Source organism: Equus caballus, chromosome 1 (genome assembly GCF_041296265.1).
Source record: "Equus caballus isolate H_3958 breed thoroughbred chromosome 1, TB-T2T, whole genome shotgun sequence".
In the NCBI taxonomy this organism is placed as follows: domain Eukaryota; kingdom Metazoa; phylum Chordata; class Mammalia; order Perissodactyla; family Equidae; genus Equus; species Equus caballus.
The window spans coordinates 171,906,000-171,978,088 of NC_091684.1; the positions used below are offsets into that span (position 1 = coordinate 171,906,000).

The following is a 72,089-nucleotide window of genomic DNA, read 5'->3' on the forward strand; positions in this document are numbered from 1 at the left end:
GGCATGGAAGCTCCACTGTCCCTTCCCACAGACTTTGCCCTATGCATCTCTTCCATCTGGCTGTTCATCTGTATCCTTTTCACACATGTTTACAATCAACTGGTATACAGCAAGGAAACTATTTTCCTGAGTTCTGTGATCCACTCTAGCAAATTAATCAAACCTGAGGAGGGGCTCATGGGAACCTCCGATTTATAGTTGATCCATCAGAGCTGATGCTATTTCCAGGTAGATAGTGTCAGAATTGAGTTAAATTTCAGGACACCCAGCTGAGGTCGTAGAAATGCCTGGTGTGAGAAAAGCCCCCACACGTCTGGTGTCGGAAGGATTGTGAGTGTGGTAGTAGTGTGAGAGCAAAGACAGGAGGAGGACTGAAGCTTTTTCTTCTCATTCTTTACATTCAGAATCTAGCTCAAACCCTGTACTGCCTGTGCTGAGGGCTCTCTCTCTTCTCTGGGCTGCTATAGTGCAAGGATCTCTACAGTTTTTGATTCTATCAGTAAAATCTGTTACTCTTCCAACATATGCAAATTTATATGCTTATAGCTTATGGTCATGTATGTGACAAACAAAAATAGAAATTAGAACAAACAAAAATAGGTTGAGATAAACACAAATATTAATTCTCATGGTTTTCTTGCACTCAAGAGGAACATCTTGGGAAGCACATCCCTGTCCCTACTACAGGATGAACTAGAATAATTATGTCTTTAATTAATTGGCTAAATTCGTTAAGCTTGGTGAGATCCTATCTTTTCTCATTTGGATGGAATATCCCTAACTATTTCTCCATTGCTACAATTCTAGCACATTTTGCTTTAGTTTGCTAATAGTTTATCTCATGAATAATTGTCCCATCTACTAAAACAAATGGTAAATTCTCGAGGTCAAGGACTATGTCTTTTTCTCCTGCTAATGTCTCAATTCTAATGGTGTTTTGCATATAACAGGTATTCAGCAGTAATTTGTGAGAATCACTGACTTAAAAGGTTTTCTCCTGGAATTATCAGGATGCCAAGGCAGTTCCTGAGTGAACCCTTGGAAGAGGGAACCTCTGTGAAGGCCGTTCATTCACGATAAATGAAGGGAAACAGCTCTTCCTCCATTGCCTGGCATCCAGCATGTAAAATGGCTTCTCATTGCCTGGATTGCTGCTAGCTCTGTGTACTTCTTTAAAGTTTCAATCATTTGAAAAATATTTATTGAACACCTATGATTTGCCAGTCATGTGACTTTCCCCTTTGCTCCTGTGTTATTAAAACAAAATAAAACAAAACAAACAAAACAAAAAACTCAACCTCAGAGCTTCTCCATAAAATAGACACAAACTAAAAAGAAATAAAGCGTAACAGGAGGAAAAGTTCTCAAAGGCAACCTAGACCACCTGTCCACAAACTGCTTAGATCCGCTAACAGGATCACCAACAGAATTACCAGCATTTTTTTTGAAACAGAGTCCTTGCTGTTCCCATACTGTCCATTCAAACTTCAGGCAGTCATGAAATAAAAAGCAATTATATTGAGGCAGCACCTGTGTTCCCATGGCTCCTACACCTTTGGGAACTTAGAACTATTCACACATCTCCTTTACATATTTTGGACCATATCCAGCATTTGCACTGAGTAGTTTTTTTTCATACTAAATATTTATGTTTTCCTAACCATTTATTATATGTATACCGCAATTTTGATTCCCCTCTCTCCTGTGCACTTTGAACAGTTTCAAGTTGACTTATATTTCTCTAAAAATATAGTTCCTAGAACTTAACAACATATCTCAGATGTATCCTGACCTATGATTAAACAACAAGGCAACAATGAGGAAACTGAGTCTGGGTGAGGGAAGGTATTAGACCCGGAGAAACCGGAAAATCTCTTCAGTCCACAGAGATATGGAGGTCATTGATTTATGGTCTCTTCTATTGGAGGTAGGAGAGCAGAAGGTTAAATCATGGATTTCCCTTTTTCTTTTGAGAGTCTCCTAATTTATGTAGAGAAAGTATGATTGTCTTGGTTGGACTGTATTCTTTGTCAAAGTTTCACATAAAAAGCACTGATTTTCCTCCTTGTTCCAACAACTTTATCTTGGGCTTATTTTTCGCTGATAATTCTAAAATGAATAGAATCTACATTTGCATCTGATATTTGCAAAGGGCTTTCTGATTATTTTACGTGAGTCATTTCTTGTTGTCTTCTGGGAAATCAGTGACATTTACAGAGTCCCAATATTTATAAACAGTTTATTGGAAAGGCCAGTAAGCAGTCTTAGAGAAGTACCTGCGGTCTCAGATTGAAGCCCCTTGACATTGCTATGCTATGTCATATGCTATGGGCCACATCTTCAGTGCCCTTGTATTGTGATGTGTATGATGTGCATGCGTCAGTGATAGTCACATAAGAAGGAGTGAAGAGAGACACCTCTTCGAGGGTAGGGACCCTGGAGGAGAGCAGAGATCTCCACCTGCAGCATTTTGGGAACATTCCCCACTGGTTCACACATCTCACATGGGACTGCACTCCAAATCAGACAGCACTGACTCAGTTTACTGGATTGGGGAAACAGTTCTTGTCAGTTTTCTGTGAACTTGATGGTTCTTTCAATAGAAATTGGAGAATTGGGCAGAATAGTCAGAGTGTGATCCAGACAGGGCACATATGGTAAGTTGATAAGAAAAAATAACTTGAGTTTTCATCAGATTATCTGCACATAAACCCGTAATGGCATAGAATGGATCAAGAGGTTCTAGAGAAGGTGGATAATCATTGTATGTTAGAGGTGGTTTAGAAGCAATTGTCTAAGGGCTGTTTTGGTTAAGTGGCACACACATGTGGGGTCAGCATTTGGGATCCACTCAATCACAAGATGATCTCTAAAGTTCTACTTGGCTCCTTCAAGTCTATGATTGTATAACTGTTCCATGATGATGGGGCTACTTTCCTTTAAAAGGTTTTTAAAAAGTTAATGATCAAAATTGATACTCTCAGTGTGATTTAGTGGCAAGAATGCCTTTGAAGTCAGAAAAGTATGAGTTAAAATCTTTGTTCTATTTCTTTAGGGGTGACTTGAGGAAATTATTTAATTTTCCTAAACTTTAGTTTCCTCTAAAATGTGGAATGTTAGGAAGAGTAAATGTGACAAGAAATGCAAAGGGCTTAACATGATGCTGAGAGTAGGCATTTGATGAATAATTTCCTCATTAATCTCATAAATCAAAGCATATAAAGCAAAATAGCTGTTGAAGCTATGTTATTCAATTCTGAAAGCTCAGTTGATGCTGTAGAAACCCTTTGCGTATGCAGAACATTTTGTGGAGGTCCTTGACTCCTTCCCTACTTCCACAGCAGTTAAGAAGCAGTTCTTTAACTGGGAGAAAACATGAGGACTAAACTTTTCTACTTTTCAAGAAGGAGAAGAATAAGGCTTCTGCATCAGTCCTGCCACTGCAAATGGATGTCCATAAATTCTAACTGCAGCATAAATTCAGAGGAAAACTTTCTTCCTTCTACAACGAGTACAGTTAATTAATAAATATGGTCATGTCCTTCCATGAGCACCCTTTGAGGAGAACCACTAAACAGTCAGTCATTTCTAGAGTTAGATTAAAAATATAAATCTCCTAAAGGTTTAGTTCATTTGTAGCTCTTGAGATTAATTATTGAATGGTTGAAGGCAAACGACATCTGTGCCACTTGCACTATCTAGGCATGATCTTGTGTGCTGTGTGTGCTGAGGATAGAGAATTAGAGATTGAGCAATTACCTGGAAAATTTAATTAAGACACTAAAGTCTATACTGGACTATTGTTTTAAATTTGATTTGTCTTTTTACATTGATCAAAATGCAATATAGATATGCCCATACGTACATTTAGGACAGAGATACATCCCTGACTGAGTGGCAGGACAACAGTAAACCTGTGTCAGGAGTCTGGATGTTCAATTTTCCTCTCCAGGACTCCTCTCCATCCTGCTCTATGCCCAGCCAGCTGACTTGTGTGCACTGCATCCACTGGTCTCCCTTGTCCTTTTGCTTCTGGTTGGGTTTGGCCCAAGGAGAGCGATTAGCAGGAGAGAGTGGTCAAGATATTTACATTCTAAGATCTTTTCTTTCCTGTGCTGAAGTCCACAGGCCCTGTTGGGTGGAATTCTCCCTCAGTTACAGTTCTTCCCAGGCTAGGACAACCTCTTCCTCCTCCATCCCTTCAGGCCAGGGAGTAGTGAAGTCTTCTCTCTGTTGCTTCAACTTCTGTTGTAGATTTCCCTTAATTCTGCCCCCACTTTTAAAATATTCCTTTCATTGAACTTTTTTCCAATCATCTTCTTGAGGTGATTGCCAGGACCCTCAAAGATATAGTACTAATACTCATCTTAGGCTCTAGACAGAGAGAGAATAAATTTATCATATGTTCCTGTCCATCACAGGTGTCTTGGGGCTTGAAGATTAATATTTAAAGATAATTTACCTGTTCCAAAGAAAGACATTATCGTAGGGTCAAGATTTCTACTATTAAAGTATGAGATCCACAGCAAAGCTTTCAGAAGCAGCTATGTTCTGTTGTTTTTTTCTGATTCAAAGCAAAGAGATTTTCCATCTTCTTTCAAAATATATGGTTTATTTGGATGTTATTTAAAGGAAAAATCAGGCAAATCAGAGGAGCAATGTCTTTATTTTGATGCTTGTTTGCTTTAAATTCAAATCTATTGAATAATCACTCTACTGCTATTGTGGCATTTTTTTTAGTACAAAACTTTTGCCTGTCTTCAAACTTAGTTAACTGTCAATTTTTACTCAATATGCAGTTCATTTGAATTCTTTTTTAAGTAGCATCTCTAGAAAATTTCTATTTTTTTTCAACTCCACAGAATGTTTTGGCTTTTTTTGCTTTATAATCTGATGCTTATTCGGACAAATGCACCAGGAGATGTTTATAATACCATCCCTTCCTTTGCTGTATCTAAAAATGCTTCAAGAGAAGGTTCAAGTTCTTATTGTATGAGTCTTTAACTAAAGATCATTGTGGGGAGGGGTCCCAACAGGCCCGACCAAGAGAAACACCTGAGCCATCTTTTGGCCAATGATGTTTACACAGAAGCCAGCTCTAAACTGTTTCTAAAGAGAAGTAAAAAGTTCTTGTTTTTTCTTATCATTTCTCTTCTCTTGCCTTACTCTTTTCTCCTGTTTTTGCCTTTTCTTATCTCTCATTTTTGTTTTTCTTTCCTTCTTCACTCAAAGCTTTACTTCTCCCTATTTTTTCTATTTATTTTCCTATCCTATCAAAAAAATTCTATTTCCATTCTTTCTGTCTTTGTTTTATCTTTTGTGTGTGTGCGTGTGAGGAAGATTGGCCCTGAGCTAACATCCGTTGCCCATCTTCCTCCTTTTGCTTGAGGAAGACTGTCACTGAGCTAACATCTGTGCCAATTGTCCTCTATTTTGTATGTGGGATGCTGCCACAGCATGGCTTGATGAGTGATGCAGGTCCATACCTGGGATTCAAATCTATGAACCCTGGGTTGCGAAGTGGAGCACAGGAACTTAACCACTATGCCACGGGGCTGGTCCCTCTATATTATCTTAAGAGCACAAATCATTTAAAGCTTGATCCACTCAGCATGCATTATTCTACTTTGATTCACAAATTCCTGTTTCTTGTACTTGACACCAAATTTCCCCTTCTGTTCCTCATGGAAAATGTAAACATCCAGAGGTCTGTTCCTGTGATAAAATAAGACCTGGAAGCACTGACTACTTGACACTAAAGTCACCTGGTTCTGTGTGTGGGCTCTAGGGGGTGTTGCAGTGTGAGGCTTGTCCTGGGTGCAAGAGGAGCATTAATCTTGCTCCCCACAGAGCTCTGAGGAGCCTGAACCAGGAACTTGATCAACAGAGAGAACACGCAGGTGCCAGGAAGCCCAAGTTTCCTCAAAGAAAGGCCATTTCTAAAAACACCTGCTGACACAGGGGTGCTGGTTCCTCTTTGAGAACCCAGTCTCTGAGGTTTGGCCATATCTCCAACAGAGGTGGGCTAGAAAGGAGCCCTTAGACACCTCAACTTAAGCCATGACCTCTGCATGCATCTCAACACTTGCGATTTTCTTCACACTGAGTGAGTACTATTCCCTTCTCATTTTCCACTTGTATTATTTGTTTACCTTCTTTTAAGCAGCTTCACTGATGCAGTGTGGACTAATTTACAGGTGGACTGAGAGCTCAGTCAGTGACTCAGCCAAAAGATCAGATCACTGTGGCCGAAGGAAATCCACTGACTGTGAAATGCACCTATTCATTTTCTGGGAGCCCTTATCTCTTTTGGTACGTCCAATATCCAAACCACGGTCTCCAGTTCCTTCTGAAATACATCACAGGGGACAGCCTGGTTAAAGGAAGCTACGGTTTTGAGGCTGAATTTAATAAGAGCCAAACCTCTTTCCACCTGAAGAAACCATCTGTCCTCGGGAGTGACTCTGCTGTGTACTTCTGTGCTGGGAGTGACACAGTGGTGGGGGCTGCAGGGAGAGCTGAACACAAACCCCTGAGTACAGTAAAAACAATTTTCCTGAAGCCTTTATGTCCCTCCACAAGAGGGTGGTGAGGTTCTAGGTTATGTCACTTACTATAACTAAATTACAATTTAAAGCCACGGAATTTGTTCATTTGACAAATATTTATTGAATCCTTGTGTGCCAGGTACTACGTTAAGCACTGATGATAAAGAGGTGAAAGAAGCTATCCTTGATCTCTATGTGCCAGGAATGATCCCAAACATTTATGAACCCAATGAATTCTCACAAGTATTATCATGACCTTCATTTTACAGTTGAAGGAACTAAGGTGCAGAGAATTTAAGCCTCTCACTCAAGTCACAAAACTATTCAATGGCAAGTTGAAACCCAGGCAGTCTGCCTCTCAGGTACATATTCTAACCATTCCACATCCCTACCAGCCTATCGGCTCCTTGAGGCATGAGATTGTGATTTCAGCGATGGTGTAAGCCCTGACTTCCAAAATGGTCCCTGTCAAAAAAATTGTTGGTTGTAGGAAAGAACAGTAAACTAACAACTCAAAACAGTTTAGTAAGTGCTAAGATAGGGGATTGCATAAAATGCTATGTGAGACGAGGAAGTAGAAGTAGCTTAGCTGTAAAGGAAGGAGAGGGAGAACGCAAAACTGAAGGAGAATTTGAAACAGGGAGGATTTAAACATGTAGTTCTAAGCATGACTGCTTACAGCTCCTATGCTCACGTGTTCTTTTGTATGTCTTTGGAAGGGATTGGATTTTAAGTTCCTCCTCCCTCTCCCTCCCACCTTCCCTCCCTCCACCTCCCTCTCTCTTCTTCTTTCTCCAATTTCGAATATCCTGGGAAGGGTTCTGGTTGACTCCATGTGAGTCAGGTGCTCTTCCCCGGACTAACCAGTGGTGGCCGTGGATGTAGGCTGCTAGGATTAGTCACTTGGCTTGCACATTTGACCACTTAATGATGGCTGGATTCTGCAAGAAGTTAGTTTCTCCATTTCGAATCACATGGTTCAAAGGAGTATGCCCTCAAAGAAATTAATTTTTACATAAGGACTTACAATTGTTTATTTTTTCTAAATGGATAGCCATTTTTTTTTTTCCAAATGGAACACCACTTTTTGAAAAATTCACTCTTACCCGATAGATTTGGAATACTACATTTATAGTATACTAAATTCCTGTATCTACCTGGATCTATTTTTGAATTCTCTATTCTTGTAGTTCTGTGCTGGAGTGTGCTGCTTCAGAGAGAGTCACCCTCCAGCCTCTGGCTTACACCTTGTGATCTACTCCCCTTATTTTCCTATCCCCAACTCCATCACATACCTTGAGGGACTTTACATACAACGATGTGGACACCTTAGTTCACACGTCTATGATTCCTACAAACAGTCATCCCTTGGCCACTCTTTAGTCATAGAGTCGTGTACACTGGTGGGATATCTGCATCCGGGAAGATGGTTCTCAGAAGCTCACGCAGACCTCAAAAGTGGATCTGGAGATGTGTGTTCAGATAATTCTGGGATCCTGGGTACCCAGGGCATGGTCTAGAAGAGGTATCTAGACTCCAAAGGCCCGTGTTCCCTTTGCACTGTAGATTTCTCATAGGGAGTAAGGTGGAAGCAGCTGGAGGATGGCTGGGGTGGAGTCTTTTAAAGTGCATGACAAAAGCAGGGACATTGTTTGCTAAGGTCTAAGAGCGGCAGTTTTATGTACCAATATTGCCCCAAATATGTTTGCATTCATAAAACCATGGACCCCATTTTAGATTTAAATATATAGTTGTCAAAATTTAGGTAAGCCCTCAGCCCCCATCACTCTTTCACTCCAAAGGGAGTTCATGCCCAGAAGGCTATTCTCAGCATGCTACACTATCAACCTTTCTCTGTGGTCTATTTCTGCCTTTGATACTTTTAAGTAGATTTTAAGCAAGTCCTGCAACTGAAAGAAGGACATTTCACAATTACAGCTCATTCATTCATTTACCTGCTCATTCAACAATAATTTGTAGCATTCCCGCTAGGTGCCAGGCATTGATCTTGTCATTAGGAGTACAATGATGAACAAAAGCTTCCCATCCAGTCATTGCTCAGACTTAGAAAGTATTGATACCATTTCCCTATCCAAATAGAACTATTTCTTAGTCAAAGAAACACAACTCTCAAGAATATTTTGTCAGGAAGCCTCTCCAAGCTCAGACTAGCCCTCAGACCTTTGTTTTCGTCATGTGGTGTGATAAAAGGGGAGTCCGTAGAGAAGAGGGAATCTACATTTTCGCCATTTTTTGAGGTGTCTGGAAAGGAGTAACTATATTTCTTTAGAAGTTCTGTTTTGTCATTGTGTCCTGGTAATCAGCCTGTTTTGCTTCAAGGAGGAAAGGTAACTTGGTATTCTTTTTTTCCTATGCCTGTTGGAAAATATTCCTTATATTTTTTGCCTCAGATTTGTCTCATGTAACCTTTAGGCACACTAGAGATTCAATAGAGTTTCTCTTCATAATATTAACTTTTCACCCTCTCTTTCCTTTCACTTCAAGAACTCTGTGGAAAGGGGGCTAAATTAAGAATTAGGAAGCATAGGTTGTATTTCTTGATTCTTCTTCTAGGTAACAATGTGTCATTGGATAAGAAATTTATACTCTATGTGCCTCATGTCCTAATTCATAAAAGTTATATAATTGGAAGAATTGTTGTGACAATTGTTGTATATGTAAAATTATGTCTTAGATTCCAAATAAAAGTGGGTGCTAAGGGCACTATAGCAACCAGATACGTAGGTCACTGCTATAGACTGAATGTTTGTGTTCCTCCAAAATTCATATGTGAAACCTAATCCCCAGTGTGACGGTATTTGGAGGTAGAGCCTTTGGGAAGTGATTAGGTCATGAGGATGGAGGCCTCAAGAATGGGATTATTGTCCTTATAAAAGGGACTCCAGAGAGCTGCCTTATCTCTTCCTCAATGTGAAAACACAGCAGAAAGATGGTGGTCTATAAACAAGGAAGTACGCTCACATTTTAGAGACGGTAGGGTAGAGAGACATTTTGAGGGGGCAGAAAAGCTGTCCTGGTTTCCCTGAGAACGCTGGTTGCAGGCAGTCACCTGCCCCATCCGTGTGAGAACTTGCCTCTGCCTGGATGCTAGGGGCACACCTTCCCTCGAGAGGGACCACCCTCCACAGAACCATCTTATGCTCCATTCAGTCCTTCTTCCTCTGATCTTTTTCTGATTGTCTAGTGAGTTTCACTGGGTTCTCTGCAAGAATCTAGAAGCAGCTCAAATTAAATGATGCAAAGCTTAACTCTTCATCTTTTCCCCTTCCAGAAACAAAATGAAACAAAACAGAATAAGACAAACTAGCTCCTTCTTTTTTGTTTTCTATATGAAACAATGCTACCACCATCTACCCAAGTGCCATCCATTCTTTTGCTTCCAGGTCTGTCCAAATGCTCTTCCTTCTACTTCTTCTTACTTGGCTCAGTCTTTACCAAGTTCATTCCTCCTCTTTTCTTAGGTTTTAGTTCACATGTCACTCCTGCTGGGAAGTCTTCCTGGAACCCCACAAACAAAGCAGTTTCTCTTGCTGTTTGTTCCTATAGTACTGTGTACTTTTCCCATCACAGCAGTTATCAGAGGACTATCGCTGCTTTTAAAATTCTTTTCCTTATCACTACACCACTGGGTCTTTCTCATCATTGAATGTCCAGTGTCTCACTCAGTGCCTGACCCAATATTGTTTAACTGAGCAAATTGATACTTACCAAGAGTCTTAAAATATCCTTACTCTTTAATTCAGGAAATCCCCTCTGTAGAAGCTAGTCTGAAGAACTAACTGAAAGTTTAGACAAAGATTTATGTACAAAGTTGTTTATCATGGTATTCTTTCTAAAACCCAAATAGTTAATACTAGGAAAATTGGTAAGTAAATTATGGTACGTCTCTATTAATGAATATTTTGAGGTCATTAGAATTGAAATTTTATGTGTATTTATCGACAGACAAAAATGTTTGGGAAATAACATTGTTAAAAACAAAACCGGGTAGGGGCAGCCCCAGTGGCCAAGTGGTTAAAGTTCCACCCTCTCTGCTTCGGTGGCCCAGGGTTCACCAGTTTAGATCCAGGGTGCAGACCTACTCCACTTATCAGCCATGCTGCGGAGGCATCCCACATACAAAGTAGAGGAAGACTGGCACAGATGTTAGCTCAGGGAGACTCTTCCTCACAAAAAAAAGAAAAAAAACCACAGAGTACTCAAATGCGTGTGTGTGTGTGCACGTGTGATCCAATTTTGTTAAAAATATTTATGCATAGACAAAGGACTGAAAAGAAATGTATCAAGCATCACTCAAAGATATTTCTGATATAGTACTACACATGATTTTTATTTTTTCTTTTTCATATTTTCCAAATTCTGTATTTAGAATACATTATTTTAATAATCAGAACAAAACCCACTTTTAAAAAATTTAAAATGTTCCTCTGGTTGATGGCTCTTCCTGTAGGGCATATACATATATATGACAAATAAAATCAATGCATGTGATACACTCCTGCACTCACCTAGATCTTTTGAACATAGGAAATGTTTTTTCAAATGAGCACATATACAATATATAACATAATTATTAGCACTGTGTATTGGTTTGCTAGGGCTGCCAGAACAAAGTTCTACAAACTGGATGGCTTAAATAACAGAAATTCGTTGTCTCGCAGTTCTGGACGCTTGAAGTCCAGGATCAAGGTGTTAGCAGGGCTGGTTCCTTCTGAGGGCTGTAAGGGAAGGGTCTCTTCCAGGCCTCTCTCCTTGGCTTGTACGTGGCCATCTTCTCCCTGTATCTCTTCACATTGTTTTCCCTTTATTCATGTCTGTCTCTGTGTCCAAATCTCCCTCTTTTATGAGGACACCAGCTATACTGGATTAGAGTCTACCCAAATAACCTCATTTTAACTTGATTATTTCTGTAAAGACCTACTTCTAAATAAGGTCACATTTTGAGGTACCAGGGACTAGGACTCCAACATGTCTTTTTTGGGGGTCAGAGGAAGGACATAAGTCAACCTATAACGCCACAGCCATTAGTGATTAGTTTCATCCCAAAGACATTTCATTCCATGAGACATAGAAAACCTTTTGGTGTTTCTTCCTCTAGTTGCTTGATATCCAATAATATTCTCCTAAGTGAAATAATAGATGGTGACACAGAAACATCACATTCCACTTGTTGTCCTGAAAAGGTGAGATCATTTTGATCTTGTGATATTTCCAATGTTAAACATAGCTTGTATTTGTATGGAACACTGTGGTTTGGAAGGAACTTTCTTATACTCATTTAATCCAACTCTGTAATCTCCCTTACAGAGATGAAGAAGCTGTGCCTCTCAGAGGATGATTTGCACAAAATTGCACAACTAGCAAGTCCAGAGAATTGCTTGCAATTCAGTTTGTCTAAGTCTTCATTTCATAACATAGACTCCACGCTCCACATGACCAAAACAAACTACCTGCTACTGTATTTAAGAAAGAAATACGATGTTCCATAAGTTTTGTGGTTCTAAGACCAATTGAGTTTTGTAAAATATTTCTTCTGTCCAAGTATATTGGCCACAAGGGGTCGCAGTTGCAACGAATTGAGTCTAAAGCGTAACCCTTTAATGTTTTATTTCTGTACAAGGTGTCCTAGCATCTTGGGCTCCCTCGTAAGTACTTCCTTTCTCCTCCACTTGATACTGAAGGCAAGCTGGTTGTTTAGTCCATGCCTTGTGGTATCTACTCTGTCAAAATGTTATTAGAAGTCATCAGCACTCACTGACATTTTGCATGGGAAACTGGAAAAATTGCTCACTCACTATACCTTGGATAATTCTAGACCTAGAGGAGGCACCTCCCAAATATTTTATAATGATTTTCCGTTCCCACATCATATGAACAAAGAACTCAAACAACACACCACTATCTTTTCCACATCAATGTAAGTATCTAACATGTTTTAATTACTGAAGTTGGCTGATTCAGTTAACATTAGGAAGTGTTTCGGATTTGGCCCTTCTCCTGAACGGCTGTTATTTAAAATTTTTTTGTGTTACCGTTATTGAGTTTATATGGGGCATTTCTTGAAGGAAGAGTGAATGATATTTTAAAAAATCACATATACAATCGCGCACAGCTGCTTTCTACCGGCCATGGTAAACTGCATGTGAGTCAGAGGAGAAGGGAGGGGACGGGAAGGAACTGCAATTTACTGTTGACTATGTGCCTTAGGCTGACTCTAAAGTAGGAATTATTGTTCCTGTTTTACACATGAAGAAACTGAGGCTCAGAGGAGGGAGTTGCCCAAGGTCACAAGGTGGCAGAGCTGGCATTTGGATTTAGGTCTGTCTAACTCCGAACTTGTGCCGTTTCTTCTTCTTCACCTCACTTTCTCCCTGGTTAGGTGAATGATTCTACATCAAATATCTCACCCCATCTGGTCAGTAGGACCTGGTGAGGGGTCTGCCCCCTTTTTAACATTTTTTTAAGTGAGATCTGAGAAGCAGGTGTTAGATATGGATTTAGTGAGATTATAAAAGGACATCAAGCTGTCAGGAAATGAAAGGTCCAGGTCAGATGGCCTCATTTGCTCTTTTGTGGGATAAGGTTAGGATTCTTTGTTTCATTTGGCTACATAGGGGTCAATGGGGGACTTCTGGGCATAAAATAAAAGGTCAGAGGGGTTATTCTCAGAGCTCCATGAGTGTCAGACTGACTACAATAGATGACCACCTTCTGGGACTGTGGAAAAATGATGAGAAATAAGGAGCCTGATAGAATCTACCCTCTCATGTACTTGCTTCATTCAGACCAAATCTATAAGGAGCTAAAACTTCACAAAAATCTAAAAAGAAATCCAGGCTGCTATGCTGTTGTCCTGGAAGTTTTTACCCCCGTTCTTCCTGGGTGCTCAGTTGAACCTTGAGAGGAAGCCCATTCTGAGGAGCCGCTGCTCTGTGATTGGCTGGCTCCTGGGGACAGCTCGGGTGAGAGCTGCTGGTGTGGGCTGTGGCGGGTGCTGCTGCACTCCTTCTCTGGTTTCTATCCAGGTCCAGGCTCAGACTCAGCACAGAGCCTAAATCCTGGGTCCTGGTTTACACCTAGAATATGAGGCAGGTGACGAGAGTGACGGTGCTCCTGATCTTGGGTGAGTTATTTTGGGGTTAAGAAGAATGGGATCTGGTCTAGATAAGGATCTGCAACCTTGCCTGCTACAATTGCTCTTTATCCAAGAGGTTGATGTCTTGCTTTGGGGTCCTATTTTGTCTAGGCAGCTATGTGCATTATGTGAGAGGTGTCTCAGGGCGGTAAAGACGTTCTGGGTTACTGAGCCCCCGGTCCATTCATAGGAGGGAGAAATTAGACCTGCCCCCTCTGTATACATGTTCCTAAAATTCCTTGGAATAAATATAAAAAATGTTTGCCCTGAAACACAAATATGAAGTAAATGTTATGTGTCTGTATTTGGTGGGGAAGTAGGTATGGGGTGGATTTGACTGCGAGAGAGAACCTGGAGGCAGCTGAGTTGGATCTTCAATTCACCTTGGCTTCAGGATGGGACTAGTTTCATGTTTTTACTCCCACAGGGACTTTGAGCCTCGCTAAGACCACCCAGCCCATTTTCATTGACTCATATGAAGGACAAGAGGTGAACATAACCTGTAACCACACCGACATTGCTACAAATGAGTACATCCTCTGGTACCGACAGTTCCCCAACCAGGGACCACAATTTGTTATTCAAGGTTTTAAGGAAACAGTGAAAAATGAAGTGGCAATTCTGTTCATCCCTCACGACAGGAAGTCCAGCACCCTGAGCCTGCCCCTGGCTACCCTGAGAGACACCGCTGTGTACTACTGCATCGTGAATGCCACAGTGAGACAGACGGGGCTGCACCTGTGCAGTAACCTCCTGTGGGGTGGGTGTCACAGCCCAGGGGGAAGCCCAAAAGTAGTGCTTTCCAAAATGTTAATTTACTTTTTTACTTTCAGAAGATATTAGTGAAGCCACGTATTCTTTTGCTATTTTAAAAAATTTTGATCTTATGTATTTCTTAAATAGATATTCTACATACATGGTCTAAAATTCAAAAAGTATAAAAAAGCATATGCTACAATGTCTTCATGTCACCATTGTCCCTGAGCTGCTCCATTATTCAAAATGAGGGAATCTTAGTATTTATACTATTGTTGCTTAGCTCACTGGTGTTCCTCAGTTCCTGTGTGGACACATACACATTGCACACACACATTATGCACACACACTACACACACTTACATGCACACTGCATGCAATGTGAACGTGATTCTTAGCTTTTGAAAAATTTAGCCAAAGTGTCAGATTATTTATTGTCACACAAATTTTGAACATTTATTAGTCCATTTTAAAACATCCACAAGATGGTTTACAAGTCTCTGAATTTACATCTCTCACTCTTTCTGTTGCCTCTCTTTCTCTTTTCTTTTGTCCCATTCTCCTGTTGTGGATGTTTTGGTAAGGAGAGTGAAGATGATGGTAGAGGAGGGGGTGGGGAGAGTTTTTGTTTCTGATTGGTATGATAGACTGTTTTTGCAATGTCTGAAGCAGGAACAGAGATTCTGGGTCATTATCTCTTTTCAGAGTTGGGTCCTTTGGGGGAACAAGGGAGACAGGAATAATGGCAGAGTTCCTGGGAATCTTGCTAGTGCTCCTGTGATTTCATCAGGACTGTGAGGGCATTTTTGTTATTATTATTATTTTGATGGAAGGTTGTTGTCTTTGATTTTGGCAATAAAGAAAGCAATATTTGACAATATTTTCTATTGAGACCTATAGGGCTAGACTATGGGAGGGGAGGGTGTTTCCATCTAGCTCATCTTAGGGTTTGGTGGGGGAATAGTAGCATGGAAAAACAAACAATTGTAGAGCATCAGAGCCCATCAACTCACCTCCTTTGGCTGATATCTTTCTAAACAGGGATGAGGAACCTGCTGAAGGTGAAGCAGAGCGCTGAGTCACTGAGTGTTCAGGACAGAGCCAGCTCTTCTCTCAGCTGCACTTAAGAAGACCCACTATTTCCAGTACTTCATGTGGTACAGACAATATCGTGGAAAAAGCCTAGGGTTTCTGATTCTTATACTCCCAAATGGTGAAAAAGAGGAAAGAAGATTCACAGCATTTGAACAAAGACAAGAAATACACCCCCCTGCACATCACACATCTGGATCCTGGAGATTCCATCACTGAAATCTGCACAGCAGGTTCACAGTGATCCCCAGGTCCTTGGAGCCTCTGCCCAAACGAGTGGTGGAGGGTCCAGCCACACTGACATGAGAGTTGAGATGGCGGGGTAGAGGGGAAGCTCTGTATTGTTTCTATCTACTTATGAAAATAGATACACATATCTGAGAGGCCATGTGTGCTTATCTAAGGAAGACATTAGACTATTCTGTCTAAAGGAATTTCCACCTAAAGGAAATTATAGATGTAATATTGGCCTGAGTAAATGTTCGAAAAGTTCTCTATCCCACTTGGAGTTTCATCCCACCCTTGTTCATGGTTTCTCAGTTGGATGATGTCTTGGTTGTAGGCTAGAGGAAAAGAGCCCTGTCGTGGAGATGGGGGAAGCAGGAGTATGGCCCAGGTCCTTTCAAGGAGTCACTGACTATGAAGAAACAACACAATTAGGCTTAATTTTAAGTTCTAATTTTATCAACAGGAATCCCCATGTTGAGCACTTTGGACAAAAGCCATTGAGGGATGGTAGAAAGAGCACTGGGATTAGAAGCAGTAAATTCTAATTCTAGTTGTACTTCATCCTTGCTACATCCCCTTTGTAACAAAATAGAGTGGAAAAAGAATAAGCTTCGAAGCCAAGCATTTCTGGGTATGAATCTGAGATTCTTAATGGTTTGACCTTGGTCAAATACTTATGGTATCTGAGCTTCAACACCTTCTCTATAAAATGGGGATCATAATACTATTTTCCAACATTATTATGAGGCTAAAATAATAGCACACCAAGGTCCTGCACTTAACCAGAACTCATCAGACAAATGCTATCAATATCCCACATTATCATTTCTGTATAATGAAGTTATTAAACCTGATCTGCAAAGCTGTTTGAAGGATGACATAAAATCTTGTGTCTTCAGGCTCTTGATGAATTGAAAAATACCTAAACAAATATAAGAATTTTGGGGGGAGATAAAACTCTTGGTCTTGTTATCTCTGAACAAAAATCAATGAATTGATCAGTTGTTTCTCTGTAGAAAGATCATATGACTTCTTTGCCAAATGGTCCCCAGGGCAAGGCTTTCAAGTGTGAGTTGATAAATGATGGCTCATGGAATGATTGGTGACTCTGGACTCCCGGGGTGGATGAGTAACTCTCTGCCTCCAGGCCAAAGAGAGTCTGTAGGAATGAATGATTACAAAATGTTCAGAGCTTTGTATAAATACAGAGATCAGGATGAGTTTTGGTCTGGGTTTCCGGCAGTCAACAGTCTATCAAAGCACACAGCCCTGTTCTTATTTAGTGAAAGGGCTTCCATTATAGTGATGAGAAGCAGAAGTATTTATCAAGTACTCAGAGTAGGGTCCAGATTAGATCTCACCACTGCACTGAGCACATTACAGGCACCTACACTTCATTACTCAGATGCATCCCCAGGCTCACATGTGCACAGACGCACATGTGGTGTGTGTGTGTGTGTGTGTGTGTGATTTTAAAAATATATTGTATGATTGCTATTTCCATGTGGTCTCTTCACATGGCGTCTCCAGCACGGTAGTTGAATTTTTTACATGGAAGCTCCTAAGAGTGCAAAAGGAGAACTGCTTGCTTAAGCTTAAGTCAGGACTGGTACATCATCACTCTTCCTGCATTCTATCAGCTATGTGAACTATGGGGCCAGCCCAGATTCAGTGGGGGGACCTATATAAGCTATATAAGACTGTTAATATTGAAAAGCATGATTCATCGAGAATCAGCAATTTAACAGAGTACTACAATAGTCATTGTAGAAAATTTAGAAAACAACGATAAATAAAATGGACAAAGCAATAAAAATGCCCCCATATCTCAACATCTTCTGATAACCATAACTTACATTTTGGTATACACATGTTTGGAATTGTTTCATAAACATAAGAATATTAATTATAGGTAAGTAATAAATTGACCATGTGTAGATAAGATTGAAAGATTTCTATAAGCTAATACTTTGAAATATATTGGGTGATAGTCTTTTTTTTTTTTTTTTTTTTTGAGAAAGATTAGCCCTGAGCTAATGTCTGCAGCCAATCTTTCTCTTTTTGCTGAGGAAGATTGGTCCTGAGGTAACATCTGTGCCCATCTTCCTCTACTTTTTATATGTGGGACGCCTGCCACAGCATGGCTTGATAGGTGGTGCTAGGTTCACGCTCAGGATCCAAAGCAACAAACTCCAGGCTGCCGAAGTGGAGTGTGTGAATTTAACGACTATGCCACCAGGCCGGCCCCTGGGTGATTGTCTTTTGAGGGTTAGATCAGATCCTCTGCACGAGTTGATTCTTAAAGTTGAAAATCAACAACAGGGTAGGCATTATGACTATAACCATAAGTGAACAGTATTCTATACTACATATTCTTTCTTGTACAGCTTTTCCTTTTCCATGGGGTTTCTTGTTGCCTCTTTTTTCTCCTACTTTTTATCCTGATATCAATCTCTTTTCAAATTCCTCATATAATTTATTCTGTCAAATTACCTTTCTTCATAGAGGCCATTATTCTTCTGTTCCAACATGATCTGGTAGTTTAGTTACATTTCTTTGAGACTGTTAATTAGAATTTTTGTCATTTTTTTTTTCTGTTTACTGAATTATCTCTGTTATCTTTAGGGTAATTTCAAATTTGTTTATCTTGATGTTCATTATTCATATTGCAGGCTTTCTCTAAATTTCTGCTGGTCCCTGGCTTACTTAGTCATTTAAGAATGAAGTAGTTAAAAAAAGCTAATTGGAGATCCATGTAGGTGGCAAGGGCTTGTAAGTGGGTAGGCTTTGGCTGAAAGCAATTAGGTAAAGATGCAGCTATTTTTCTGAAAGCTTTAAATACCAGCATTTGGAAGTGTTTCCTCTGAGGAGACTAATATCCATTCCAGGGTCATTTGACTTCCTTTCACATTTTACTGAAATTTTTATATAGAAGTTTGTCTTTCTGGCTTGGCAAGTAAAGCCTGGCTCTAGAACATTCATTATTTACATATGTCCATGTGTGTGGGAACAAAAGAAGCTTTGAACTGAATGAAGTATTAAAGTTTTGATTTAGACAGGATAAAGCTTGGAGTGATGTCAGCAAAATAGTGGCATAAAAATTTCTACCACTCATCTCCCTCCAGAAACATCAATTTGAACAACCATCTGTCATCCCGAGAGCCAAGGGTTACGGGTGAGGGACTGCTGTGCCTGAGTGAAGCACAGACAGGAGAAAATATGCATTGAGGAGGGAAGGGGAAGATAGACTCACGTCATCACCATCAGCCGTGCCCCAAGCCCAGGCGGTCCTGTGTGGAGAGAGATACCTTCCCTGTGGGAGGAGAGTAAAGTGAGTGCCTGACTTCACAGCGGACCCTAGGGCTGGCCTGCTCCAGCACCAGGTGGACTCCTGCACCCTAGGTGGTTCCCTGAGGGCTCTTGCTAACCCAAGCCTCCCCCTGCTTAAGCTGGTGTCTGCCAGCTCCAGTGACCCCAGGTGCCTTCTGCCATCTCAGGTAGCTCCTGTGGCACCAGGTTCCCCATGGACTCCTGCAAACCCAGGCCCCCTGGCTCACCCTAGCATCTACTAGCGCCAGTGACCCCAGGTAGCTCCCAGGGCTCCAGGCAGGTTCCTCAGCTCCAGGTTCCCAGAGGGCACCAGGCCCTTGACCCATACTGCTATCTGCCAGCTCATGCAGCTCCAGGTGGCTCCTGTCACCCCAAGATCCTGATGGACTCCTGTAACACAGGCTTCTGTCTCACCCTGGTGCTGGCTGACTCCTGTGGCACCAGGCTCCTAGTGGGCTCCCATGAAGCCAGGCTCCCAGCTCACTCAAGCATGAGCCAGCTCTGGCCCTGGGCAGCTTCTGTGGCACCAGGCTCCCAATCGTCACCTGTAAACCCAGAGTTCCAACTTCCCAGCACCAGCCTGACTACTGTGGACCTAGGCTTTTGATCCACTCCAGCACCAGGGTGTCCAAGGACTCCAGCAGCGTCTGCCCCCAAACACCACCAGATGGCCCACCCAGAATCTCTGGACAAACTGACTGGTGAAGGGCTTTGACCGCTGAAGCCAGTCTGTAAAGCCTGGAAGAGGTGTCTACTTCTTTAAATGTCAAGACATGCATGCAACGCTACAAGGATCATGAATAATTAAGGACCATGGATAATCAACCACCAGAGGAAACTAATAAAGTTCCAATGACTAACCGTAAAGAAATGAAGATCTATGAATTGTCTGAAGAACTCAGAATGATCCTCTTTAGGAAATTCAGTGCACTAAGAGAAAACTCAGATAGACAACTAAATGAAATTAGGAAAACAATACATGAACAAAACAAGAAGTTCAGCGGCTGGCCCTGTGGCCGAGTGGTTAAGTTCACACGCTCTGCTGCAGGCGGCCCAGTGTTTTGTTGGTTCAAATCCTGGGCGCGGACATGGCACTGCTCATCAAACCATGCTGAGGCAGCATCCCACATGCCACAACTAGAAGGACCCACAATGAAGAATATACAACTATGTACTGGGGGGCTTTGGGGAGAAAAAGGAAAAAAAATAAAATCTTAAAAAAAACAAGAAGTTCAACAAAGAGCTAGAAACCGTTAAAAGAAACCAAACAGAAATCCTAGAGTTGAGGAATACAATGACTGAACTGAAGAATTCAGCAGAGAGCTTCAACAGCAGACTTGACCAAGCAGGAGAAAGATAACCTAGAAAAAACATACAAATTCTTAGAAACATGCAGCCTACCAAGACTGAATTATGAAGAAATAGAAAATCTGAACTGAGCTATAGTGAGTAGGGAAATAGGAACTGTAATAAAAAATCTCCCAACAAAAAAAATCTTAAGAGCCATTGGTTTCACTGGTGAATTTTATCAAACATTCAAACAAGAATTAACAGCAATCCTTCTCAAACTCATTAAAAACCTATGGTTTTTGGGAGAGAACACTCCCAAATTCCTTTTATGAGACCAGTATGACCCTGATACCAAAGGCAGATAAGGGCTCTAGAAGAAAAGAAAATTATAGAACAATATTCCTGATGAATATGGATGCAAAATTCTCAAGAAAATACCTGCAAACCGGATTCAACAACACATTGAAAGGATCGTAAACCATGATCAAGTGGGATTTATGTCTGGGATGCACGAGCAAATCGATCAATGTGATATGCCACATTAATAGAATGAAAGATAAATATATGATCATCTCAATAGCTGCAAAAAAATCATTTGACAAAATACAGCATCCTTTTCTGTGAAGTCTCTTAGTTTCTCTTTTCTCATGTGTCTCCATACCTGGGATGAACAGTATGGACCATAGAGAGTCACACACTCACTTATTAGAGAAGGAGGAAGTGTCAAAACCTCAAATCAGATCAGGTCTCTGAAATCATAAGGACAATAAAAATGGTGCATCAGTGATGATTATTACTATACATGGTTTCAGTTGAAAGGGAGGAATATTCTTGAATTACCTGATGTGAGAAGATTGCACAGCCTGTTCCTTTCTGAGTCCCTCTCTAAAGATGCCTGAAACAGCAAAGGGTACACCAAGGCTTGTGAGAAGAGCTACTTCTGTTTGGCCTCCAGAGGGCGATGCTGCACAAACTAGAATTACAACTAGAGAACTGTGTCATTCCTTCAGCCTCTCCTTCAGAGAGCTGGCTGAGGTGCCCAGCTGGAGCTCTTTGCAGACAGTGACATATGAAGAGGATTCAGAAGTCAGAAAACATCCAGATTTTTCAAGGAAGAGACTCTTCCAAACATCTCTGGAACGTGCTTAGGCAGGATTCTAGAGCACCAACCATACACATTCTTCCTTGTTCCAAGAGTGCTGTTTCCTGCTCAGGGAAAATCTTTGAAAAGGATCCCACAGCTTCTTCACTGCTCAGCCATGAGCTTGGTTCCTGTACTGGTGCTTATGATACTTTTTTCCCTGAGTAAGTAAAATTCCATTTCATCCCCTTGTTCCCTAGAAGTACAGTATTGCAACTGGACTCTGATAGAGACACCTTCTGTTAATAGGTAAGTCTGTCCTGGTCTCACTGACACAGCACTGATGTTTCAGGAGGAACCGGAGCCCAGTCAGTGACCCAGCCTGACGTGCACATCACTGTCTCTGAAGGAGCCCCTCTGGAGCTGAGGTGCAACTATTCATCTTCTGTTTCACTGTATCTGTTCTGGTACGTGCAGTATCCCAACCAAGGACTCCAGCTTCTCCTCAAGTACACATCTGGAAACAGCCTTGTTCCAGGCATCAAAGGTTTCAAGGCTGAATTTAGGAAGAATGAAACCTCCTTTCACCTGAAGAAACCCTCAGCCCATTGGAGCGACTCGGCTGAGTACTTCTGTGCTGTGAGTGACACAGTGCCTGCGACTGCAGGGGGAGCTGAACACAAACTTCTGGTGAATCTGAGGCTTTCAGTGACTCAAGGGATCAACCTGGGGTGTTTTCAGTAAGATCTCATGTTCTATAAAGACAAGTAGGGCAGAGGGGACTAAACTGCTTAGTTCCTGTGCTGACATGGTCTTTACTTAATCTTCAAAGAATCAGGATTCATGAGAAAAGGACACTTTATGAGAAAAACACAATGTCCCCAGCAGACCAGAGACTGGAACTAGCTCAGAGAATCCCTTCAAATGGGACAGTGGCTGAGACTGTTTTGTGTGGGGATTGCCAAGCGATCTGTGACAAGACAGGAGAGTACTGTGACAGTCTACACTGGTGGTTTTAATCCTTTAAGGGCATCTTAGGCTTCACTCTAGCTGAGGAACTTTTCTTAAGGTCCCATCTGTGTATGAATATTTGACAAACTGAATGGGGAGATGAGGATTAACAACACCTAGAGGAAGGGACAGAGGAAAATGTGAAAAAATGAAATCACTATGCTTATAGGGAGAATATTCACTGAGTGTTCCTGTCATTTACTCAGCTCTTCCATTTTATCACAAGCTCAAAAAGATAAAGCTCAGATCTCCATAAATCTGTCACTGGATCAGGCTGAGGAGTGCCTGGGCTATGATAATATGACAGAGATGATTATTGGAGCACAGCTGAGAGTAGACATCTGTTAGAGCCAAGAGGGGCTGGAGGCTCCAGTAGAAAATATCTATATGATCTATTTCCTTTTTTCCTAATTTTTATAACTAAAAATTCTTAAAATGAACTTCTGCTCCACTGAGTTAGAAATTATCCCAATATCTCCAATGAAATTTCTTCTCCTTTATCTCCTCTGAGGAAAAAGACAAAGAATTGAGGGAAATAAGGAATATAAATAAAGAGAGGAGAAAAGGGAGAGGTGTAAGACAAGACTGGGGGAAAAAAGAGAAACGTTTGTTTGAACTGCAAAACATGGCCCTCACCTCATGTTCATGGGGCAGATCAGTCATGTAGATGCGCAGATAGGGGAAAACGTTGGATGGGAGAAGGAGAAGGTGGGAATGAGATCAAGCGGACATCCTATACATGTTCTATTTCTTTTCCTGCCAAACAAAGTCTCATTGTAGACATATGCTATGTTCATGTATGAATATAAATCTATAGTTTCTAGATTTACAAAACTAGTCTAATTTCATTTATTTGTATTTACTTTTCTAACAAAGGAAATTAACAAAATATGTACCATGAAACAGTATTCTTTTGTTAGACATTCCATATAAATAAATTCTCAAATTCTTTATCAAACTACATGCTTTGACTCTTGTTTAGAAAGTGGAGTCCCTGAAACCAAGATCTTCCAGGACATATTAACCCAGATGACACCCTGGTTCCTTCTGAGATGTCATCTCACTTTTCTTACCCTCCATCCAAACTTTCACTTTCCTTCCTAAAACAGTTCTCCAAAAAAGGCTGGAAATGTTGGATATGTTGCTTTACTGCTTCCCCTGCCCATGTCCACGTACCTGAGAGACACTATACGCTCAGCCTGGACTGCGCCATCACGGGTGGAGTTTCCTGTTAAGAAGCGAAATCACAAAGCTCAGGTGTGTGTGTGTGTGATTGGTGCTCAGTGATTCTAGTGGAACTTACTGACTGTAAGAACAAAATTTGTCTGAACTCAAGACTCGACATCCTCCAGAGCCGGGTGAAGGCACCCAGCAACAGCACAAGGGGTCATGAAGAGACATTGGGAGCTCTGCTGGGGCTTCTGTGGGTCCAGGTTTGCTGTGAGTTGGGGCTGTCCCAGCTGGAGGAGTGGGGGGTGTTCCACAGCTGACAGTGGGAAGGAGAGAAGGGAGAGCTGACATAGAGCTCCTAGATGGTCCGACTCCTTCCTGGGTATTTCTTGGGTTATTTTAGAGGTTTACAAACTTCATCAATCACTCCCTAGTAACATTATATGTGTTTGTCTTTCTCTTTCCAGCAGGCGTGTGAGGGGTGAAGGTGGAGCAGAGTCCTTCAGCCCTGAGCCTCCAGAAGGGAACCAGCTCCACTCTGAGGTGCAATTTCTTTTTCACAGTGAACCCTGTGCAGTGGTTCAGACAGAATCCTGGGGATGACCTCATCAGTCTGCTTTTCATGACTTCAGGGATGAAGCAGAATGGAAGATTAAACTCCACAATGAATCCTAAGGAACTGTACAGTACCCTGCACATCACAGCCTCCTGAGTGGAAGACTCAGCCGCCTACCTCTGTGCAGCGGGGGCACAGTGCTCCCGGGTGATCTGCAGCCTGTGCCCAAACTGCAGCCGGGCCTGCAGCCGCTGCTCTGCCATGGGGAAGACTTGGACAGCAGCGTTGCACAGACTTAGGTTTCCTGATTCATTTTGTCAGTATTTTAATTCTTTCTATGCTTATAACTATATAATACTAACTAGGAGTTCTCAGAGGTTCTAAAAACAATGGCAAGATTCAAACCCACGTTTAAGTAAACAGTGCAAGTATCCAGTTCAGAGTTGAATTTAGAGTATCAGTGAGCATACACTAAATATGTTACTATGGTGAGAAACTTACAAACGTTCATGTGCTGCTGGTACAACTTACCTTTTAATATTAACATATGGCTCAGGTTTTAAGGAAGATAAAAAAGAGCATTGTCCAGCTGGCCTGGTGGAATAGTGGCTAAGTTCGTGGGCTCCACTTTGGCGGCCTGGGGTTCACCAGTTCCAATTGCGGGCGTGGAGCTATGCACCACTGTCAAGCCATACGGTGGCAGGCATCCCACATATAAAGTGGAGGAAGACAGGCATGGATGTTAGCTCAGGACCAATCTCCCTCAGCAAAAAAAGGATTGGCAGCAGATGTTAGCTCAGGGCTAATCTTCCTCAAAAAAACCCAAAAAGCATTGTCATACTTGTATTCATAACTTCTGATGCTTGGAGGTCCTGAATAAGCAATATAATAGCAAAGTAGCTAATGTTTAGGAAATACTTACATGCAATGAGCATTGCGCAAACCTCTTTAGTATCACTTAATCTCCATAACACCTTATGATGCAGATACTGTGTTGTCTTCATTTGTTTTTTTCACAACAAGGGAAAGAAGCTTAAAAAGTAAAAATTTAAATGATTTTACAAGGTCAAGTTGCTAAATGGCAGAATTGGAAGAGAAGTAATCTGACTTCAGATCCCACATTCTTAATTCCCGCTCTCTTACTACCTTTTCAGAAACATGTAAACCAAATTATTTACAGTGATAAATATGCAGAATGTTTCCAGAAAAGTCAACAAATAAAGAAACAAATTTTGACGGTTTCTAATTAGTGACTTCTAACGAAACTGTCATTTGAGGTCCCTATGAAGTGATGGTTTATCCCTTGTCTTCTGTTCTACAGAACCACCCACCTCCAGCAGGTCTCAGTGACTCAGGCAACACTGGTTAAGAAGACAAACGAGGCCAAGGTCATCCCACGATTCAACCCCAGACTCAGGCCCTACTAGGCAACCAGGGGTTTGCTTTCTTTTCTCTGAGAGAAGTAGCCAAAATTATTTCATTTGGAGTTCATTCATATATTCATTCAACATGTATTTATTTTGTAGGACAATATGATAGGCACTGGTGTAGTGATTGAAGGTAACTTATTCCACAACATAGACAAGTTTCCTGCACATCTGGAATTTTTATTCTACTGTGTGGGGAAATAGAACAAGGAAACAATTGAACAAATGACTTCAAAACACAAGTGACATTAAGAAAATAAAACAGGGTGATGGGAAAGAGATTCACAGTGGTCATGGAGCTCTCTGGAGTGGTGATATATGAACTGAGTCTTGAATGACAAAAAAAATGACAAAAAAGCAGGTGCTAAGACATGGGATGAGGAAGAATTTTCAAATGCAACAGTGGTCATTAGGCAGAAGCAAGTTTGGTATATCTGTGAAAGAAGGCTGATGTTCCCAGAAGGTAGTGAGGAGAGTGGTAGATGATAACGGCAAAGAGGGAGTCAGGGGCCTGATCATATGTGGCCTTGTACCATTATGGTTAGGTTCAAATTTTATTCTACATGTAATGCGAAGCATTTGAAGGGTTTTAAATAGGGCAGTCTAATCTAATTTATATTTTAGAAGGATTGCAGTCTATGCTCTGAGATGGCTCACGGGGGGAGGGTAGGGCAAGACTATGGTACAAAGACAGGAAGAGCTTTTAAAGAACCCAATGAGACCCAATGGAGACCTGATGGAGACCAGTGCCAGGAGGAATCCTATAGTGTGGTCACATGGTCTTTATGTGGACATTTCAAAAGTAAGCTATTTTAACAACAATTGGTTAAAACCAGTCTCTTCCCATACTAGTTACCTCTCTATCAGGCTTTCCCTTGTTTCAGTGGTGTTGGAGTGGCTTCAGACACTTTTGGGAATCAGGCCAAGGTGAGATTGAGTTGACAACACATTTAATTTGCATTAAGTAAGATATAGTTATGAATTCACAGTGACTTCTGTGTATAGTTGAAAATCTGCTAGCCATTCCTGGTGTAGGAATTGCTTCCAGGAATATTCTTTCTGCCTACTGAGTCCACTCACCAAGGTTTGAAATATACAGATTTATGTCATATAAGTAAGTAGTTTGCCTATTCTAGGCATCTCATATAAGTGGAATGAATTGTACAATATTTGTCCTTTTGTGTCTGGCTTATTTCACTTTAGCATAATGTCATCCAGGGTCACCCATGTTGTAGCATGTCTCAGATTTTCATTCATTTTTTAAGGCTGAGTAATATTCCATTGTATAGATAAACTACATTTTGGTTTTTTGTCAATTGATGGACGTTTGGATTATTCCCACTTTTTGGCTATTATGAATAATGCTGCTATGAACATTCATGTACAAGTTTTTGTGAAAATATAACTTTTAATCTGAGACTTGAAGGATAAGAAAGAACTAGGCAAAGCTAGCCAATTAATGAGGGGTGAAAATCAGGAGTATAAGAAAGATAGAAGAAGTAATCTGGGGCCAGATCATTCAGATACTTGTAAGGAGTTTGAATTTTATTCTGAGTATAGTGTCAAAACCATTGACTGAATGAATGCTCCATGTTGCCATAATCTGATTTGTGTTTTAATATTGTCACATTTACTGCTATGTAGAGAACGGATTGTAGGGTGAAACACAGTAAGGAGACCAGTTAGAAGACTGCTGCAATAGTTCAGGTGAGGGGTGGTAATAGCCTGGATTAAGCTTATGACAGTGAATTTGAAATTTGTGAATGTATTCAAGATTTCTCTCCTCCATCAGGCTTTTTAAAATTAGATATAATTGATGTATTGTGCAAGTTTAAGGTGTACAACATTTTGATTTGATGTATAAATATATCACAATATGATTACTACTAGAGCGTTAGCTACATCATGTCACATAATTATTATTTCTTTTTTGTGGTGAGAACAATTAAGATCTAGTCTCTTAGTTTTGAAGTTTGTAATACAGTATTGTTGACTATAATCACTATGGTGTGCATTATGTCTCTAGTACTTCTCTATCTACTAGTTGTAAATTTGTATACTTAAATTTATTCCTAGGTACTTTATTCTTTTTGATGCAAGTGTAATTGGGATTACTTTCTGAATTTCTTCTTCAGATATTTTGTTAGTGTATAGAAATGCAATTGATACTTGTATATTGATTTGTATCCTGACACTTCACTGAATTCATTGATTAGGTCTAACACCCTCTTGGAGGAATCTTTAGGGTTTTCTGTATAGAAAATCGCATTTTCTGCAAATAGAGTTTTACTTCTTCTTTTCCAATCTTAATGCCTTTTATTTCTTTTTCTTGCCTAATTTCTCTGGCTAGGACTTCCATACTATTTTGAATAAAAGTGGTGAAAGTGGGTGCCCTTGTCTTGTTCCTGATCTTACAGGAAAATTTTCAGCTTTTCACTGTTGAGTATGATGTTAGCTGTGGGTTCTCATATATGGCCTTTATTATGTTGAGATATGTTTATTTTGTACCCATTTTATTGAGAGTTTTTTATCATGAATGAATGTTGTGTTTTGTCAAATGCTTTTTCTGCACCTATTGAGATGATCATATGATTTTTATCCTTCATTCTGTTAATGTGGTGTATCACGCTAATTTGTACCTGTTGAACCATCCTTGCCTCCAAGAGATAATTCCAACTTGATCATGGTGGGTGTATGATTCTTTTAATGAACTGTTGAATTTGGTTTGCTAATATTTAGTTAAGGATTTTTGCATCTATGTTCATCAAGGATATTGGCCTGCAATTTTCTTTTCTTGTAGTATCCTTGTCTGGTTTTGGTATCAGGGTAACACTGACCTCATAAAATGAATTTGAAAGTGTTCCCTCCTCTTCTATTTTTTGGAAGAGTTTGAGAAGAATTGGTATAAATTCTTATTTAAATGTTTGGTAGAATTCCTTCATGAAATCACCTTGTCCTGGACTTTTGTTTGTTGGGATGTTTTTGATTACTGTTTTAATCTCCTTACTAGTAGCTGGTCTGCTCATATTTTCTATTTCTTCCTGATTCAGTCTTAGTGGGTTGTATGTTTCCAGTAATTTACACATTTCATCTACGTTGGTCAATTTATTGGTGTATAATTGTTCATAGCAGTCTCTTATGATCCTTTGTATTTCTGTGATATCAGTTGTAATGTTGCCTCCTTCAATTCTGATTTTATTTGAGTCCTCTATCTTTCTTTCCTGATGAGACTAGCTAAAGGTTTATCTATTTTATCTTTTTCAAAAACCTGTCACTTACTTTTGCTGATCTTTTCTATTATCTCTTTAGTCTTCCAAACCTGAGACTGAGGCTGAAACCCCACTTCATTTTTTTGGCTATAGACCTTCGAGTCTGTATTGTGTTTTAAACATATAGACATTTTAAACATCCTAAAAGAAGATCAGTTTCAAAATGGCCTGGTAAATACTAGAACATTTTGCATCAACAATTAAGGGGAGTTAGTGATTTCTTAGTTAGATATCGGGTTTTTGGGTTGACTTTATGGACCATTCAGAGTTCTCTCCTATCAAGGACATCTTAGTGTCAATGTCAAAGAATACCCTTCTTGATGAAAAGATTGTTATCTCTTAATAGCAATTATCAACTTTTCATGGTTATAAAAATATTAACTGCGTGTTATAGGACAAAAACCCCAAAAAATATAAAATAGAAAATTAAAAAAGAATCCTGTCATCCGGATAAATCATGGCTAACATCAGGTATACTTTCTCCATTAAAGTCTTGTTAAAAATTAAGACCCCCGCAGGGGCTGGCCCCGTGGCCGAGTGGTTAAGTTCGCGCGCTCCGCTGCAGGCAGCCCAGTGTTTCGTTAGTTCGAATCCTGGGCGCGGACATGGCACTGCTCATCAGACCACGCTGAGGCAGCGTCCCACATGCCACAACTAGAAGAACCCACAACGAAGAATACACAACTATGTACCGGGGGGGCTTTGGGGAGAAAAAAGGAAAAAATAAAAATCTTAAAAAAAAAAAAAATTAAGACCCCGCAGACTGATATTTTGACTAACTTCCACTTAATAGCATATCCTAACCTGAGCAATTCACATTTGTCAAATCTTATAAAATCTAAATTTTTAAGGATTCATGACTGATTTTATGTTACTATTTTACTTCTTCTTTGATAATCTTGTGGAGTTGGAAAACTTTTCCCTTCTCCCCTTCTAGATTCTTTGGCTTGCCTAATAATTAAATTGACATAAGACAAGTTAATAGGAGAAAAACAGCTTTCATACATATGGGAGCCCCATATCAATATGAGACTCTCTGGTAGCCAGGTGATTGAGTCTTATATACCATCCTGAGCTTAGGTGAAGGGGGTAGGGGTCTGGGGCTCCAAAGGGGAAGAAGACAATTCACAAGAAGATGAGAAGAACAAACGTTCAGTAAACAAATGTTTGCCATACTGTGCAGATAAGTCTTTCTGATATAAAAAGGTATCTCTGGTAATAGCTCTTTCTGGTACATGGTCTCTATCTAAATGCTTTCAGGCACTTAAGGGGGAGGTAAAAATTCTTCCTGAGTCTGCTGGGCTCCGATTGTCTTTAGCTCAAAAAAATCCACAAGCCAAAGCGTCACATTCTGAGGTGGCATTTTCTTCTACCCCCCAATCCCCTTATATTTGTGGTAAAAGGAAATATTTTCCTGAAATCAGATGTTACCCTTTATTTGCTTATTTATTTTTTTGGTGAGGAAGACTGACCCTCAGCTAACATCTGTTGCCAATCTTCCTCTCTTTGCTTGAGGAAGATTGTTGCTAAGCTAACATCTGTGTCAATCTTCCTCTATTTTGTATGTGGGATGTTGCCACACCTGGCTTGATGAGCAGTGCGATGTTTGTGCCCAGGAATGAATAAATAAATGAGCTGAAGCAATAACCTCTCTCTCATTTTATTTTCTAACATTTTTATTAGTTCTTCCTTCTTGATTTAAATGTTGAAAATTCTTTTAATGAAAAATAATGCATGTACCTGGAAAACACAAAGCTTGAAAGAGAACAAAAAATGCATACAGTAAAAAAAATAAATAAGTCCCAGATTTTTGGTTAAACACAGTTGATTAAATATTCATGTTTATCTCTGCTCCCTCCTGAAACCTTACTAAAATGCTGATTAACAAATTTCAAAATATATATAAGCACACAAACACAAAGTGACCAGAAAAGATAGTGAGAACACAGGAGACATCAAGAAGATGTTAAAAGGGTGGAAAGCAAGTGAAGAAGAGAGAACTGGTTTAGCAGAGAGAGAAAATCTGTGTGTGCAGTGGGGAAAGCCCAGAGGAAGCACTCCTATTGCTGCTACAGCATTCTGGAGATGCTCAAGAATTGGAAGCACCCATTATGCTGGTGAAATGGTGCCAGGCCTAGAGGATGGATGGGAAAGAAACAGAAGGATTGATTGAAAGACTGGACTGAATAGGGAGCAGTTAGAACCCAGCATACCCTTCCAATATCCTTCATTACCCTGTATACAGGCTACAAGCTACCATCAAACATAGAAAATACTGAAGATTGCCTTTCTGGTTATTTTGAACTAGACAGCTTCTGGATTAGGGAATACCCGAGGCATCTGAGGATGGAGTGAAGTGAGGTGTCATAGAGACAACAGGGGGATTAAGTGCAATTCTTTATTTCTAATGGTAAATCTATCAGCCCTTATGTTCAGTTAAGTTTTCAACTCTAGTTTTCCAAATAATTTTTCATCATTTTAACATTTATTAGTTCTGATAAGAAATCCAATGCCTATGTGATTCTTTTTTTTTTCTCCCTTTGGTGATCCTTTTTCCTTTTCTCTCTATATACTTCTAGGATTTTTTACATTATTCTTGATGTTTTAAATTTTCTAGGATGTATTTAAGTGTAAATCTTTTTATTCAGCAATATTTATACTTTGTGGGCTCTTTTAATCTAAAGATACAATGCCCTTCAGTTGCAGAAAAATTTGTTCCATCACTTTTCTTTGGTAATTTTTTCTCTTTTTTCTGATTCTCTTTCTCTGGAACATATATTATCTGCTTATGTTATCTCCAAGATTGATTTTCTCTATAGTATTATATTTTATTTTTTGAATCATTGTCTTTTCTTATGTGTCTTGAGAGATTTTCTTAATTTTGCTTTTCACACCATTCAATAATTTTAAAAAAGTTTTGACAGTAGTACTTTTAGACTTTAAGAGCTCTTCCTGATTGTTGAATCTTTGTTGTTGAGTTTTTCAGGATATATTAAGCAGATATTTTTCAACATTTTCTCCCATTCTTAAAACATTCTGTTTCTTCTTGAGTCAGGTTTTTAAATTTTTTGTCTTAATGTTTATCATTGTATTGCTTGCTTTATACTTATGAGTAGCCCGCCTTCTGTTCTTTCATATTATAAGAATGAAAGACTGTGTAGCTACTAGATATTTTCTGTGCCATAGTTTAAGCAGTTCTGCTTTTTTTTTATTCACTATGATTGCAATTATATTTTTAAAATGTCAGAGAAATAATGGGAAGAAATACAGCAAAATACTAACAAGGGTGCTGTTACATTCATGATAATACATTTTTTCTTTTGTCTAGTTTACAATTTTTTATAACATAGTAATGTCAAAGAAACAACAGTGGCGACAACTAAATAGGTCAGTAAATGAACAAACAAACAGTGCTCTGGCCAGATGAGGAGAAACAGGAGGAGAGGAAAAACACCTGGAGAGGTCAAGGATCTTCCCCAAGGTCAGACTATAAATCAGCTGAAAGAGCTAAAAACAGAGCACATAAGTAGTGATGAGAGTCACACCCTCCCTTGATCCAACAACGAGGAAAATGCAGTATAACAGGGACAGAATCAGTGTTCCCAACTCAACCATCACTTTGCTTGGAGGCCCCTGTTTAGAAAAGCAAAAACGTGTGTCCTTTCAGCAGAAGCTACAGAAACAGCCACTGAATTGTGTGGAGATCTAGCCAGGAGAACAGAGGCCTTTCTCTCTTTAGCAAAGGGGGCTCACATCCACTGTGTGAGTTGCCACTAAACACCATCCATATCTTTAAAGCAGCTTGAGTCTAATGTCTCAGCAAGCCCCCAACCTCCCTTCTCTGCTGCCTTCTCCCTCAAGACAAAGAAGCCATTACCTTTTCATGTTTTTTTTTCTCACTGCATTTTACTTATTTATTTTTGATATTTCATGGTTTTCTTTTTTCTTTTTGTATTGCAATAACATTGGTTTATAACATTACATAAATTTCAGGTGTACATCGTTATATATTTTGATTTCTGTGTAGATTACATCATGTTCACCACCCAAAGACTAATTACAATCCATCACCACGCACATGTGCCTAATTCTCCCTTTCCCCCTCCTCCGTCTCCTCTTCCCCTCTAGTAAGCACCAATCCAATCTCTGTTTCTATGTGTCTGTTTGCTGTTGTTTTTATCTTCCATTTACGAGTGAGATCATATGATATTTGACTTTCTCCCTCTGACTTATTTCACCCAGCATAATACCCTCAAGGTCCATCTATGTTGTCACAAATGGCCGAATTTCAAGATTTCTGAGTAGTATTCCATTGTGTATATACCACATCTTCTTTATCCATTCATCTGTTAATGGACACCTAGGTTGCTTCCAAGTCTTGGCTACTGCAAATAATGCTGCGATGTTTAAGTAGTTCTGTTTTTTAATAGGTGCTTTTGCAGATGTGTTAAGTTAAATACCTTCAGATAGAAAGATTATCCTGGTAGACTCAATCTAATCATGCAGGTAATTAAAATTGGAGAAACTTTCCCTACTGTGGTCAATCAAAGGGAGATATGACCATGAAAGAATGGTCAAAGAGATGAAGCATTGCTGGCTTTGAAGATGGAGGGAGGGGCCATGAGCCAAGGAACATGGGCAGCCTGTAGAGGTTGGTAGAGAAGAGACAAGAAAGTGAATTCACCCCTAGAGACTTTAGAAAAGAATGCAGTCCTGGGGCCAGCCTGGTGGTGTAGTGATTAAGTTACTGCATTTTGCTTCAGAGGCCCAGGGTTCACGGGTTCAGATCCCAGGTGTGGACCTACACACTGCTCATCAAGCAATGCTGTGGCAGTGTCCCGTATACCAAGTAGTGGAAGATTTGGCATGGATGTTAGCTCAGGGACAATTTCCTCACCAAAAAAAGAAAATGCAGTCCTGCTGACACCTTGATTTTAGCCCAGTGAGCCCCGTGTTGAACTCCTAACCCACAGAACTGTTAGATAAGTTTGCAGTAATTTGTTACAGTTGTAATAGAAAACTAATACAGTAGTCAAAATATGTCAATTTGCAGCCTTTTACTGAGAGTATAAACAATGTTTTGATGCTCCTCTTCAACCTCCTTACTCTTGCAGGGGAGGAAAAATTTTCCCCCTTCCGTTCTAGCTTCTTTGGCTGGTTTAATAATTAAATTGACATAAGACAGACATTAACAGAAGAGAAACCCATTTAATTTTGTACATAAGGGAGCCCCATAAAAATATGAGACTCAAAGGGAAGTCGGGCAAGCAATTGAGGCTTATATGTCATCCTGAGCCAAGGAAACGGATAGGGGCCTGGGGCTTCAAAGGGGAAGATTAACTCACAGGATGACAAGAAGAGCAGATACTTGGTAATTAGATGTTTGCCCTGCCATTCAGGTAGGTCATTCAGACAAAAAGTTATCTCTGATAATAGCTCTTTTTCTGGTACAGGCCCTCTATCTAAATTCTTTTAAGGAGTTAAAGGAGAGGTAAAAGTTTCCTCCTGGGGCCAGACCAATGGCATAGTGGTTAAGTTCATTCATTCCACTCCAGTGGCCTGGGGTTCATGGGTTTGGAACCTGGGTGCAGACCTACACACCGCTTGTCAAGCCATGCTGTGGTGGTGTCCCACATATAAAGAAGAGGAAGATTGACACAGCTTTAGCTCAGGGACAATCTTCCTCACCAAAAACAAAACAAAACAAAACATTTCTTCCTGAGTCTGTTGGGCCTTGATTGCCTTCAATTTAAAATAACCCATGTGCTAAAGTGACCCATTTTCAGGTGGCATATTCTGCTTCCCTTCTTTCTCCACCCCTCCCAACTCCTCCCCTACACCCATGCCAGACTGAAGGTTTACTCATCATGATTTCCATTATAGTCGTCTCATAGTTTACTATCTTTTCTACTGGGACTTTTACCTCTCTGGTTTCATCACCCCTTCTGCATTTCTATTCTTTTATCAGTTGTGATTTTGGAGAGATAGACAGTGAGCTGGTAAGGTACTCCAATAGCTGGAAGAGGAAACACTATCCGAGGATGTTTAAAGCCTCAAACTGACAAATTATCACATGTGAGAGACAATGTGCAGGCAAAAACAATCAAGAAAATGAGGATCTTGAGGACAGATTTGATCTCAAGCTGCTGGAAACAATCACAACCCTGGGAAAGAGGCTTTCTGACCTTAGAAAAAGGGCTCTATTGCCTGAGGGAAAGCAACTGGTTTCTTCATTTTTCAAGAAGAAGATAAAAACATGCCACCCCAAATGTGCCTCTTTGACATATTGGTTTTGAGTTGTTTATTTTTAAGAAATAGCAGACATAGGAGAAGCTCTGAAAACTGTGTAGAAGTTATCATTTTGTAACAGACATTTACATTTACAAGGAAAATTTCCTTTTATAAAGATGTCTCCCTCTCAGGATCAGTAAGAGAAAGGTGACTCTAAATCTCTAGAAACTCTCATCAATGACCTCCCATAACTGGTCTCCCCCCACCCCACCCCGTACCCCACCCCCCACCAACATCTATGGTCTTGAGCTGGAGATGGCATTTAAGGTGATGGCTTGGGCCATTTCAAGGAGTTACTCAGTTTTCCTGGGTATCTCCCCTGTATACGGGAGGTATATATGTTATTAAACTTCTGTTTGTTTTTCTCCTGCTAATTTGTCTTTTATTATGGGGTTGGGAGAGGACCTCAGCAAAGAACCTAAAAAGGTAGAGGGGAAATTATTTTTCCTCCTGGACGCTCATTTTCCCTGAAATTGATATCCTCCTGTGATGCTGACTCTTAGTTCCAGGAGTCTACAAGCTGAAGTAGATGGGGAGAAAAAGCTTTTTCTTTTAGAATTATATCATGCTATTTGGCCACAATCAATACTACCCTCATTTTACAAGACCTGACTTTCGTCCTCACAAAATTGCTGGAGGCCTATCTGTGATAGATTTCATTATCTAATTGCTCTCATATCTTTTATTCCTCTCAAAAATTTCTCTTAGCTCTAGTCTGCTGGTGACACTTCTAGGATTCCAGGGTTAATGCTGATATATATATACATTTTTTTTTTTTTTTGAGGAAAATTAGCCCTGAGCTAACATCTGCTGCCAATCCTCCTGTTTTTGCTGAGGAAGACTGGCCCTGACTAACATCTGTGCACATCTTCCTCTACTTTATATATGGGACACATGCCACAGCATGGCTTGCCAAGTGGTGTGTAGGTCTGCACCCAGGATCTGAACTGACAAACCCCAGGCCGCCAAAGTGTAATGTACTAACCTAACCCCTGTGCCACTGGGCTGGCCCCAGTGCTGATATATTTTTTACTCAGTCTTTAATTCTTTCAAAAATTATTTGTGTGTTTATTTTGAAATGCTTTCATCTGTCTACTCAGTTTGATCTGTAGATATGCAAGGCTATCTCTGTTCTCTTGAAATGTGGTACCCAGAATTGGGTGTAATATTCCAGTCATGTTCTAAGCAGATGAGAATGGGATTTCACTTTTTATCTGAATATTATTATTATTGTTGATCTAAAGCCACTGTATCTTCACAATTCTGCTTGATGTAGACAAAGATTATCTTTCTTTATTTTCATTGATGAAGCCCTGTGTTCCAAGCTGTTACTTTGTCTGAATTTATCTGTGCTTTCACCAGCCAAGGCAATTATCTCTGCGTCCTACCACATCTTCCTCTCAATCTGATGCTTACTGCCAGCAAGGCCATCCAAAGCCCAGCCCAGGGAGGTTGCTCTGGTTATCCCTGCATAAAGAATGGCTCCACTGCTTTTACACAAAGGCTCTAATGGACTCCAAAGTCTGACAGACTTATGGTGTAATCAGTTTCTCTGTAAATTACTCCTCTATTTTACAGGCCTCGTTTTTCATTGAAGCAAGGATTAATATTCCCTATTACAAAGGGTTATATACATATGTTAGGGAAGAAAGAAACATGTTCAGTGGAAGTTTTTGATGTATCTCTAAATAAAAGGAAAGCACAGATGAGCTTCCTGTGGGGAGTCTGAATCCTCAATCCTGTGTCTGGCCACCAGAGGGTGATGTTGCACAAACTAGAGGTCCCTGTTTCTGTTGAAGATCAAAGCCTTCCCCTCAGCCCCTCTTCCCTGCAGTGAGCCTGTTGAAGCACCCTCCCTGACTTCTTTGAGGTCAGACACAAGTAAGAGAAACAGAGATCAGAAAGCACCCAGGATCATCTCAGCAGTTTTGTACATGTACCTAAACAAGGGACTTGTCTAGCCCAACCTTGCTCACACCTCCTATTTCAAAGAGCGGGTTCCACAGCCACTTTCCTGCTTGCTCAGTGGACATCTTCCAGAAAGAAGCCTTCAGCATTCCCACTGCTCAACCATGCTCGTGGTGCTCATCCCAGTACTGGGGATGCTTTTTGCTTTGAGTAAGTAATATTCTATATGGTCTCTCATTCTACATAAGTATCTGTTTTTCTATTCAAAGTTTAGTAGAAATACTTTTTGTAGCCAAGTCTGCACTGCTTTCACTGATATAACATTAATTTTGCAGGAGATGCCAGAGCTCAGTCAGTGACCCAGCCTGATGGCCATGTCTTGGTCTCTGAAGGAGCCCATCTGGAGCTGAAATGCACCTATTCGTATGATAGAGCTCCTGCTCTCTTCTGGTATGTCCAGTACCCCAGCCAAGGCCTCCAGCTTCTCCTCAAGTACTTTTCAGGGGATACCTTGGTTAAAGGCATCAAAGAGTTTGAGGCCGAATTTAGGAAAAATGAATCTTCTTTCAACCTGAGGAAATCTGCAGCCCATTGGAGTGACTCAGCTGTGTACTTCTGTGTTCTGAGTGACACAGTGCGGGAGACTGTAGGGGGAGCTGAACACAAACTGTGAGACACTAGGGAGGACAACTGCGTCTGAAAGATTTTGGACTCTGACATAGTGGAGGCCATAGTGTTCTTATCATACGGTAGTGTAGGGGAGGAAGACTTTTCCTCTACCTAATGTGAGCTCATCTGGCCAGAGAACGAATTAAATTCACATGAGACAGAATAGCAAGAGAAAATTAAACAAAGCTTTATGAGGACCATGGCCTGGGGCCTTTCTTCTGGAAGGAAGAAAGGGCACTGAAGTGGTGGGGTGCACAGAGTGGTTATATACCCCCAAACAGGATGTTTCACATATGATTGAAATGTCCCTCCCACAATAGTCACAAGATTGCCCTGTGGGCACATCACTTGATGGACACAGCAGGTAGTAGGTCTGCTATCTTGGAGGGCGTAGCAGGAGGCAAGCCCATTGTTTTGAGCTGGGTCGTCACAGGTGAGCGCAGCAATCAGTTCCTAGCCTAAAGAAAGATGCTTAATCCTTAAAAAAATGCCAAAGGTGGAAGGGGGAGGGAAGTCAGTTACAGGAGGTTACCAGACAAGCACAATAAAATGCAGATTTAAGTCCTTGCCTTTGGCATTGATTAAAAGTTTCTAGAGATAAGGTCATTTCCCCTTCTTCCTGGTAGAGAGAGGGAGATATCTTTACAGATGGAGATTTCCTTTACAATGTAAATGTCTCTTAACAAAAGAGCAAGCAAGTTCTACTTTTCAGTTGCTTTCCTATCTGCAAAGAAATCAGCCTCAAATAATCCTCATGCCAAAGAGACATATTTTGGGGTGGCCATTCCCAGGTCCCCACAGTAGAAATGTGCTCAAGGATTTACTGAGCCAGTGTGGGGCTGATACTTCAAGGCATGGGATATGAGAGTTGAGACATGGTGCAGAGGAGTGTTACTTTTTCACTCATCATTTTATCTTTCAATAATCCAAAACAAAAGATGAACTCTTTTATTGACATCACCTTCTTACAAACTTACTCTATTCCCAATTTGGTAATTTTAAAATAGTGATACTGAACCTCTTAATCTCAAATTTTTGTACCTGGATTGGCTAATCACTAAGACACTGGTGCTTGGAGATGGAGAAAAGTTTATTTGAATTGGCCAAACCGAGAAGGTGAGAGGAAAGTTTCTCTCAAATCTACCTTAATGAAAGAAGAAAGCTAGATGTCATTTTAGAGCTAAGGTACTTGGGAGGAGGAATTTCAGAGAAATATAGGGTAAATCCATGTTTCTTTCACTCCAGATAAGCCCTTGGGCAGTCAGACTTCTGGGAGTCAACAGTAGCTGCAGGCTGTTTATCTGGTGGTTGTAATTTCGTTAAAGACATTCTTTTTCTTCTGCAAAACCACCTCCTAAATCCTTGTGACCTTTGAGTCACCCCTCAGTTTAAACAAGAAAAGAGCAAATTAACAAGATTAACTTCTTTTCATTTGTGTCTGTGCTGGGAACAAGGTCAAAGGGTAATTATGTTCTTATTGAATATTTGCAGTAACCTCAGGTACGCAGCTTCAATAGTTTTCCTGGAATCTTTCTTCCTGGCTGGTTATTTTTCCTCATTTTTAGGTGCTCCATCTAGGATGGAGGCCGTGATTATGATGGTGAATAGCTTAGAATATGGGTTGCTTATATAGATTTTAGTACATTACTAGGAATATTGCAGAAACAAGGGTGAATAACTCAAAATTTTTAGTATTTCTTCAAGGATTATTAAGGAAAGAAGACATGCTAAGTCTAGATGTCAAATTCCATTTATCTTAAAGTGAAGTTTGTTTTATTTTTGCTGATCATAACAATAGATTCCTATTCTTTTGATATCTTAAATTCTGCAAATCCATATCGGAAATCTTCAAAACTGGTAGGTTAGTTACTTTTGCCAGTTTCTCACAAATGCAGTCATTGCTTTCATTTTTACTCTTGTTCTATTTTTATATGATTTTACTGTTGGAATATTAGAAATCGGTTCTCATCTGTGTGACACTGCTATAATGATTTGCAGTTTAGTAATGTCTGGGCCCTGAGATATACTGATTAAGAATTGCAATGGGAATTAAAATGTCAAAGGACATGTGATAAATGTATGACTTTCCTCTAGTTAAGATGAAACACTCCAGAAGAAGACTCTGTATTCTTAAGTACCTGAGGCCTTAGAACTTGATGATGACTTTGGAAAGGAAGGGGAAGGATTGGAGGAGGGTTGGGCTTTTTAGTTGCATACTTTCTGACCCTGTGATGAGTAAGAGATTAAGGTTAGAGGAATTCAAAGATACAGAGAATAATAGTGGATTGTTTTTAGGGATTTTCCTTAACCAAAGGGTACACCAGTAGAAATCAGCATTATTTTTCAAGTTATATTGATCTGGCTATTTGTGTTATACGCATTTGAAGGATTTCTGGAAATGGGATAAGGGACATAAAATTATTCATAAGAAATTTATGCTTATTTAATGTTTTATTTTTCAGACTACATTTTCTGCTATCTCTGAGACGATGATTATCTTATTTATTTACTTATTTATTTTTTAGTCATTCCTGGTTATATTTATGTCTGGAGTAATATGGAAAATTTTCAGCCAATAAGTGGGCAGAGGTGTAAGATTTCAAGATGCTGGGGTTACATCAGTGAACTTCTCTCCACAGTTCCCTCACTCATGTCAGTACATATATTGTCTCCCATGTATGCCTCTCTATTTGAACATGTTGTAATCTCTTGTCTAGATAGATCTTATATAGATGTCTTTTTAAAATTATTTTATTGAAGTATATACGGTATATATATAGTATATATATGGTATATATATGTGTGTGTGTATAAAGAAGATATGGTATATCTTCTTTATCTATTCATCCATTGATGGGTTCTTGAGTTGCTTCCATGTCTTGGCTATTGTGAATAATGCTGTGATGAACATAGAGGTGTATATATCTTTTCAATTACTGTTTTCTTGATCCTTGGATAAATGCCCAGAAATGGAATAGACAGGCTGATTGTCTTTATGATTCTTATGGTCACCAACTCAGTTCCACGACCCAAAGTGACCACAAGTGGGCACTTTATCAGTATGCACGAGAAGGTGAGACGTCAATTTCTTTCAATTCCAAACTGAAGATGAGTATTGAGGAAATATAACTCCTGACACCAAGGGCTTCAGGTACTCGAGGAAACACTTTCCATCCTCATACCATCAACCGTGCCTGAAATATCAAAGTTTGTTTTATTTACAAAATTATTTTACAATTGTGAAAAACTTTACATCATATGTAAATATAATAAAGAAAAAAATCCCCATTTATTTTAACATAATTATATTTTCATATGAACAAATTGTAATGTATTTTTAAAAGCTTTTATTTTCTGTATCTCTCTGTATTCATAAATATAGTTATACCCAAATGTAAAAAAATAAATAAAACATTGCAGATAAAATTGCCATCTCTTTTTTCTCCTCAGTCTGTCTTCTTTTCTTTCCCAAGACAAACTTATTATGATCTTTGTTTCTCAAGCCCATGTTTTCACATTTCTAATGCCTATACGTTTATCTCTAAACAATGTTATGTATTTTGTGTTTTTAAAATTTACATGAATGCTATCCCATTGTACATGTAATTGTGAAACTTGCTGTTTTCATTAAAAATACTTTTGAGATATAGAAAAATTTATACATATGGATATATTTCATTACTTTAATGAAAAATTACTTTAATTACTGCTACGTAGTATCCTACTTTAGGAATATGTCATATGTCCCCTCTTGACAGACAGTTGTATTGCGCAACGTCATCCATGATGGTCTTAGGCTCAACTAGACAATTGAATTTGTAAAGCTCAATAGGCCACATAAGTATTGGCATCTCTCACGCCAGGATGTTTTTAAGGGGAGTCCTCTCAGCTGTCTACATATGAGTTGAGGGACTATTCTTTCTGCAACCCCCTCGTCTCTTCCTCTCACATCAAGTGCTCAAGTGTGAGGGAACAAGACCAACAGGTCACCCAGACTTAAAATCCCCATGTTTCAAATAGGATTCAGTATCTCCTGTAACAGTTACAAAACTCACTGCCCCAAAGCTATGGCTTCATACCAAGTATTCACTGTTCATTTCCAGTCTAGATACAATTTAACATTTGGAGATCATTTTACCATAACATGTTCCCTAGCAATACAGCTGACATTACCTTTATCAGGTTTCCAGAGGAACAGAGGTAGAAAATGTAACCTAATTTTTTATGTAGAAAGAGAAAGGATTTTGTTAGTCCTTCATTCAAGGAGTGTTTCTAATTTTTTTATTGTGATAAAAATTCTTCTAGGAATATAGTTGTTTCCTTATATATAGATGCAGAATGTTTTGTTATACACTTAGAAATGGCATTGCTCTGTTATATAATCTACACTTTAAAAATTTTACTTACTGTTGCCAAATTACTCTCCAAAATGTTCTAACCAATTTTCACCCTCATCAACATGTAAAAGAACTCCTCTTTCCTCACATTTGTGTACTCAATAGTCCCTGTATCATATCTCCTCTTTCCTAGATTTGTTTCTTGAATTTGCCAAGTAAACTAACTATACTAAAATCCTTTTTTTTAAGTTTGGCTTTTGGAGGAACCCAATCTAAGAGTTTGGGTACAGAAGTAGTTTTAGCAAATACACAGAATGAGATTCTACAATTAAGTTGTTCATGGGCAGATGACAACAGGGATCCCATTGTTAGAGGTAAATGGGGTTGATGATAAGTCCTGAGAAGTTGCAGCATCACAGTTACTAATTACTTGTGGTGACCTGGCATGGGATTCAGGCATAAATTGTTGCAGTAGCTTATGCCATACCTTTATCATTTGAGAGGTGTAGTGATACTAGTAATTTTACGTGGTGCTGTGGAGTTGGTTAGTAGTGACTGGTTTCCAACTGGGAAGAGCAAGGTCAAAATGGAACCAGCTAATACCATGTGTTTGTCTTTTACCATCTTTAACCTGCAAGGATGCTCAAAGATAATGGCTGCAGCTTCCTATCTGCTTTCTAATCCTTGTGAAAATTCACTATTGTACTCAGAACCGTAAAGAGAAGGGGATTTGGGGAAATGTAGTTTCCTATACAGCCAAATTGACAATAGAATAACCCACTACAGAAAACTGAGAACCACTATGAACAAGAAGAAAATCTTTACCTCCTGCGTTTCGTTCTCTTCCAATTCAGAGGTTCCTCAAATTTTCTTTCATCACATTCGGTGAGAATTACTCAAGAATCATTATGAGTATCTGAGCAGATGGAATGATTAGAGCTCCAGCTGCAAGACTGAGTGACTATTATTACTACAAATGGGAGATCTTGGATGAGAAAAGGTAGGTATAGGATCAGAAGGCATGGAATTTGGAATTTCAAAAAAATGTATTAACTATAAAAGAGTAGTCACAAGCACATTGGGAGGGTCTCTCTCTTCAACTCAGTGACAGAGTAAATTTCTTGTGTCATTTATTGCACACTCATTCAAAAGCACTTATGGAACAATTTACCAAGTACATGTGGTACATCCTTAGAGCTCCCAGTGAGGACTTAATAAAGGGTTAAAACTTTCCTGTAATAATAGAAGACAGCATATTTGTCATTAGCTTAATTACCGCTTTCCGCGTGCAGTGAGTGGTTCTTTTTGTGTTCAGTCCTATTATTTTGAAAAAGTGACAGAAATTCTAACTGACAATTTATGAAACATCAGAGTAGTCATAATCTGCCTTCAGCTTCTAACTGGTCTAATTATTACAAAAATCTTCTGATTATAAAACATAGCTCTTCTAGTTTCTCTAGGTTTAAACTGCATATAACTTAGTGTAGATAAGGACTTAGTTCAATGGTGTGCTGTCTTGTTTATTGTCAACTGGGCATCTTCAGCATCCCCTTTGATACACTCCATCACTTTGCTGGGGAGAAACCCAAACTACACATTCAATAATCCCTTTCTTTTACTATCTAGTTTAAATTCTGTAATTGAGAAGTGTTAGTGTGATACTAAGAAATTAGAAGAAAAGGGGAGTCCATTATCCTTCTGTAGGGGCTGTGGGAAGACAGCCGAGATGACCAGCAGTGGCTTTGTTTGACTTCTGGGTTTCTTCCTAAGAATCATCCACACTGGTGTTACAGGCAGCTGGATTCATTATACTTCAGAATTTCTCATAATCAGGCCTTCTCATCTCTGCTTAGTCAGTTCTTCCAATGACTGTATGTCTAATTCCCTGAATTAAATTTCTTTCTACTTAAAATATTTGAACTTGTTTCTGTTTTCCTGTCTGACTTTTTACTAATACATCTGGGTAAATCTAAGTCCTTTAAGCAGATCTCCTGGGCTCCTGAAGTCAGATCTTCTGAATAAAATCTATTATTAGTTGGTAATTAGCTTAAGCAGCTTTTGTAATTCATCACACAGTTCTAACGTCTTCCACTCAAACCTACTGTCACAATTCCTCAATGACATTCATCTGCTTATTATCTCATGATGTGGACAATGGATTCCCTCAGAGGAGTGGAGGGCTGCTGCAACACAAGGGACAAGGTTGACTTGAAAGAGTAAGGAAATTATGGAAAGTGAGACTGTTCACTTTGCTCATTTCCACTTTGACTTCAGGTAGAGGAGGTTAGGGCCCTGGGGCAAAAGAGCCAGGGAAAAAGGAGGAAGACCCTGCCTGCTCACAGAGATTTGACACAGGGTAAAAGTGAGAAGGAAGAGAGAGAAGTTATTATGAACCTAAACAATATCCAGACCTAAATTTTGTAACCAAGTCTGGAGCTTGTTACTACTTATGCCTTGACACAAGACCACATAGCTGCCTTCTCTGAATTCATGGAGCGTGAGTTTCCCAGAAAGTACACTGAGGAAGCCTTCTGTGTTCAAAGATAAATGTTAGTACAGCTTCACAGACAAAAGGTATCATTTTCCCTAAATTTGTCCTGTGAACATTGAGTTTTCTGTTATAAGTTGAACAGGCAAGAATAGGGACAGTAAGTAGTGTTTGTTTTTGCTAATGCGACTTCAGTACTACCATGAGAAGAGAGTGGCTTTAAAATTCTGTGAGGTTTGGAGGCATTTTCTCATGCTGACCCCAGAAATGGTTCATGGAGACTTCAAGTCTCCTCTGAATTCAGGGTTCCTCAAGGTTATTTTGTAAGTTTGTATTACACTGACTACATCACAAACCATCTGAGAGTTTTAACTTCTCAGACATTAATTCTGGTGACTGTAATTTTGCAAGTAAATGAAGAGCTCTCCAAATGTGTTCTTTTAAGTTGATGATCAAGTAACTCTTATAAACAAAGAAACTCCACCCTTGCTATAAAATGCTTCTGTATATCAGCAGACATATCTCTACTAATCCTGGAAGCTGAGATTGAGCCCATTATTTTTTTTATTGAGTTTATAATAGTTTACATCAATGTGAGATTTCAGTTGTACGTTATTTCTTGACTGTCACCACATAAATGGATTGAGCCCATGTTTTTTTCTTTTGTTTTTTTTTGTTGTTGTTGAGGAAGATTCAACCTGAGCTAACATCTGTTGCCAATCTTCCTTCTTTTTCACTTGAGGAAGATTAGCCCTGAGCTGACATCTGTGCCACTCTTCCTTCACTTTATATGTGAGTCCTTACCACAGCATGGCTGATGAGTGGTGTACGTCCATGCTTGGGATCCGAACTCGTGAACCCAGGCTACCGAAGCAGAGCTCACTGAACTTAACCACTATGCCACAGGGCTGGCCCCACTTTATTTTGTCTTTTGAGGCAAATTCATATTGTCTGACTACCCTATCTTGTGGTGACACTTTTATTGTACTGTATTGATTAATAATTTGGCAGATGGACATATGTAGAGTGTATACTTGAGGCAAAATTTCCATTAAAAGTTTAATATGGGAATATTTCACCTGATGCAGACAGGCCAATCAGATTATCTGAGAATCATTAAAATCTTAAGGGAGACAAAAGTGATGTCAGATAATTTTATGGGAATTCAGTAACTTTAATTACTGCATTTCTTCAATACTGAGTTATATGTTTTTAACTTTTTAATTAGTATGTGTATATCAAGATGAAGAAGTTTTTTTCTTTGGAAAGCTTTTATTAAATTGTATTTCTTGCAATTGATGTCTTAGAAGTGAAGCAATATGGTATTTCAAGTGGCAGCAATTCCTCAACCAAAGAGGATTCATTTACTCATTTATTTCTGCATTTAAAATCTATTTGCTGTCCACCTGCTAAGTGTATGACATTGCTCTAGGTGTGGGAATAGAGTGGTGAAAAATAATTTAAGTCTCTGCCATTCAAAATCATCTATTAGTGACTAAATATGCATCATTGACATTCCTCTGATTTTATCCTAAAACTTGCTTATATAATATTTCGGTGGATCTCAAGGACTCCCAAAATGGCTCAAAAAGAGAAAGTAAAATTTAATTCTCCTCAGGACTGTAATGATACGGAGCTTCCATGTCAGATAGTGTGCTGGTAAGAAAATAGGCTTTTAAAAAATATCAACTGTTCTTTAGATTTACAGAGGACCATCTTGAGAGCCAAGAGATGTCATAAAAACAGAGCCAGGGGTGAACATACAGGACTGAATCTAAGAGGAGAACATGTTAACATGCTTCTGAGTTTGGTATTTTGCCCACAAGAGGGTGGATCGTCCTGACACATATATATACATTTCCTGCTTAAATTCTGAGTTCTCAGTCATCCTTTCTCTGTGACCTTAAGTTTTCTTCCCATTAAGGAATTGAGACCAAAGAACACCAGAGACAGTAAGAATGAATTCTTCTCCAGGACCAATAATTGTGCTATTCTTAATGTTTGGTAAGTAAAATGACACATATATCTTCAAGTCTTTTATTCTGTTATGTTGGTGTAATCTTTAACCGCAATTTTCTCTGAAAGGTAGAGTTCAGATCATGCCAGGGTAACCAGAACCATTACTGTTACTTATTTATTTTTAAGAAAGAAGCAGTGAAGACTCAACGACCCAAACAGAAGGCCAAGTGACCCTCTCAGAAGGGTCTTCCCTGGCTGTGAGCTGCTCCTAGGAAACCACACGTTACCTGGCCCTTTTCTGATATGTCCAATATCCTGGAGAAGGTAGAAAGCTCCTCTTGAGAGCCTCAAAGGCCAATGAGAAGGGAAGCAGCAAAAGTTCTGAAGCCACATACAAAACAGAAATCACCTCCTTCACTTGGAGAAAGCCTCGGTCCAAGATTCACACTCAACTGTGTACCACTGTGCACTGTGTGACACAGTAACAGGAACTGTAGGAAGAGCTGAACACAAACTCTGAGCAGTAACAAAGGGTCTGGCTCTGAGTATGTGACCCTATAATCCACTGTGGTTTAAGAATCAGGAGCTAGTCTACTGTTGTTGTCACCCACCACTTTCCCCAGGTATTCTTGGTGGTATGAGAAAGTCATATATATCAACTCTAAGAACTCAGTAGAAGAACAAGAATGAAAGATGCCTCATACAAGGTGCTTTAATGGTGAGAGTGAAAACAGAATATGTCACCATAGTTCCTGAATCACAGCTGAAATTTGTGATTTCAGTAGCATAAAACCTTAAGGGGAATGAAATCGCCGATGTGTTCATCTTTGCGTAAAATTCTAGTCCCCTGACCTTGTTTCAGATCATCCAGGGAAATATTGTTTTCAGAGACACACCTGTAACAGATAAGGTTGCACATGGTTAATGTCTCCCTGAAGAGAGCTTCAGCTCAAGAAGAGTAGCTTCAGCCCAAGGCACAATAGATTCTTAAAGGAAGAAAGAAACATAAGAAAGAAAGGAGAGAGTCCTACATATGAACACACAAATGCAAACAAAAGACAACATTTCTTACAATTTGTTTTTGGGATAATTACATGGTAGGCATAAACTGGTATTCTTCATGCACACTAAACCAGAATTTTACATTCTCTGCAACTACAATAGTGCCTGCATCATAGCAAAATATCTTAAAAAATTTGTCAGTTAATAAATGAGTAGGAAAACCCATTAATGCTACCACAAAAAAGCTACTAATTTTTTTATTAAACAAATTTATTCAACAAAGAATTATGTTTTTCTCTAGCCAATATATTTATATATACATTATTTTGTGTACATTATATATTACATTATCATATAATCTTTAGTTGTCAGTGGTTTATGATTATTTATGTGTAATTTCTTTCGTTTTATTCTGTTTAAGGTTTGCTGACATTCTTGAATTTGTAAATTTATGTCTTTCATCAAATTGGCAAGTTCTTGGCCATTCTTTATTCGAATATGTTTTCTGCTCCAGTCTCTTTATCCTCTCCTTCTGGGGCTACAATTACATATATTTTAGACTTTTTGACAGGTCTCCAGGATTCTGTCTATTTCTTGTTTCAATTTCTTTCTTGTTCTTAAGTTTTGTTCATGGTTCCCTGACTTTGGCACTAGTAACATTTTGGGCCAAATAATTTTTTATTGGGGTGTCTGTTCTATGAATTGTAGGATTTTTAGAAGTACCTCTTGCCTCTACCCACTAGACGCCAGGAGTATTCCATCCCTGAGTAATGACAACCAAAAGTGTGTCCAGATTTGCCAAATATTTCCTTGTGAGATGCAAATTCATGCTTCATTGGTGATCATTCAGTTAGATAATTTATACTGATCTATTTTCAAGTTCACTTACTATTTCTCTCTCATCTTCATCCTACTATTGAGTGCTTACTATGAGATTTTTTTTTTTGAGGAAGATTAGCCCTGAGCTAACTACTGCCAATCCTCCTCTTTTTGCTGAGGAAGACTGGCCCTGAGCTAACATCCATGCCCATCTTCCTATACTTTATATGTGGGACATCTACCACAGCATGGCATTTGCCAAACGGTGCCATGTCCGCACCCGGGATCCGAACCAGTGAACTCCGGGCCGCTGAGAAGCAGAACACATGAACTTAACCACTGCGCTACTGGGCCGGCCTCCTTACTGCAACAGTTTGTTTCATGTATTGTATTTTTAGTCCTAACATTTCTATTTTCTTCTTGAGTAGTTTTTATTTCTTTGTTGAGAATTCCTATCTTAGCATTCATTTCAAGCACACTTTCTTTTACTTCATCAAATATAGTTAAATTTCTTTTTCTATTAGTTCTAGCATCTTAGTCATCTTGACATTTGTCTCTGTTGACTATCTTTTACTTAGATATTAGTTATTTTTTCTGGTTCTTTGTATGTTGCATAATTTTGAATGCATCTGAAACACTTTAAATATATTTTATAAACTTGTTTATTAAAAAACATAATCCTCTGGAGAATGTGGATGCTTTTGTTTTAGCAGGAAAATAACCAAGTTTGGTTCAGACTGTGTTTCATCGCTCCTTTTGTGAGTGAGGCTCAAATCCTAGGTTGCTCTTCCAGTTTTTGACTCCTCTACACAATCTGCCTGCTTTGGTTTAATTTTCACAGTCCACAGGTAGTTACCTTGTGTGTTTCTTTCAGTTTTACTTGTAATCAGTGGGAAAGATGGACTCTAGGTTTCCTAAAGCTATCTCCTATTCTGCTATGTTCCTGAATTAACCTCTGGGTCTCTCTAACATTCATGAAGAATGGCCATTTGCCATTTTTCTCCCGCTATCATTTTTATTATCCACCTTTAGTTAATCTCCTCCAGTTTGTATATTTGTAATAAGGACTTGATTTTTCTGAGTCTTTCACCTCTCATTCTCCAAAGAAGGAAGTTTGTACTCTGGTGCTAGAAAATGAGAGCACCTGTTTGTTTTTACCCATGCTTCAAGTACTGCATTTTTTCCCCTAAAATCCAAAAGTTTCTGAAGTTTTCATTAATTTCCAAGAGTATAAGATGTAGTGCAACTTTCCAAAGACTATGCTTTCTTGGTACCTAAAACAAAGGTAAAACAGGAATTTTCTTTTCAATTTGCTCTTCCTTTCTCTAATTTTTACCAGTTTAAAATTTTTTTTTCTGTTTTTCATGTACCATGATTTGTGATGTTCTGGACCATGATGGGCTCTTTAATACTCTCTAATCTTTCTGGTAATTAATTTATTTCTTAGAATCCTGTCAACATCTTTAAAGGAGAATATTCTATTTCTGGACTTATTCTTCTCCAACTATGAGATGTTGCTTCTACCACCATCGAAGATTGGAGAATTCCTTTGCATTCTTCCAGGGCAGAGGAAACAGCATTGTTCCAAGGTATCAACAATCCTTTGGCTTTTGACTTTGTAATTGTTGGGCTCTTCCAATGATCAGCAACTTTGACAGGAGCTGCAATGACTACTGGCCTGAAACCAGCAGCAATTGCTCCTCATAGCTTATTTTTGACTATGTTTTTTTCTGTCCTAACTTTAATCCTCTATCTGCTTTCTGTATTCTGGAAATATGTAAATCTCTTATCTCCAGACAATCCCTATTCTTTTAACTCTTATGGATTTTGGCTTATTCCCTTTTGTATTTCTATTCTTTTAGTTATGAGGAAATTTGGAAGAGATGGGAGGTGAGTATACGGTCCCAGAAATCAGAAGTTCACACTCATTGACTGTAAATTCACAAATAGACAGAATTACTAAATTTTCTATGTGAAAGGTAATCTTGACAGGAAGCAACAAGTGAATGAAGAACCCAAGAAGAATACTGAGATCAAAATCCTGAAATCAAAGAAAGGTATTCTGACTTTTGTCAAAAGGCCCCATTGGCCTCAGAGAAAACTGAGACTTTCTCCATTCTCAGGTTTTCAGAGATTGCTCTCTTGGTGTGGTTGTATGTCCTTTAGCCACAGAGGTTTCTGTAGTTCTATTTCCTTTAGCCTTTAGGGCAAAGCCTTCCCATGCAGAGTGACATCTTGCCACATAGCAACATTGCTCTCATTTTAAAAGCCCAGTCTTTTTTTCTCCACCTTCACTCATTTCTCTGCCTCTCCTCTCCACAACCTCTGGCAACTACTAATCTGTTCTTTATAAGTCTTTTCTTAATTCTATGTATAAGTGATATGAAACAATATTTGTATTTTCTGATATATTTCACTTAGCATAATGCCCTCAAGGTTCACGTCATTGCAAACGGCAGGATTTCCTTTGTTTTTGTGGTTGAATAATATTTCATTTTATATATATATATAACATATTAACATATTTGCTTTATTCGTTCATCTGTTGATGGACATTTACGTTGTTTCCATGTCTTGGTTATTGTGAATAACGCTGCAATGAGCATAAGAGTGTAGACATCTTTTTGAGTTAGTAATTTCAATTCCTTAAGATAAATACCTAGAAGTGGAGTGTCTGGATCATATGGTAGTGTTATTTTAAATATTTTGAGGAATATTTGAGTCTGATATACTGTTAAAAGATGGATTTCTCAGGAACCTGTAGATGATGTCAAGCACATTTTCATCCACATAATGATCTTTTGTATGTCTTCTATGTCCATTCAGATCCTCTGCCAATTTTTTAATCAGATTGATTTTTTTTTGCTGTTGAGTTGTAAGAGATACTTACATATTTTGGATATTAACCTCTTTTCAGATATATGATTTGCAAATATTTGTAGGTTGCCTTTTATTGATGGTTTCCCTTGCTGTGCAGAAGCTTTTTAGCTTGATATAGTCCCACTTGTTTACTTTTGCTTTTATTGTTTACACTTTGGTGTTAAAATCAAAAAATTATTACCAAGACCCATGTCAAAGAGCTCACCCTCTCTGTTTTCTCCTAGGAGTTTCATGGTTTCAGGTCTTACTTTCCAGTCTTCAATCCATTTTGAGTTAATTTTTGTGTATCGTGTAAGACAGGGGTCCAGGTTCTTTCTTTTGAATATGATTGTCTAGTTTTCCCAACATCACTTATTTAAAAGATTATTCTTTGTCTATTGTCTATTCTTGGCTACTTTGTCATGAATTAATTAACCATATATTTGTGGGTTTATTTCTGAGCTTTCTATTCTGTTCCATTGAGCTACCTGTCTGTTTTTATGCTAATACCATACTCTTTTGATTACTATAGCTTTGTAATATAATTTGAAATCAGGAACTGTGATACCTCCAGCTTTATTCTTTCCCAAAATTGCTTAGGCTGTTTGGGATCTTTTGTGGTTCTATACTAATTTTAAGATTTTTTTCTTTCTATTTCTGTGAAAAATGCCATTGAATTTTGATGCAGATTGCATTGAATCTGTAGATTGCTTTGGGTGGTATGGACATTTTAACAATATTAATTCTTCCAATCCATGAGCATAAAATATCTTTCCATTTATTATGTCTTCTTCAATTTCTTTCAGCAATGTTTCATAGTAATGGGCCCCGTCTTTACATCTAAAACTTTTCACAAGCATCATGTGGTTTCATGTGCATCAACCAAGGAATATATCTCTGAGATCCTCTGTCAACACTGTGGAAAAGCTGGGCCATCCAAAACTCAGTCAGAGGCAAGTGGTCTGATTCCACTTGCCTGATTCCAGGGATTCTCATCGACTGGAATTCCAAGTCTGATATACTGTTAAAAGATGGATTTCTCAGTGAAGTAATTTTATACTCTACTTTTATATGACACCTCATTTCTAAGGGACTCTACGACTAGTACACAATCTTAGATTTGGGAAGGAAGAAACATATTGTGTGAAAATTTTGATATACCTCAGAAAAGAGAAGCAACTAACTAGCTCTCCATGAGGCCTCAGGACCTTTGGTTCTGTGCCCGGCCTCTAGAGGGCGATGCTGCACAAACTAGAGGTCTTGTTGATCAGCAATATCTGCTCAGCCCTTCCTCCCTGCACCTGGCTGAGCCCTTTGCAGAGACAAGTGGCAAGCATGAGAAGTCAGAAAGCATCCAGGCTCATCTCAGCAGCTTTGGTGTTTTTATCTAAGCAAGAAACTCATCCAGCCTAACTTCCTCCACACCTTCTATTTCTAAGGGCTTGGTTTCTACCATCGCTTTCCTGCCTGCTCGGGAGATTTTCCAGAACAGAGCACACAGCATTTCCACTGCTCAGCCATGCTCCTGTTTCTCATCTCAATACTGGGGATTGCATTTACCCTGAGTGAGTGTAATTTCATCATGGTTTATGGTTCTATAGATTCTGACTAAAGTTACTTATTTTTCACAGTGAAGTCTACCCTGCTTTCACTGATATAACATTGGTTTTGCAGGAGATGCCAGAGTGCAGTCAGTGACCCAACCTGATGGCCATGTCTTGGTTTCTGAAGCAGCCTCACTGGAGCTGAGGTGCACCTATTCTTATGGTGCAACTCCTTACCTCTTCTGGTACATCCAGTACCCAAACCAAGGTCTCCAGCTTCTCCTCAGGTACTTTTCAGGGGACACCCTGGTTGAAGGCATTAAAGGCTTTAAGGCTGAATTGAAGAAGAATGAGTCTTCCTTCAACCTCAGGAAATCCTCAGCCCATTGGAGCGACTCAGCTGAGTACTTCTGTGCTGTGAGTGACACAGTGCCTGGGTCTACAGGGGGAGCTGAACACAAACCACTCATGGGAGTGGAGTTTTGAGAGACTCAAGATCGCTTCCTGTGATATTTTCAGTAATCTTTTGCTGTTTGATGGCAAATGAGGAAAAGAGAACTGAGCAGACCCAGGTACATCTATATAATCCTACAAGTCCATATCTGATAAATTTAATTTCAGAGGCTTTTTGCTCTTTGTAGAAACTACATAATACTAAATAGTCATTATTCCAGAATGATGGAGGAGGCTGTGTTCTTATCACATAATAGTCAGATGCTCAAGGCCTTGCCTTGAGGTTTACTGCTTTAAGGGGTTGACCGTGTGGGATTTCATTTATCATGTTATCTTTCAATCAGCCCAGAAAACAAAAGATGAATTCTTCATATTCTTCCCTTGCAAAGCTTGCCTCTTTTTCTACTTGATCATTCACAGACAATTTTCTTGGAACTTTTCCCTGGGTCTCACTGTGCTGCTCACAATGTGTCAGAATATTTTCTCTGCCTTTAAGTATCTCTATTTAGGAGAGATTCTGAAAAATTATTGGTCAACAGTATGCAATTGATTAGGGCTTAGAAAAGTGTTATCATCATGTTAGTTCTGGAAATTGTTTAAGAATAGTGCAGGAGAATGAAGATTTAGAACTCATCAGTGTTTGTTCAAAGATTTTGTTTTTTTCAGTTGTGAAAGTAGTTTCCTATTCTTTTGATATCTTAAATTCTGAATTCTACATCAGAAATTTGTGGATGTAATCTCTTTTGCTGCTTCCAGTTATAGACTTTTTTTTTTCTCATTGCTTTCACCCTGTTCCAATATGATTTAACTATTGGAATATTAGAGATTGATTCTTATATGTTAACTTTGTCATAATTAATGATGTAGTAAGTTTAACAATACCAAACTCTGCTAGAAATATTAACAAGAATTGCAGTGGGAGCCAGCCTGGTAGCCTAGTGGTTAAAGTTTGCTGTTCACCACTTCAGCAGCCCATGTTCATTTCCCAGTCATGGAACCACACCACCCATCTGTCAGTTGTCACACTGTGATGGTGGCTAACATAGAAGAAATAGAAGGACTTACAACTAGGATAAACAGCCGTTTACTGGGGCTTTGAGGAGGGGAAAAAAAAAGAGGAAGATTAGCAATAGGTGTTAGCTTATGGTGAATCCTCCCTTGCAAAAAAAAAAATTGCAATAAATACTAGGGGACACTGGACCAAGTACAACTTATGACCCAGTATAACTGTTTTGTGTAACATGGGAAAAACCATATAAGAATATGTTATAGTTTTTGTGTTCTTGAAGTTTTAGAGGATAACAAATACTCTGGAAGAAGAGGAGCTTTCTAGCTGCTATTTGGCTTGCACTATAATAATATAGATGCATAGGAGTCCTCAAAATATAGAGAGAATAAGTAGATTGTGACCAATATGTAGATTGTGACCAATTTAACCAAACAGTGAACCAGGAGATCAACAGTAATTTTTAGATTATAGTGTTATGGTTATATGTAATAAATGTGTTTGATTGCTGGAAAAGTACAAGGAATGTACATGGGGTGTTAGAGACATAAAATTATGAGTAAGAAATGTATACTCATTTAATATCCTCTCTCCCTGCCTTCCTTTCTATTTTTGGTCATACTTTCTTTACCTCTGACTATTTTCAGGTGATTCATTGTCATCAGCTGAACCATGTTGTCCCAAAGGACCACAGTGGGCACTTCATGCAGATTGGTATGAGAAGGAGAACTACCAATTTCTTTTGATTCTGAACTCAAGCTAAGTTTGAAGAAAAATAAGTCCTATGCCAAGGACTCTGTAGTGGATCAGAATTTGCCACCCAAAAATGTGTGTCTTTGGCTTAATTATTATTAAGTACAAAAGACTCAGGAAGAAACTTTGACCTTCCCCAGAACTGCCTAAAAGAATTTAAGATAGAAGGCCTGTTTCAGGAAGGAGCTGTCACCATGGATCACTATTGCATATGAACTAAGTGTGATTGACAGAGAGGAACCTAGCAAGGCCCATTTGATCAAAGTCTTCCCATGTCCGAGTGTTTTTTGCAAGGTATGGCAAACATTTGTTTACCAAACATTTGCTTTTCCATTTCCCTGTGAATTGCCTTCTTCCCCTTTGAAGTCCTAAACCACTAACCCCAACATTCTCCTTTGTCTTTAGCTAGAGATGGTACACAAGGTGGTGGATTTGGCCATTACTCAGTTTTCCTGGGTTTCTCCCATGTATACAGGTTATTAAACGGTGTTTGATTTTCTTTTGTTATTCTATCTCATGTCAGGATTTAAATAATCCTGGACCAGCCAGAAAAACCTAGAGGGTAAAAGAATTTTCTTCCTCCCCTACAACAGCAAGCAGCTGGGAGATAATACTCTTACCTTCCCAACCTAACTCTGCCTGAGAAATCAAAGTAGTCTTCCCTCCTCCTTCCCTTTTTCCCTCTTTCCTTTGTTTAATAATTCATTGTTTATTTATATTATTATATAATTTTTATGAACAACTTTCTACAATAAAGAATTATGTTAAGAACAAAGTAGAAATCTTGAGTTATTTTATCAATGAAAGTAATAACTCTGACTTTTTATGTAATTAACTGGTCTTACTTCATACCCCACTCCTCAGAAGCAGCTGGCCTAATAGAGCAGTGGAATAGCTTACTGAAGACTGAGTTACAGTGACAGTTGGGAGGCAACACCCTGATAAGATGGGGCTTTGTTTAATAGAATTCAGCATGTGCTTTGAATCAGACACCATTAGTATAGGTTGCTGTTCCCCATGTGGCCATAATATGTGGGTCTGGGAATCAAAAAATGGACATGGGAGTGGCTCCCCTCACTATTACACCTAATAACCCACTAACAGGCTTTTAGATTCCTAATCTGGAGCTTCATGCTGTGTTTATTTAGAGATCTTAGTTCCTAAGGGAAGAATTCTTACCCCAGGGAACAAAAAATGGCTCCACTCAATGGGTGATGAGACTACTTGCTGGTCATCTTGGGCTCCTTAGCTGCTGAATCAATATGGAAGAAAAAAATCTATTGGCTGGAGTGATTGATCCTAACATGAGGACTTTGGGTTGCTACTATACAGTGGAAGCAAGCAATACTATGTTTGGAACCTCTTAGTATTTTCATGCCCAATGACAAAGCTAATGAAAAATTGCAGTAACACAAAACAAAACAGAACAATTGAGAATGCAGATCTTTCTGGAAAAAGATTTGGATCACTCAACCAGGGAAAGAACCAAGACCAGCCAAGGTTTTGGTTGAGGGCAGGGTAAATAAAGGGCAGGGATGGATGAAGGAAGCCATAGATATCAATTCCAGCTTTGTGGCCAATCACAGAAACAAAGACTGTAGTACTTTTGCATATTTTCTATTTGATTGTTATATACGTATGTGTTTATTTGTATATGCCAAACATTTTCCTCTTTTCATCTTCCCATTTTTATTTTATAAAGTTATTGGAAATTAACTTTACAATTTAGTCTATAGGTAACAGCATTTTTAGAAGGACTTTGGATTTGAAGAGATATTAATGTAATCAGTGATGGCACAGTTGCAACTGTGCATTTCCTCATTTTGGGGGAATGGAGAGAAGTTCTTCGCTTGCAAGAAGGGTAGCTGTACCTTGAAAGAGGTAGAAATATAGAGCTGTTTTACTGATATATGTGTTTCAAATGTGTGTAGAAGGTTGCATACAGAAGCTGAGTAGTCAAAGGTGTAGATTGATTCACTGACTCTTAGCTCCAAATGCACCTTTGAAATTTCCCTCTCCTGAATGGACTAAACTTACTCATTCACCAAAGAACTCAAGCAGCTGGAGAGCATCCTCGTCTCCCCACCCCTAACTCTGCCTGAGAACTCAAAGCAAATTTATTATTTTATTTATCCTTTTATTTATTTATATGATTATTATACAATTAGAAACTTCTTATGATAAAAATTATATTAAGAGGAATTTGGAAATATATGAATTATTGTATCAATGAATGTAATTTTAATTTTTCACATTTTGTGCTTATTTGACACAAAATTTCATTATACCATAGAAGCAGATTGTAATCAGTTTTTAAAGATATTTTATTTTAACTCAAGACACGAATAAGCCTTCATTCATTAATGAGAATGTGCCTGAACATTGTAGTTCCAAGTTATCTTTCTTGCAGGTAACTCCTTAAATACATCCTTGTTTCTGACTTTTTTTGTCTTTAAAATGAGATAGGAGGACAAAAATAATTTTAAAACAGTCTGAAGACAGAATACTTCTATCACCTGAGCAGATTTCATGTGTCCCTTTCCAGTCAACCACCTCCTGAGGACAATGGCTATTCTTACTGCTATTGCCATAGATTTGTTTTGACTGGTTTAGAACTTCAAATCAGAGGAATCATATGAAAAGTACTCTTTCATGCCTGGTTTCTTTCACTCAACATGATTCATGTTCTCTTGTGTACCAGTCATTTATTACTTTTCATTCGTGATTGTCTTATTACACGAACATATCACAATTTGTTAATCCATACAGCTGTATTCACCACAGGCTAGACACAGGATATTTAGGGATGAATCTTTGGTAAATATGTATAAACATAAATGTGCAAGGTACAGGCTGCTGTAGATTCTTATATCCTTTCATGCAAGAGTAGGGTGTGTCTCTAATATATTTTAGCTAAAGTACCTATCTTAAACACTTTTATTTAAAGACCCATATCTAACATTCATTGTTAGTTAACATGCCACTAATTTTTGCCAGGAAAAACCCAATGTCTGATATTCTCTATGCTATTTAGCAGTTTCAGGTGTCAGTGAAGATGTGTATAGCTGAATTATTGCTTCCTGCATCGTGGCCTTCTATTACAATGCAAGCTGACAACCCCTGACTACTTTTCTGAGTAGAACAATTGACTCTTCTTAGAATTGAAGCTTAATTTAGGTGGCACACATGCAGATATCCTATTGTGTGGAAACAGTTTTAATGTAAATTACAGATCCTAACACTTTGATATATTTGTTCTTACTTTGTCAGCGACATACAGTTGCTAGAAAATTTTGTGGCTAATGTTGGAGGCAAGTTCTGTAGATCTATATTTCATGTAACTATAGTCCTTTTTAATTAGTTATTCACAGATTTTTTAGTTTAAGATTTAGAGAACTTTGCCATGAAAGAATATTAAAATACTGGAAAGCTTATTTGGTAATTTTTGAAGAAAATTTCACTATTTTATTATTTAATATCCAACAGACAACAAATTCAAAACACATGTCCAATCTTTTTAGCACATTAACAAAGTTGTTAGGATAGTTAGACTTCCATATACAATTCCTATGGGGATATCAAAGACAAGGAAACCTTTATTTAGTAAAAAAAATGTACTAAAGCATGAGTATAAAAGATAGATTGTTAAAATATTTAAAATATATTATTTGTATAGGTATGACCTCCAATTGCTTTTGGTGACATATTTCATATTATAGGATATCAAGTTTATTTCTAAATATTTTATTATTTTTGATATTATTGTAAATGGAATTATTTTTTTTGGATTGTTCATTGTTAGCGAATAAAAATGCAAGTGAGTTTAGTATGTTGTTTTTAGATCTTGAAATTTTACTGAATTCATTTATTTGTAGTAGGGAGAAGCATTTTTAATTGCGGAATTTCACGTGCTGTGACAGTTGAGTGGGGAACAAGATATCTGTCTCATGTACTTCAGGTACTGAAGTAGGCACCAAATCTTCAAGAATTTCTAGGAGGATGAACTCCACAATGTAACCATTTTATATCTTTAACATGTTAATTACCATTAAAGTTTAATTTAAAAGTTGGGACATGAAAAGATGATGTCTGTCTAGGAATAAATGTTCTAATACATGATGGTATGTTGAATAAGATGAAGAATTTGTAGCTGAATAGGGATTTTGAAAGCAATGCTTAGCTAGTAATTAAGAATACTAAAGCAGAAGAAAATGAGGTCTGCTCTATTTTTCATATTATAGACACAGCAGCGTTAAGTTTTATCTCAGTGCACAAATCTAGTAAATGAAAGACCCAACAATTAAACTCAGGTCATTTGGCTCCAGTTGATAGATTTTCACTAAACAAGTGAAAACTAAAATTAAATAACTTCAGCACACAACTCAAGAAGTTAGAAAATGAACAACAAAACAAAATGAAAGCAGATCGAAGAGATTAAAGATAAAAGCAGAAATTGGTCAAAGGAAAATAACAAATCAGTGATAAAACCACAATCTGATAGTTTTGAAAAAGAACTAGACTACTAACATAATCAAGAAAAAAAATGAGGAGGGACAAATATATGTACAAAATGAAATAGAACATAAATTGAGTTTATTTCAGGAATGTAAGGATTATTTTAATATTTGAAAGTCTATTAATGTAATTCTTCATATTAAAAAATTGTAAGCGACTTGAAGATGTTCTCAAAACTAGCTTGATGGATTTTATCTGGCGTGATTTCCTTTGGAGATGAGCTGATTCCTTGTACCTGTTCAGTACATGTGTGTTTGTGTAAGCTTATTTGATTTTGGTGGCTTTTACAAAAGTTTGGATTCTCTCTCTTAATTTGACTGAAATTATAGGTATAGCGTGTGTTCATTTTCTTTCATTTCCTTGTTGCATTTAGATTAATTCTGTGAGGTAAGGGGGAAATTGTAAGTTTATTCAACTATATTTATATGGAAGTCTGGGAACCAAGTCTTGGAGCTAAGACTTCATATTACTGTTTATGTACTTGTCTTTCATTGTTGGGTGCTGCAATTTTATTCTAGAAAATTCTGGGCCACTATGCTTCAAATTTATGAGATGTATAGACTCTTCAGATTCCTGGAATGTATCTGAAAATGATTCTCATTTTTGTCTTTAAACCTCTATAATCTTGTGAAATAAAGCTTCATAAACGTGACCCATTATGTGAACTCCAAACCCTGGCTTAAATAATGTAGTTATAAAAGAAGGACCAAGCTATTATCTCATATATGAGAAACAAGTATACTGGCTAATTTAAACAACTATGCTCTAGACTCCTTTATCGGAAGAAAATTTCATGGAACAGAGAGAGAGAGAGTGATAACTTGCCGCGAATGAAGTTCCAACACCCTGGAGGTTGACAAAAGCTTAGAAGTGTGTATTACCCTTGCTACAGTGCCTTGCTCAAGTCGGGTGCCTAATAATTAGTCTGCAAGGAATGCTCATGCCACTATCTGGTGGCCAGCTCCTGAACCATAATTTGTCCATCAACTTTTGGTGAGAGCCAAACCTGCAACTATTTAATTATTTTTCCAATATATTGATATGGATGAATACAGAACTTGTTAACATACTGTCCTGAAATATTCCGAGGGCTTGAGAAGAGCTAAGTTTGCTACCTTCCACTTTCTTTCTGAAATTTCTCTGAAAACAACCTACAGTGTTAAAAAGAGAGAAAATGGGTTTTCCTATCAGAGAGCTCTGTGTTCAAAAGTATTCGCTCTGCCACCTACTTGCTAAACACTTGTGAGCTTTGTTTCTTTATTTGCAAAATGAACAATATCTTCTTTCTTTTCAAAAAATATCTTCTTTAATATTTGCTGTGACAAGTTATCAATAATGAACCCAAAGAGACTGACAAGTAGCAGATGACCAGTGAATGAGGGTAACCTCAGTATGTACAGAAAAAAGCATTTGACAAATCCAGCATCCATTCTTGATTTAAGACTCCCAGTGAATTAGAAATTTCCTCAACTGAATAATGGGCATCTACTAAAAACCTACATCAAATGTCATACTTGGTAGTAAAATATAATGCTTTCCCCCAAGAGCAGAAATAAGGGAGAAATTTTGTTTCTCATTACTCCTATTGATACATTACTAGAGATTCTAGCCAGTGCAATGAAGCAAGAGAAAGAAACAGAAGACATACAGTTTGGAAAGGAAGAAGTGAAGCTATCTTTACTCACAGACAGCATCACTGTCTGGGTAAAAATCCAAGGGAATCTATTTCTTTTTTTTTTAAAAGCTACTAGAATGAATAAGTAAGTTTAACAAAGTCAAATATAAACCTACCATATGATCCAGCCATTCCACTCCCAGATATTTACTCAAGAGAAATGAAAGCATCTGTCCATATGAAGAATTTGCACATATGTTCATCGCAGCTTTATTTGGAACAGCCTCAGACGGGGACTAACCGAAATTTACATCAACATGTGCGTAGGAAACCAAATTGTTTTGTATCTATATAATGAAATTGTACTCAGTAACAGAAAGGAATGAACTTATAAGACCATGGAAATCTCAAAATAATTATGCTGGGTGAAAGATGTCAGAGTACATATGATTCCATTTATAAAACTTTATAAAACATGTAATCTAATTTATAATGACAGAAGTGTTTCCTGGAAAAGGGGCTGGGAAGTGAGGAGAGGGTTGAGAGGAGGATTATAAAGAAAGATGAAAAAACTTGGTGTGATGCATTTGTTCATTATCTTGATTGTGGTGATGGATTCACAAGTGTATACATATGACAAATCTTATAAAATTGTTCACTTTAAATACATGTAGTTTTTTTTAAAGAAAACTGTACATTAATAAAACCATTAAAAAATCCAAATTTAACAAATATCCTCCCTCAATTTTGTACAAGTCCTATTGCGTGACCCAAAATGAAAAATATTTCTCCTGCAGGTTCTCATTGCCCTAAAAGTGTTTTCTTTTTTTAAAGTACAGATAACAACTTTTTGCTTCCATGTGTTATACTGTTTATTTTCAACCCAGAACCATCCCAACCTATTTTGCATTCTCCCCTGTAAATCAGAATAGAAGTTTGTAGCTGCTTTTCCAGAATTCCTTTCTAACATAGTTTTATGCTGGGTTCTGACCATGTGATTTGAAAGGCGGGGGAGAAGGGAAGGGACGAGTGAACTCCAGCAGTATCCAGGGCTGAATTTCTTATTGAAAGCTGCAACTGGGAGCCTATTCAAATGCTGAATCTGGACTCATGAAGCTCCTTGATTTGAATGTGTGGAGAGTGAACTCCAGGAAACAGACTGAACCATCTGCACATCTAGAGATAAACATTTACAGGGTCTTACAGAAAGATGCGTCTTTCTCCAAACTGTATTCTGATAATGCTCAGAGCTGTTGCTTTTTTCAATAAAATGAATGGTCATAAAAAATAAATGTCAGGAGCATGTGATGTACAGCGTAGGGAATGCAGTCAATAATATGGTAATAACTTTGTATGGTGACTAGATGACTTTGGATGGCTACTAGACTTGTCATAGTGGTCATTTCATAATATACGTGAATGTCAATCACTACGTTGCACCACTGAAAGTAACCCAATATTGTATGTCAACTATACTTCAATAAAAACAATGAAGGGAGCTAAAGAAGTGATGTTTTACTGTGGGCACTTAATAGAAAAAGACAGTTTTTTCAAATTTTATGTGGTCGGGGGACATTTTCCCATGCTGATCCCAGAGATTTCTCTGCGGTCTTTGAGGACCATCTTGGTCTAGGAAAGTTATCAAAAATGAAATCTTGTAAACTGGTATCAGACTGGTTACAAGAAAACCACCTGGGGAGGTTTTAAAAATTACAACTTAGTGGGTCTCTATCCTGGAAAATTTGACTTATGTAGTTAGTGGTGGGATCCCAGAATCTGTAATTTTAAATCCCTCACACATTGATTCTCCTATCAGCTGCTGTGTGAATATCAGCTGATATGTCTTTAACAATTTAAAAAGCTGGGAAAGAAGAGAGTCTTAACTTCTGCTCCTGCCTTTTGATGAAAATCCATCTTTTCAGTTCTGCTCCCCGTGGGGGAAAATTATTTGATTAGAGTTTGGCATCAAAACATTGGCGGAGAGACAACAGTGGAAAGAAATCTTGAGGCTAGATCTCCATGAAGAGTGTGGGATTAGTACTCTACTCCTGACGCACACAGGCTAGCTACCTCGTTTTAGAGCCAATGAAATAATGGGAGAATAAGATATTGATCTCAGTTCATTCTACAGGGATTCACTAATTTCAGTTATGGTGGCTTTTATTATCTAGGATTCATATTTTCACGTTTTCTGAAATTCGGGAATTTGGGAATATTTGACTATTGGTAAGATAGTGTGACTTTTTCTCCTAAAAAAGCTTTTATTAAGAAGATCACATTCCTTACATTGATATAATTAAGGACTGGCAAAATATTGTAATTCAGGTAGTAGTGATTCCTTTCCCAAAGATTGTTTATTATTTTTGTTTAACAACTATTTAGTAAACAGACAATAAATGCCAGTCAGTATTCTCTATGTTAGGTTACAGTGCTGAAAACAGAGAATCATTCACTTTGATTCTACTTCTTAATCTTTCCTCTGATTTTAACCCAAACTCTTTTCTGACATTCTAGTGGATTAGGGGTTGGCTCACAGTGGATCCATAAGAATATTTAGCACTATATTAAAATGCTCAAGAAAATTGATATCTCTTCAGTGGCAAGAAATATTCTGGGATTCTCTGTTAAAAAATTTCCATGTCAGGTGGGTCCTAAGAACAAAATAGACCTTAAAGGGTCACCTGAAGACTGACATGTGTCTTATAAATGAGGTCAGGGATGGGAACATAGTGCTGATTTGGGAGGATTCTAGGAAACATGTATCCCATTTCAGTCCCTGTCCACCAGAGGGTGCAGCTTCCTAACACAAACACATTTCCTGAGTGAAACGTAGGTTTCCACTTATCATTTCACTGTGACTTTGACATTTCTTCATGTTAAGAATCAAGAACATTATTTAGGCGACACTCCAGAGATGAGCTCTGCTCCAGCCTTGGTGACTGTGGTACTCTTAATGCTTGGTAAGTAAAATGCCTCTTAAAATTTGTGCTCTTTCTTCTATGTCAGCAAAATCTTTAATCGTTATTTTATCCCAGAGCTTTATGCCAAAGGTGATACAGATCCCTTTTATTTTTCCCCAGGGCAAACTTATGGAGATTCAGTGACCCAGATGGAAGGCCAAGTGACCCTCTCAGAAGAGGCTTCCCTGACTATAAACTGCACTTATTCAGCCACAGGGTACCCCACTCTTTTCTGGTATGTTCAATATCCTGGAGAAGGTCCACAGCTCCTCCTGAGAGCCACGACACCCAACAAGAAGGAAACCAACAAAGGTTTTGAAGCCACATACAATAAAGAAAGCACCTCCTTCCACTTGGAGAAAGCCTCAGTCCTAGAGTCAGACTCAGCTATGTACTACTGTGCTATGAGTGACACAGTGACAGGAACTGCAGGGGGAGCTGAGCAAAAACTCTGAGCAGTGACTAGTGGCCTGGCTGCTGAGTGCCTCTGACTGTTTGATCCACTCTGATTTCATCGAAGTCTGTGATTGTTAGTCTCTCAGTCTCTGGTTGATACAAATACCATACAAATGGCTAGCGCATGAGAACAAGAAGTGAAAACTCACCATGCTCAACTCTTCATCAGTGAAATTGAAAACAATCTGACACCAATAGTTACTCATTCAGGATCAAAGTAATTTCAAAGAAAAACCATACGAAGAATGTAGTGGTTTCCGTGCTCATGCTTGCAGTTAAAGTCCAGCCCCCACAAGCTGTTCCAGGACAGGCTAGTGGATATTGGCATGTCTTATTACACTTTTAGACAGAAAAAGTGTGCCAGAGAGGGTGGCACCTGCAGAATGTCTTCCTGACAGAATATGGCAGGAGAGATGATAGAAGAGATACAGCCCCCAAAATCAAGTTCTTAATTATGAAAGAAAGGAAGAGATGAGAGGAGAAGGAACAGAATCTCATATGTAACTGAACAATGGAAAGAGGAAAAGAACATTTGTTCTAGCTTCTTTTTTTGGTCAACCAGATGGCAAAGACAGGCTCATACTCAAACTGAAGGGGAAAAACGAAGAACATAATTGAGGAAATGAGTCATGTATAACCCCTGAAGAGTGCCCCTTATCTTGATCCTGGCCAGTCATTTAGATCAATTGGCTTTCTAACAATAAGAACTCAAGTGAGATAGTTTTCAGTACCAATGATTATGGTGAGAAATTCTTAGAAATTCTTCATAACATTGTAGAGAGTGACACTGGCTGAGGGAAAGCCTATAGATTTCTCTAACTCCTGTTTTGCAGCTTCTCACAGAGGAGGGAAAATCATGGGATTGGGAGAAGGTATGGCAGTAAGAGAAGAGGGTGTAGTGAAAAGAAAAATTTAAAAAATCAATCTTTTGTGTTGCCTTGCAAATATACTGCTGGTCTTTGCAAATGTTGGTGCAATCTTTTAAAAATAATATCTGTTTATTGTTACACTAAGAGTACTTTCACTGCTTGGAAGAAAGTTTTTTAGCACAGGAGTGAAGGAAATTATGAGTGTTCTTGGATTCTGCAGTGCCTGTTATGGTAAGTGTGACTACAAATGTTACTGACTTTGAAGTGTCCGTTCCTTCTAAAATATTTTTCTTTTTCACTTCTTCCATGCCCATGAAAATTTCCTCTTTTTTTTCTCAGAGGCCATATTTGTAGATTTTATGAATGAACTATGATCACAACACTAATATATTTTCTTAATTTAACTTAATTGATTTTTTCTTACAATTGATTTAAAATGTAAATTTTATTTTTAAACCTTCATAGATATAAATGCATGCCAAAATGTACTTTAAATAATACGAAAGGGTATACAATAATTTTCTCAGACATTTGAATAAACATCACTGATTAATAATACGCATTTATCTCTGCATCCCTCTGAAAGTCTATTAAAAAGATAGTATGGAAATTAAAAAAAGCATCAACCTGCAAACACAAAGAGAACAGAAAAGGAGATCACGGCAAACAGTGATGTCAACAAAATTTGAGAGAGTGAGAAGTATATGGAGAAATGAAAATTTGCATAACAGACCAGATAAATAAGAGACCTAAGCCTAGTGTGAGAAGCCAACAAGAAGCATTGCAACGTGTGCTGTACACTTGTGGAAAGGATGGGTCACTTCCTTTTAGCACTGAATAACGTTCCATTGTCTGGATGAAAGGACCATTTATCCTTTCACCTACCGAAGGACATCTTGGCTGCTTCCAAGTTTAGGCAATTATGAGTAAAGCTGCTACAAACATTTGTGTGCAAGGTTTTGTGTGGACATAAAGCTTTCAACCCATTTGGGTAAATACCAAGGAGTGTAATTGCTGGATCATATGGTAAGAGTATGTTTAGTTGGGTAAGAAACTGCTACCTTGTGTGCCAAAATGACTGTACCACTTTACATTCCCATCAGCCTTGAGTGAGATTTCCTATAGCTTCACATCCTTGCCAGCAATTAGCGTTGTTAGTGTTTTGGATTTTGGCCGTTCTAACAGGTGTTTAGTGTTATCTCATTTTTCAAAAATTTAATTTTATTAAGAACTCTCGACATGAGATACACACTCTTAAGAAAATATTGTGTATAATACATTTTGTTGGCTGTAGACACAATGTTTTACTGCAAATCTCTAGAGCTTTCATCTTCCTTGAATGAGTTAATGCCTGTTGATTAGTAACTCTCCAGAACCTCCCCTCGCTAGTCCATGGTAACCTCCAATACACTCTTTGATTCTATGAATTTGACTATTTTAGATACCTGGTTGAAGTGGAATCATGCAGTATTTGTCTTTCTGTGAATGGCTTATTTCAGTTGGTACAATGTCCTCAAAGTTCATCCATGTTGTTGCATATTGTAGAATTTCCTTTATTTTATTAAGAATGAGTAGTACTCTATTGTATATACACATCAAATTTTCTTTTCTTTTCTTTTCTTTTTTGGTGAGGAAGATGGGCTCTGAGATAACACCTGTTGCAAATCTTCCTCTGTTTTGCTTGAGGAAGAGTGGCCCTGAGCTAACATCTGTGTCCATCTTCTTCTATTTTGTATGTGGGATGCCACCACAGCATGGCTTGATTAGTGGTGTTGGTCCACACCTGGGATCTGAACCTGTGAACCCAGGCCACTGAACTGGAACATACTGAACTTAACACTAACACTACCAGGCCAGCTTCCCAAATTTTCTTTATCCATTCATCTGTTATTGGACTTTTAAGTTGTTTCCACATCTTGGCTGTTGTGAACAGTGCTGCAATAAACATAGGACTGCTAGTATCTCTTCGAGCTCCTGATTTCAATTCTTTTGGCTAGTAATCAGAAGTGGAATTATTGGGTCATTCAGTAGTTCTACTTTTAATTTTTTGAAGAACCTTTATACTGTTTTCCATAGCAGCCACACCATTTTGCGTTTCCACCAACAGTGTGCAAGGGTTCCAATTTCTCCACATCCTCAACAACATTTGTTGTCTCTTATGTTTTTGATAATAGCCATCCTGACAGGTGTGAGGTGATGTGTCATAGTGGCTTTGATTTGCATTTCCCTGATGATTGGCGATGTTGAGCGTTTTTTCACATACTTCTTGGCCATTTCTAAGTCTTCTTTGGAGAAATGTCTATTGTATCCTTAGTGCATTTTTTATCACTTGATTATTATTTTTTTTAACTATTGAGTTGTAGGAGTTCCTTATATATTTTGGATATTAACCCATTATCATACACGTGGTTTGCAAATATTCTCTTCAGTTCCATAGTTTGACTTTTCACACTGTTGATTGTTTCCTTTGCTGTGCCGAAGCTGTTTAGTTTGATGTAGTCCCACTTGTTAATTTTTACTTTTGTTCCCTGTGTTTTTGGCGTCATATCCATGATCATTGACAAAATCAATGTCACAAAACTTTTATTCTCTGTTTTCTTTTTTAAAAAAAACAATTTAGTTTTATTGATTTTTTTCTAGTGCTTTAATATTTTCCGTTCTAATCTTTGTTTATCCTTCCTTCTGTAGACTTTAGGCTTAGTTTGTTCTTTTTCTACTTCCTTAAGGTATAAATCAGTTTGTTTATTGGAGAGCTTTCTTTTTTAATGTAGATGTTTATCACTATAAACTTCCCTCTTAGTACTGCTTTTTCTACATCACATGAAAGTGGTATGTTGTGTTTTCATTTGTCTTGAGATATTTTCCAACTTCTTTTTTGATTTCCTCTGTGACCCATTGGTTGTTCCAGAGTGTATTGTTTAATTTCCACATATTTGTGAATTCTCCAAATTGCCTTTTCCTGTTGATTTTGTTTCATTCTATTGTGTACAGAAAAGATACTTGGTATAGTATCAATTTACTTACATTAGTTAAGACTTGTTTTATAACCTACCATGTGATCTATCTTGGGGAGAGATCTGTGTGCACTTGAGAAGGATGTGTATGCTGCTATTATTGTGTGCACTGTTCTTTATATCTATTAATCCATTTGGTCTACAGTGTTATACAAGTCATATATTTCTTTATTGATCTTTTGTCTGGATATTCTGTCCATATCTGAAAGTGGGGTATTGAAGTCTCCCATTATTGTGTTGCTGTCTATTTCTCCCTTCACTTCTGTTAATGTTTACTTTCTATATTTAGGTGCTCTGATATCGGATGCATATATACTTATAATTGTTATAATTTCCAAGACTCAGACTGATTACATCAACAGCCTTCCTAGTTCTCCAGCTTGTAAGTGAAGGTTGTGGAACTTTTTAGCCTCCATTACCACCTGAGCCAATTCCTATACTGAATCTCCTTTTATATCTCTGTATATATGTATGTATGCATGTATGTATGTATATATTTATTTATTTGTCTAGATAGATGGATAGGTATAGAGATAGATGGTGGTGTAATTCAGTCTGACTCAAAAGGCATGAGAATTGGGGCACTGATGGTGTAAGACCCAGTCTCAGTCTAAAGGTCCAAGAACAAGGAGTGTCAATGTTTGAATGCAGGAAAAGATGGATATTTCATCTTCAGTAGAGAGATAATTCACCCTTTCTCTGCTTTTTTATTCTATTCAGGACCTTATTGGAGTGGATGATGTCCACCCACATTGGGGATGGTGATCTTCTTTACTCAGTCTGCTGATAAAAATACTCATCTACCCAGAGACATCTTCACCGACACACCAAGAAATAATGTTTTATCAGCTCTTTGAGTACCTCTTAGCATAGTCAAGTTGATGCAGAAAGTTAACCATCACAATCTCTAAAATATTTTAGCCAAAACAGATATCTTTAATGCCTTTATTAAAGAGTGAATTTCTAACATTCATTATGCTATTTAACATGCTACTAATTTTGCCAACAAAAACCCAACATCTGATATTCCTCATTCTCTTAAGCAAAGTTTCAGGTATTGATCAAGTTGTGGATAGCTGAATTGAAGTGTCCTCTGTCATAGCCTTCTGTCAGAGTGCTCCATGACCACCCCTGAAATTTGCTTTCTTGATTAGGACAATTGATTTTCCTTAGAATTCAAGCCAAATTTAACTGGCACACATACACAATATCTGAGGGTCTGTGCTGAAAAAGTTTTAATGTAAATTACACATCCTAACACTTCGACATATTTGTTCTTACTTGGTAAGTGATACACAATTACTATGAATAATTTGTAGATAATTGATGCTGAAAATTTTAAAGATATATAATCCATGCAACTGTAAATATTTTCTAATCAGTTATTTCAGAAAGTTTAAGTTTGGGATTTAAGGACACTGCTTTACAGAATATAAAAATGTTGAAAAGATTATTTGGTAACTTTTGAAGAAAATTGCACTCTTGTGTTTAATATCTAATACACAGTACATTCAATAAAAATTTCCAATCTTTTTAACACATTAACAAAGTTGTTGGATAATTAGGCCTCCATACGCAATATCTACGGGGATATCTAAGACAAAGGAGCACTTTTATTTAGGAGACAATGCACTAAAATGTGAATATAAAAAAAGATAGATTGTTGAAATGTTTAAGATATTTTGTATGTAAAGGTATGATTCCAAATTGCTTTTTTGTGATATATTTCATACAACGGGGTATTAAAATGGACCCTCCTAGTCAATCAACGTGAAGTTCATAGACAAGACAGTTGAAGCTTTCCTTGCTTCAACAATCCACTAAAACAATCCACTAATTACTTGTTCACGGAGTAATTATATACAATTTCAGTGATGAGGGTTTTCCACCTTCTCTTAGTGTGCTTTTGGGGAATTAGAAATGTGCTCTTATACATAGTGTACAAGAGATTCCAAATTGTAAAAGAATGAAGGTTGAAGGGCCACTTTATACTGATAAAATGTAAAAGTTATTATTTACTTGTGACTTCTGCATCCTCTGCTATAGCAAGGTATGAAATTTCCTTAATTTTAGTTTATCCTTTTCTGTAATTTCTTCTTGGTGTTTCTTCTCTGCTATCTTCTTTTTTTTCACTTTCTCTTTTTATCCAAATATTATTTTTTTAACTCTTTCTTACATCTCACTTTTGCAAGGGTTAATTTAGTTCACTAACTTGGGGTTCTCTTGGACTCCTCCTTTACCATCCCTTCAATAGAACTGACCTTCCTTTGAGATATCTGTTTGGTGGATGTGGTGGGTCTAGTGGGTGAGAGAGGGGGCTTCAGTCTTGCACAAAGGGGTGTCAGCGAAAATAATCCACAACCAATCTATAAATGAAAATTTGGGAGAGTTTATTCTGAGCTAAAATGTGAGGAGCATGGCCCATGGCACCAAAGAAGGGAGGAGTACAGAGTGGTTATATACCCTCAAAGAGGATGTTTCACATGTGATTGAAATGTCCTTTTTACAATAGTCGCGAGACTGCTCTGTCAGCACGGTGATTGATGGACACAGCAGATAGCTCTGCTGTCTTAGTGAACACAGCAGGGTGGCAGGTCTGTTGTCTCGAGCTGGGTGGTCACAGGTGAGCTGGGTGGTCAAAGGTGAGCACAGCATTCAGTTCCTAGCCTAAGGAAAGATGCTTATCTTTAAGGAAGTGCCAATGTGGGGGGAAGTTGCACCTTTATCTTAAGGACATTTGTTCTTGCCATAGTAAATATTTAAAGCAGATATACAGTGCATGCTCAACGGCCATATCGGGCCCTTTTGGAAAAACAGGCCGAATTAGGTTTACACCAAATGGCTTTCTCATATACTCCAATATATACTATTGCTTGCCATTTCCATTTGTCAGGGGGAGCAGGAAGAATCTCATCCTATGTGCTCAGCTTTCTTAGTTGTTTTCTTTTAAGTTTGTCTCTTAAGCAATATGTAGCAAGATATTTTATTTCAATCAAATAATTTCTTTATATATATGTTTTGATTATTGATATATTTGGACTCATTTATAATATTTTGGGTTTTCTCCACATACTCTTGGTTTTTTCTTTTCTTTTTCAGTTTGTCTTCTGTTGCATTGATAAAATTTTCTTTTTTCTCTCTGTTGATTTATAAAATGTAAAAAATGTATTTCTGTTCTTATGACAAGTAACCTTAAATTTCACATATACCTAACCATATATATTTTTTCTATTCCTAATGTTATTCTCTAACATTCCCCATATATCCCACTCCTTCTCCCTTCCTAAGTGGGAGGAAGAATGAAGGCATCCATTCAAACTTGATTCATGATCTTATGGCTGCAGCTGTACTGTGAGTTGAGGGATTTTGGGAAACTGAGTACATTAGAAGATATTCTTTAGAAGTTCAGGAAGGAAACTGGCTTTATTCAGGTTTCCTCTAGTTACTATAGAAAAGGAAAAGAAAATTCTAGTGTAATGACCTAGCAAATGTTCTCCTTTTTGCTTTTCTTTTCTTCACAGAGATCAGCAAAGGAGAGAATGTGGAGCAGCATCCTTCGACCCTGAGTGTCCAGGAGGAAACAGCTGTGTTATTATCTGTACTTACTCAGACAGTGCCTCAAACTACTTCCCTTGTTACAAGCAAGAACATGGAAAAG

The 72,089-nt window shown here is 38.4% G+C and overlaps 2 long non-coding RNA genes and 1 gene segment (V, D, J or C); all 3 read left to right on the forward strand.

Annotated features, from left to right (window-relative positions):
* Nucleotides 1-13,496: 13,496 nt before the first annotated feature.
* On the forward strand, nucleotides 13,497-16,758 carry LOC100072825 (T cell receptor alpha variable 4-like). The segment is given in 3 exon segments: nucleotides 13,497-13,692; nucleotides 14,132-14,464; nucleotides 15,502-16,758. Coding segments are annotated over 3 exon segments (459 nt in total).
* A 20,295-nt stretch (nucleotides 16,759-37,053) lies between these two features.
* On the forward strand, nucleotides 37,054-41,208 carry LOC100072838 (uncharacterized). The gene is made up of 2 exons (XR_011440404.1): nucleotides 37,054-37,323; nucleotides 37,449-41,208. It is a non-coding gene; the product is annotated as an uncharacterized lncRNA (long non-coding RNA).
* Nucleotides 41,209-52,493: 11,285 nt separating this feature from the next.
* Nucleotides 52,494-55,702, forward strand: LOC106782176 (uncharacterized). Its single transcript, XR_011425943.1, has 3 exons — nucleotides 52,494-52,811; nucleotides 52,921-53,362; nucleotides 54,897-55,702. It is a non-coding gene; the product is annotated as an uncharacterized lncRNA (long non-coding RNA).
* The last annotated feature ends 16,387 nt before the right edge of the window (nucleotides 55,703-72,089 follow it).